The following is a 72,089-nucleotide window of genomic DNA, read 5'->3' as shown; positions in this document are numbered from 1 at the left end:
TGTCTGCTTGTTTATTTCTCAGGTACCTTTTGACCCGTGGGGATGTTGCTCAGTGGAAGAGCGCATGCTTTGCATGTATGAGGTCCCGGGTTCAATCCCCGGCATCTCCAAACAAGTTACATTTCAAATTTTGGATTCAACTGTGAGAATATCATCTGAGACTCGCCTCACATTTCCACACAAGGAGAGACAAGAGTTTCTTCACCTCGCGAAAAACCGAACGCTCCGCACAGAATATCATTCAATGGGAGAGCGCCCACGGTGTTTCAATGGCTCCCATCTCATGGTTGAACAGCTTGCCCAGTGATAGATTATTTCCAGTTTCACAGATTGGGGGGAAGCAGCGGACCGGCGTTCCGACCACAAAGAGGGAAGAATAGTCTGGATGTTGGGAGCTTCTTCTTTTCCCAGAGTGGAGTGAGCATCTGGAATGCATTCCCGGCTGGTGCGGTGGGTGCTGACCCTCTCTGGTGTGGTGGGTGCTGACCCTCTCTGGTGCGGTCGGTGCTGACCCTCTCTGGTGTGGTGGGTGCTGACTCTCTCTGGTGCGGTGGGCGCCGACCCTCTCTGGTGCGGTGGGTGCCGACTCTCTCTGGTGTGGTGGGTGCTGACTCTGACTCTGGTGCGGTGGGTGCTGACTCTGACTCTCTCTGGTGTGGTGGGTGCTGACCCTCTCTGGTGTGGTGGGTGCTGACTCTCTCTGGTGTGGTGGGTGCTGACCCTCTCTGGTGCGGTGGGTGCTGACTCTGACTCTGGTGCGGTGGGTGCTGACTCTGACCCTCTCTGGTGCGGTGGGTGCTGAGTCTGACTCTCTCTGTGCGGTGGGCGCTGACTCTCTCTGGTGCGGTGGGCGCTGACTCTGACCCTCTCTGGTGCGGTGGGTGCTGACTCTCTCTGGTGCGGTGGGTGCTGACTCTGACTCTCTCTGGTGTGGTGGGTGCTGACCCTCTCTGGTGCGGTGGGTGCTGACTCTGACTCTCTCTGGTGCGGTGGGTGCTGACTCTGACCCTCTCTGGTGCGGTGGGTGTTGAGTCTGACTCTCTCTGTGCGGTGGGCGCTGACTCTCTCTGGTGCGGTGGGCGCTGACTCTGACCCTCTCTGGTGCGGTGGGTGCTGACTCTCTCTGGTGCGGTGGGTGCTGACTCTGACTCTCTCTGGTGCGGTGGGTGCTGACTCTGACCCTCTCTGGTGCGGTGGGTGCTGACTCTCTCTGGTGCGATGGGTGCTGACTCTCTCTGGTGCGGTGGGTGCTGACTCTCTCTGGTGCGGTGGGTGCTGACTCTCTCTGGTGCGATGGGTGCTGACTCTCTCTGGTGCGGTGGGTGCTGACTCTCTCTGGTGCGGTGGGTGCTGACTCTCTCTGGTGCGGTGGATGCTGACTCTCTCTGGTGCGGTGGGTGCTGTCCCTCTCTGGTGCGGTGGGTGCCGACTCTCTCTCCGCCTTCTCGAGGGATCTGGACTGGTTCTTGACTGGGGCAGAGATGGAATCTTATAGAAGGTGAGTGGTTTTCCAGTTAACCAATGCATGGTCAGTGTGATCCACTGGACTCGATTCGATAGCCTGAGGGAGTCGGGGAGGAATTTCCCAGAATTTCTCCTCCTTATTGGCCCTGGATTTTTTTCTAGTTTGTCACCGCTCCCAGGAGATTCCATGTTCCCGGTGGGTGGGGCTGGTGGTGTGTGTGGGAAGTGTCCAGTCACGATGCTCCAGGCATGTGGGGCAGGATTGATGAACGAGCTGGTCATTTCCTGCCCGTCATGTCCGTCTGTAACCCCAGATCGTCAAGGTGTTTTTAGTGAAGTGATCTTTAAACACAAAACCCACACCTGGGACAAGTCCTGTGTCCGTCTATAGTGAAATGAGACTCAATGCTGTCTGGGCCTCACCTTGTCCTCCTCCTTTTACATTATTGTATTGTCCGTTTGGTTAAGATGAAAATACAAATTATCCGCTCTGGGCTCCTCCAGTCTCTCTGTGTTTCTCTCTCTTCCTAAACTGACTGACTGTCAGATAATAGTAACTGGTGTCCTCTCCATCCCGTTCTCAACACTCAGACACGACTACTTACTGAATAAATTCAACACTCACAGACAGTCCAGTGTCAGACAGTTACAGACGGTTTCTCTCCACCTTTCCTTACAGGACTGGCGAATGATGAATGCCCCGTCAGACCGGTTGATATACAGTAAAAGGGACAGTGACCGTCTCACCAATAGCACCGGAGGTTTGTTCACAGACACAGAATCAGTCTTTCCCTTTCTATCAGTGTGTCTATATTACGCTCAGTAACAGTATCCCGCCTCCTTGTACAGCACTGGGGAGAGAGAAAGACAGACAGACAGAGAGAGACACACAGACAAACAGACACAGTATCAGTCTCACACTTCCCATCAGTGTGTCCGTTTCACACTCAGTAACAATATTCCACCTTCATGTACAGCGGTAGAGAGAGATAAAAACAGACAGGCACAGTATCAGAATTACACTTCCTATCAGTGTCTCTGTATCACTCTCAGTAACAGTATCCCACCTTCATAATCTGTTCAAAAGAGTGAGAGAGAGAAACTGACCTGTAATGTCCTGTTCACACAGAGTAACAAATTGGAAAATATTCCATTCCAATTGCTATTCCAAGGTGGAGTGACAGAAGATGCAGTCTCATCTCTCACTGATATTATTTCAGAGACAGACACATTATTAATCCCACTCTCAGGGACAGTGTCACACATTTAACCCTCTCTTGCATGTTGTCCCCTCTGCAATCTTGCAGCTCAGGGCCGCTCTGTATTACTCTCAGTGACCGAGAGTTTCACTCCGATTGAAATAAACTGGGACTGTTGCTGCCTGATATTAATCCTACACGGTCCCAGCAAATACACTGACTCCCACTTTCCTCCCCCGTTTCTCCAGGATTGGTTTGAGGAATCCTCCCTCCAGTTTCGGAGTCAAACGTTACTTTATCAGTAAGGGAGCCAAGAATGAACAGAACCCATTGGCTCATTCCACAGCCGCTCACTTTATCTCTGAAAGACTATTTCCCATCAAAAGAGCCCGAGAGAAACAGCAGGGATGGAAACCTCGAGTTTAATAGTTGGAGATTGTAAAGTCAGTCTGGATTCCAGCGTTAGGCACTGGTGGAATCCCATCTGTTTCCCATTCTGGTGCCTGTTCCTGCACTGCCTGTGGAGCCCATTCCCTCTGACCTTTCCCCCAGACCCACTTCCTTTGCTCAGACAGGCGGGAATGGAGAGATCACGGCCCCCGGGGGAAGGGAGCAAAGAGCAGCCTCGTTACAGCAGCTCATCGCTCCGGGACCGTGTCCGCAGATGGGCTCAGAGATCGGCATTGAGTCCAGGGGAAGGGCAGGGGGAGTCCGGGGGCTGTTTGTAAGAGGCGGAGTGGATCAGGAACTGGTCCCGGAACATGGAGTGAGAGGGGGGAAGGGAGAGGTCATTCTCGGGCTGTGTGTGGACAGGGTGTGTCCAGGGGAAGGGAGAGAGAATGGGAAGAACCTGCTATTAAAACCATTGCTGCTTTCACTCCCCAAACCAGGAGTGAATGGTCCTGGTTTAGTTCCAGTCTCACCCTGTTTATTGTTATTGGACAGTGAAGAGTGGAAACAGAGCCGGACAGTAAGGATGTGGGGAGTTATACAAAGAGCATCTATTGCAGGCACCAGGTGAGAAGTGTGAAGGACACAATTTAAACAGCGGCTGTTTATTTTCGGTTGAACGGTTAGTCCCATGGGAGAGGAGATTAGAAACCTGACCTGGACAAAGGTCCCTGCCCCATCGGGTAGTCCCATTCATGGATCAGTGCAGGGGTTGGGTTGTGTCTGGATGTCACTAAATTGTTGTAAAACAGCCCAACACACCTGGTGTGCAGAAGCTGAGTGCTGCAGTGGAGTCAGACACTGACACTGTTTGTATCACCGGTTTTCATTTGTGGATATTCTAAATGATCATTAGAGATATTAAACTGATAACTTTTCCATTTTCAACCTCACCGTTTCTTGGGTTACAAGAGATCATTTTTCTTTCCACAGGCGAATCCTTGAATGATCCAGAATGAATGTGATGTTTCCTCCACCCGAGGCACAAGGAGGAGTGCAGCCAGCTCCTTCTCACACACAGGAGGTACATTATCACCCACAGAGCACAGAGACACAGACAGGTCATCAGTTCCACAGTCTCAGACAGCAGAAGTAGTCAGTCCCACACTGATCCCAAGTTCCAGAGACACAATTTCAATCCAACATTCAAACAGAGCGGGTGAGGCAGACACTGTTCCATTTGCCCCGAACTCTGTCCCGCTGACAGGCAGATACAAAAATCCCAGTCCAAAATCACACTCTCAGATTGAAAGGCACTGTGTCAATCTCACAATAGGGCAACATAGCTACGAATTAAATACCAGAGAGAAATCACACATGGTATCCGATTGAAAGGGACAGAATGAATCCCAATAATGTACCCGAGATTCCAATTGAATACTATCCCAGAACTCTCTCACACATGACTTTAATACATGCAATATCCATTCGAAAAGTGTACCATTTGCTACAAATCCAAACCTCACGTACAGTATCGATTGAGAAATACTGAAAGATAGTAAACCTGAGAAGCAAATTAGATACCAGTTCAGACTGCACTCGCAGAATGAAATTTAAAGATAGAGTATCAATTCTATTAGTGCAGACTGAGGTACACATTATATACCAGTCCAAAAATCTCATACAATATTAGACTGAAAGATACAGTATCAATTCCATTTCTACAGACTGATCTACACATTACAAACCAATTCAAAAATGTCACCTTATCAGTTTGAAAGATTCATTATCATCCACAATTGTACTCAGATTTAATAGTAGTCCAAAAAGCACACAAATTATCTGATTAAAACCTCCAACATTAAATCCTAAAGTTCGTCCATATTTACAAATTAAATAAGGAGTAAAACTCTTCAAACATTAAGATATTAAAGCTAAAGTATTGAACGCAATAATGTAATCTGAGAGAATAATTACGTACAGATACAGAATGAATCTCACATTCAGATACAGTACCAGAGACACACAAACACAGAATGAATCCAACACTCACAGATACAGAAGGAATCCCAAACTCACATACAGTACTAGAGACTGACAGACACAGAGTTAATCCCACACTCTCATCAAGTTCCAGGGAATGATAGGTACAGTATGAATCCCACACTAACATGCAGTATGAGTAACTGCATATTTAGGATGAATTCAACTCCCACATACAGTACTGGGGACTGTACATAAAGAATGAGTCCCACACTCACATGGAGTACCAGAGACTGACAGATACCGAAAGAATCCCACACTAACACACAGTATGAGAGACTGCATATAAAGAATGAATCACAAACTCTCACACACAATGCTGACAAGATACAGAATCAATCCCAAGTTCACACACTGTACCAGAGACTGACAGATACAGAATGAATCCCACACTCACACACTGTACCAGAGACTGACAGATACAGAATGAATCCCAGTGAACTATCAGGGAATCAGCACAGACCAGGGATCAGGGCCTTTACCCAGTAAACTATCAGAGAGTCAGCACAGACCAGGGATCAGGGCCTTTCACCTGTCGGAGAGAACATTGTATCACAGATCGCTTGTGATAAACCTACACATTCTGATTTACAGCCGTGCATAACAGACGTTTGTAGCTGCGATGGCCGAGTGGTTAAGGCGTTGGACTCGAAATCCCCTGGGGATTTCCTGCGTACGTTCGAATCCTGTTCCCAGTGATACTTCTTAAAGTTATTTTTACTGCTCAAATAACGATGAACTGGAGTTGACGAACCGCATTCCCTCTCTCAGAGAGACTCTCCAGCGCGGCTTATGCTTTTAATTTGGAGCCCAATGGTCTCTTGCAAAATTGCGAGACACGTGAAGGAATCTCTCCCAAGCTCCATCTTAAATTCTGCCCGTTCGCAGAACTTGACATTGATCCTATTTCTTCCTGTACTTTGATCCCACCTTGTCTCTGTCTCTGACTCTCTGTGTTTTTCCCTCATGGACTTCTCAGGCTTCGTTGAACAGCCACGGATGATCGAACCTGGAACACCGGCAGTGAAGGGTAAAGATGGAAAGACTGAGACGGGGGGAGAAGCAAAGGTGCAACCCAGCTGATGAATTCGTAACTAATGTCCACACATTTATGTCTCTTCACCCTCACAGTGAAAAATCAGCAATTTGAGTCCAGTCCACTTATGGTAGAGTGGATAATATGTGGATGTTGAGACAGACACCAATCGAACCGTTGCCGTGGTGATGAAAGCTCCGAATCCTAAACACTGGACCACAAGGTCACGCTGAAAATTCTTTGCTGTGAACAAGCAGACCAACGCGGCCTTTCCCACTCGCCCCTTTGTAATTCAGGTCATTTTCGTGTCAGACAAGCTGCTCGCACAAAATGGCATTTTCTGTTCGAACTACTATCGGGACAGAAGGTGATGTTCAGGCAATGACAGCACCAAGTGCAAGTAGGCATGGACATGGAATGGAAAGTGAGGGAAAATACTCCCACAAGCTGCTGATGGACATGTTTCCATTTCCAAAATTCACGCATCGAATCAATGCAGCTCCTGGGAAAACTCTAAGGCAACACAGGTCTATTGGGCATCGTTTGAAGCAACTGGCAGTTTAAAGTGTCATCTCCTGCTGCTCCTGTGGGGAGTGAGGGAGAGACACTGTCGGTATCTGCCGACAGTTTGATTTTGTACAGAACTGTGCAGAGAAGGAGCAAATATAGCGGGGCTGTGAGATATTCTATATTATTCATATTTGACCAGAGGAATATCCGCAGTCAGAAGCTGAAAAGAAGGGAGAGATAAGAGGCCTGAGAATAAACACAGAGCTGAATGAAACAAAAATAAATGTCATCAGTTCCATAGTGTCCGGTGCTCAATCCTGGGAGCTCCCCGATGGACTGGTGGTTAAAATTCAGTGCTCCCATCACCGCGTGGTTCCATTCCCAGTCAGAGAATTAAATTTAACAAGAGTTATGAACTTAATAAATAATTACATGAAGCTAATTAAACCCTGTTCGTAGTTGAATGACTGTTTTAATCACCATTAATCAACCAATAACTTTCTATTTCAGACTGAAGGAGATGCTGACGTGGTTGCCGAGAGACAGTCAAAACTTTAATAAGATTTTTGTGCTTTGCATGTGATGAAATTTCATCATTTTATAGACTGCATCTTAAATTTAACATTAACAGGCAATTGTCGCCGTTTATCACAGGAACGCCTGAACTGGTTCTCCGATGAAGATGAAAGTAACGCAATGGGGAACATCTGATCCAACACGAAAGGCATCGGGCTATGATAAAAATCCCCACCGTTTTGCTTTTCCAAAATAAAGGGTGTGACATTTATTCTCTGCTCAGTTAATATGATCGTCGAGTGGCGAGAGGGTGGATTTGGAATTCCTGAGCGACCGCACTGTGAATTTTCCAGATCTGCTTGGAGCACCAATCCCTTCAATTCATCGCTTACAGGGACAATTCGATTCGCGGTTTCTTTTCCCAGAGCTTGGCGAGATCTTAAAAATTGAAAGCGACCAATATCAGAGGTAACCTCGTCACCGACATGCTCACAGATACAAAGCGGCCACACTCTGCTTCAGTGAGATGAAAACCCAGAGCGGTTTCAAGGTCGAATGCAATTGGAAGCAAAGCTCGTTCAATGAAAGTCCTGATTGTTTGAACTAAACTTCTTCCGAGACCGCGTGAGATTAAGGTGGAGTGATTTGGGGATTTATTTTTCCTCTTTGCAAAAGTTTGAACCGCAGTTCAAGGATCAAAAGTCTAGGGTTAAATTAGGGCTTCTCCAGGGTATGAACCTCGAATCGAGAATTATACCCCGACCTCAACGAGCCCAGAAACAAGAACGTGTCACGGACACATTCTATGAGAGGGCTGTCTGTATAATGAAAAGGCATTTTTGAAGAGACTTCCTGATCAGTTCCGTATTGGCTCCTGCACAAAACACAAACACCACACTGTGCGTTTTTCATTCTAAAATTCACTGAACACCATGAATTACACAAAGGCACCGCTGGGAGTTTGAACCGAGGATCTCTTGTTTACTGGCCAAGCGCTTTAACCAACTAAGCCTCGGAGCCAAGCCATGGGATCATTTCCCACCTCCTCTCATTAATATCTATCAGCTACACGTCACATTCTGTTGTGAGCTCAGACTGTTTGATCTTTGTCTATTTCACTTGCCCGTTTCCCTGTGAATCCCGATACTGACTGCGTTTCAGGCTGTGTTTATCTTTCTGTGTCCATCAGTGCTTTGATACACGAATGAATATTTGTGCTTGTGTTTGTTACTTTAAATAAATTAGGGATGGACAATTCTCGCTCTGACACTGAAGAACTAATTTAGCAAATTTCACAGTGAAGTGTTGTTTATTGTGGTGCTGAAACGAAAAAAAATTGTAAAAGGTGCAAAGAGGGAAAACGAGAAAAACTTGTGAGTGAAATTAAGGACAACTTTCAAGGTTTTTACACGTATATTAAGAGAAAGAAGGGTGACGAAGAGTAATGTGGGCCCTTAAAGATGGATAGGGGTGATATTGTAATTGAAATTCAAGAAATGGCAGACTTGCTAAATACTCACAGAAAATCATGAGGATAATGTACCAGAGGCACGAGGAAAACTGAAAATAAATCAAGGGGATTCAGTGTAAGTAAAATAATGGTATTGGAGAAAATAATTAAATTAAAGATAGACAAATCTCCAGGACCTGATGGTGACCATCCCAGGGGACTAAGGGGAATAGGTGAGGAAATTGTACATGCTTTAGTCATGATCGTTCAAAACTCTCTTGATTCAGGAATTGTTCCATGGATTGAAAAAATTGCCAATGTCATTCCGTTTTATACGAAGGGTAGGAGAGATAAAGCAGGAAATTATAGACCTATTAGTCTGACGTCTGTTGTGGGGAAGTTACCAGTATCCATTATTAGGGAAAGAATGACTGAGCACTTGGATAAACCTGAATTGATCAGAGAGAGCCAGCATGGATTTGTAAAGTGTAAGTCAAGTCTAACAAAACTAGTTGACCTTTTTGAAGATGTAACTAATGTGGTAAATGATGGAGTGTCTATGGGGGTTATGTGTATATTGACTTCCAGAGGCATTCGATAAGGTTTAACATCAGAGACTGTTAACAGAAATGAGAACATGTGGAATTCAAAGCAACCGATTGACATGGGGAGGGAGTTGATTTGGAGTTGGGGACAGAGAGGAGGGTTAATAGGTATGTACTCAAATTGACAGGATTTGATTAGTGGTGTCCCCCAGGGATCTGCATAAATGAGGCAGATAAAGGAACAGAGAGCGGTATATCCAGGTTTGTCGACGACACCAAGTTTGGGTGCACAGTGAGTAGTGTAGATGGGAGCATAAAGTTACAAAGGGAAATTGATAGATTCAGTGAGTTGGTAAAACTGTGTCAAATGGAGCTTACAGAGAATTACATCGAATGTACATCACAGAAACAGGCAATTCGGCCCAACTAGACTATACCGGTGTTTATATGCTGCAGACGAGCCTCCTCCAACCCCTCTTCATCTAACCCTATGAGCAAACCCGAATATTCCTTTCTCCTCCATGTGTTTATCCAGCTTCACCGTAAATGCATCCATGCGATTCGCCTCAACTACTCCTTGTGGGAGAGAGCTGCACATTCTAACGACTCTCTGGATAAATATGTTTCTCTTGAATGCCAGATTGGATTTATTGATGACTATTATATTCATGGCCTGAAGTTTTGACGTCCCCACTCCCAAAAGTACAAACACCTTATCGACATCTGACCGATCAAACCCTTGCATAATCTTAAAGTCCTGTATCAGGTCACCCTCAGCCTTCTCTTTTCTATACAAAAGAGCCCCAGAGTGTTCAAAGTTTCAATCTGGGGAAGTGTGAGGCCATCCACTTTGGCCCGAAGCAAGATAAATCAGAGTATTTTCAAAATGGTGAGAAGCCAGGAACTGTGGGTGAGCAGAGATACTTCGGGAAATCATGACGAGTTGGCAGACAGGTGCAAAAAATAATTAAAATGGCTAATGGAATGTCGGCCTTTATCTCAAGGGAACTGGAATTCAAAAGGGTGGAATTTATGTTACAATTCTATGAACTCTGTTGAGACCACATTTAGAGCACGGCATTCAGTCCTGGGCACCAGACCTCAGGAAGGATATATTGGCCGTGGAGGGGATGCAGCGCAGAAAGACCAGAATGATACCGGGGCTAAAATGTTTAAATTATGAGGACAGGTTGCATGGACAAGGTTTGTATTTCCTCGTGTATAGAGGATTAAGTGGTGATGCAATTCAGGTGTTGAAGGTGATTCAATGATCCAATGGTGGGTGTGTGAGTTGGTGCTGAATCGGTCCCCTTCAGTGAAGAGAGGGTCAGCGGGCGCCTGACAGACACGGCTCGGAACGGGACTCGCTTCTCTCCGGCGGCAGCGGCTGGTTTAGAGAGATCTCTCTGTCTGCTGCTGTTACTCCGCCTCCCGCACTCTGGGAGAACCGCGGAGGTCGGTCCTCATTTTTCTCTTATGGATCCGGCTCCATCCGTTTACTGTTGACGGGAGTGCGTCTGATACCAAGTCAGTCAGAAGCGGGTGCAAATCACAACATAGGCACAGGCCCAAGGACTGGGGACTGGTTTGATATTGGGTCCTTTTTAAGGGACCGGCTGTAGAATGTTTGTATAATAATAATGATCAGAATTAACTTTGATACAATGAAGTTTTTTTCAGTTATTTCCCATTTCCACCCTCACCAGTTTTATACAGTAACAGGTAACAATGTTTGAGGGATGTGATGTCCAGTGTTGGTGGAATCAGTGTAATTTAACTTGATACATTGAAGAATCTCTTGTCCATCCCAGGCCGTTTAAAGGGAACATCTACTTTTAGTTACTCAAAAGACCCCTTCTCATCCCCAAGCAGGACCCCTTTTACCCGCGAGTCCCCCTGTGTTTGACTGAAACATTGTTTGCCTGTCCAATACTGGCCACTCCCAGAGTGTGCCAGGACTTGCTGTTGGTAAAGCCCCGCCCCCTCAATCTGAGTAGAATGACCCGCTCCCCCCGCCCATCTCTCACCTGTTGCCGACACGATCTCGGCCTCACTCCCCGCCCGCCGCGCATGCTCAGCTCACACTGCCCGGGTGATTGACGGGAGCTCCGGACCAATAGGAAGAGCGGAGAGGGACTGGAGGACCGAGCGGGCGGTTGGTCCTCCAACCAATGGGCGTGGGTGAGGGGCGGGACTTGCGGCACCGAGTGGGCGGGGCTGAGCCCGGATCTCCCTCATTGGCTGAAACTCTGCATCAATTTTAAACCTGATTGATGTCAAACTCGAGGGAAAAACTGGACTTCAATAAAGGACAAAGAGGAGGGAATATTGGAGGGAATAACACAGTGTCGGGATAAAATGGATTAATTCAGGACAGACAGCAGGGATTATTGATGGAAATAACACAGTGTAGGGATAAAATGGATTAATTCAGGACAGACAGCAGGGATTATTGGAGGAAATAACACAGTGTAGGGATAAAATGGATTAATTCAGGACAGACAGCAGGGATTATTGGAGGAAATAACACAGCGTAGGGATAAAATGGATTAATTCAGGACAGACAGCAGGGATTATTGGAGGAAATAACACAGTGTAGGGATAAAATGGATTAATTCAGGACAGACAGCAGGGAATATTGGAGGAAATAACACAGTGTAGGGATAAAATGGATTAATTCAGGACAGACAGCAGGGAATATTGGGGCGAATAACACAGTGTAGGGATAAAATGGATTAATTCAGGACAGACAGCAGGGATTATTGATGGAAATAACACAGCGTAGGGATAAACTGGATTAATTCAGGACAGACAGCAGGGAATATTGGAGGAAATAACACAGCGTAGGGATAAAATGGATTAATTCAGGACAGACAGCAGGGATTATTGGAGGAAATAACACAGTGTAGGGATAAAATGGATTAATTCAGGACAGACAGCAGGGAATATTGGAGGGAATAACACAGTGTAGGGATAAAATGGATTAATTCAGGACAGACAGCAGGGATTATTGGAGGGAATAACACAGTGTAGGGATAAAATGGATTAATTCAGGACAGACAGCAGGGAATATTGGAGGAAATAACACAGTGTAGGGATAAAATGGATTAATTCAGGACAGACAGCAGGGAATATTGGGGCGAATAACACAGTGTAGGGATAAAATGGATTAATTCAGGACAGACAGCAGGGATTATTGGAGGAAATAACACAGTGTAGGGATAAAATGGATTAATTCAGGACAGACAGCAGGGAATATTGGAGGAAATAACACAGTGTAGGGATAAAATGGATTAATTCAGGACAGACAGCAGGGATTATTGGAGGAAATAACACAGTGTGGGGATAAAATGGATTAATTCAGGACAGACAGCAGGGATTATTGGAGGAAATAACACAGTGTTGGGATAAAATGGATAATTCAGGACAGACAGCAGGGATTATTGGAGGGAATAACACAGTGTAGGGATAAAATGGATTAATTCAGGACAGACAGCAGGGATTATTGGAGGAAATAACACAGTGTAGGGATAAAATGGATAATTCAGGACAGACAGCAGGGATTATTGGAGGAAATAACACAGTGTAGGGATAAAATGGATAATTCAGGACAGACAGTAGGGATTATTGGAGGAAATAACACAGTGTAGGGATAAAATGGATTAATTCAGGACAGACAGCAGGGATTATTGTAGGAAATAACACAGTGTTGTGATAAAATGGATTAATTCAGGTCAGACAGCAGGGATTATTGGAGGAAATAACACAGTGTGGTGATAAAATGGATTAATTCAGGTCAGACAGCAGGGATTATTGGAGGAAATAACACAGTGTGGTGATAAAATGGATTAATTCAGGACAGACAGCAGGGATTATTGGAGGAAATAACACAGTGTTGGGATAAAATGGATTAATTCAGGACAGACAGCAGGGATTATTGGAGGAAATAACACAGTGTAGGGATAAAATGGATTAATTCAGGACAGACAGCGGGGATTATTGGAGGAAATAACACAGTGTGGGGATAAAATGAATTAATTCAGGACAGACTGCAGGGATTATTGGAGGAAATAACACAGTGTTGGGATAAAATGGATAATTCAGGACAGACAGCAGGGATTATTGGAGGAAATAACACAGTGTTGGGATAAAATGGATTAATTCAGGACAGACAGCAGGGAATATTGGAGGAAATAACACAGTGTAGGGATAAAATGGATAATTCAGGACAGACAGTAGGGATTATTGGAGGAAATAACACAGTGTAGGGATAAAATGGATAATTCAGGACAGACAGCAGGGATTATTGGAGGAAATAACACAGTGTAGGGATAAAATGGATAATTCAGGACAGACAGTAGGGATTATTGGAGGAAATGACACAGTGTAGGGATAAAATGGATTAATTCAGGACAGACATCAGGGATTATTGGAGGAAATAACACAGTGTAGGGATAAAATGGATTAATTCAGGACAGACAGGGATTATTGTAGGAAATAACACAGTGTTGTGATAAAATGGATTAATTCAGGTCAGACAGCAGGGATTATTGGAGGAAATAACACAGTGTAGGGATAAAATGGATTAATTCAGGACAGACAGCAGGGATTATTGTAGGAAATAACACAGTGTTGTGATAAAATGGATTAATTCAGGTCAGACAGCAGGGATTATTGGAGGAAATAACACAGTGTAGGGATAAAATGGATTAATTCAGGACAGACAGCAGGGATTATTGGAGGAAATAACACAGTGTCGGGATAAAATGGATTAATTCAGGACAGACAGCAGGGATTATTGGAGGAAATAACACAGTGTGGTGATAAAATGCAATGGATGTTGTGAAGATGGATTGTTAAAAAGTGTTTGATAAGATGCCGGACAGGAGGCTTGTTGATCAGATTAAAGCTCACGGTATTACAGGGAGTGGGTCAGTGTGGATGGGAAGTTTGATAAAGGGCAGAGTATTGGTTGATGGATGTTTTTCAGACTGTGGGGATGTAAACAGTGGTGTCCCCCAGGGGCAGTGTTGGGACCATTGCTCTTCTCAATACAGAGCAATGACCTGGGCTTGGGTACAAGGGCATAAAATCAACATTTCCTGACAACACCAAGATCGGGAGAATTAAGAACAGTGAAGAGGAATGTTAGAAACTTCAGTGTGACATCGCAACATTAGGAACAGGAGTAGGCCATTCAGCCCCTCGATCCTGTTCCATCATTCAGTGAGATTGGTGTCAGTGACTGTGGGATTGGTTCATATCAGGCAGGAGAAGATTGGTGTCAGTGACTGTGGGATTGGTTTATATCAGACAGGAGGTGATTGGTGTCAATGACTGGGTTCAGGAATTGGAAATAGCCATTTAGCCCCACAATCCTGCTCCGCCATTCAATTGGATCAGGACTAATCTGTACCACAACTCCATTTACTCGCCTTTGCTCCATATCATCTTCAGCTGCTTCATCAATGACCTTCCCTCCATCATAAGGTCAGAAATGGGGATGTTCAGTGATGATTGCACAGTGTTCAGTTCCATTCGCAATCCCTCAGATAATGAAGCAGACCGAGCCCGCATGCAGCAAGACCTGGACAACATCCAGCCTTGGACTGATAAGTGGCAAGCAACATTCGGGCCAGACAAGTGCCTGGCAATGACTATCTCCAACAAGAGAGAGTCTAACCACCTCCCCTTGACATTCAACGGCGTTACCATCGCCAAATCCCCCACCATCAACATCCTGGTGGTCCTCATTGACCAGAAACTTAACTGGACCAGCCACATAAATACTGTGGCTCCAAGAGCAGGTCAGAGGCTGGGTATTCTGCGGCAAGTAACTCACCTCCTGACTCCCCAAAGCCTTTCCACATCAACAAGGCACAAGTCAGGAGTGTGATGGAATACTCTCCACTTGCCTAGATGAGTGCAGCTCCAACAACACTCAAGAAGCTCGACACCATCCAGGACAAAGCAGCCCGATTGATTGGCACCCCATCCACCACCCTAAACATTCACTCCATTCACCACCGGCGCACTGTGGCTGCAGTGTGTACCATCCACAGGATGCACTGCAGCAACTCGCCAAGGCTTCTTCGACACATATCCCAAACTCGTGATCTCTACCACCTAGAAGGACAAGATGAGCAGGCATATGGGAACAACACCACCTCTCCAATTCACACACCATCCCGACTTGGAAATATATCGGCCGTTCCTTCATCGTCGCTGGGTCAAAGTCCTGGAACTCCCTTCCTAACAGCACTGTGGGAGAACCTTCACCACACGGACTGCAGTGGTTCAAGAAGGCGGCTCACCACCACCTTCTCAAGGGCAATTAGGGATGGGCAATAAATGCTGGCCTCGCCAGCGACACCCACATCCCATGAACGAATTTTTAAAAAATCCCTTGCAACCCTCACACAACAAAAACCTTTCAATCTCAATGATGAAAATTTCAGTCGAGCCCCAGCATCCACAGCCTTCCAGGGAAGTGAGTTTGTAATCTCCACAACACTTTGTGTCAAAAATTGCTACCTTATTTTGCGCATAAATGACCCAGCTCTAATTTTAATGTTATCAAGAAGGTGGCAGATGGAGTATAATGTGGGGAAATGTGAAATTATTCACTTTGGTAGGAAGAATAGAAAAGCAGAATATTATTTAAAAGATGAGAGATTAAGAATTATTGGTGTTCAGAGGGATTTGGATGTCCTTGTACACGGATCACATAAAGTTAACATGCAGATCCAGCAAGCAATTAGGAAAGCAAATAGTACGTTGGCCTTTATTGCAAGGGGTTTGGAGAATAAGAGTAAGGAAGTCTTGCTGCAATTATATCGGGCTTTGGTGAGGCCACACCTGGAGTACTGTGTACAGTTTTGGTCTCCTTACCTGAGGAAGGATATACTTGACTTCGAGGGGGTGCAACGAAGGTTCACTCGATTGATTCCCGGGATGAGAGGTTTGTTGCATGTGGAGAGATTGGGCTGAATGGCCCTATATTGTCTGAAGTTTAGAAGAATGAGAGGTGATCTCATTGAAACGTCAAAAATTCTTCGAGGGCTTGATAGGGTAGAGGCTGTTTCCCCTTGCTGGAGAGTCGAGAACCAGGGGGCATAGTCTCAGGATAAGAGATCGGCCATTTAGGACTGAAATTAGGAAATATTACTTCACTCAGAGGGTTGTCAATCTTTGGAATTCTCCACCCCAGAGGGCTGTGGATGCTCAGTCATTGAGTATATTCAAGAATGAGATTGAGAGATTTTTGGACACGAAGTGAATCAAGGAATCGGGCAGGAAAGTGGAGTTAAGGTAGAAGATCAGCCATGTTCTGACTGAATGGCAGAGCAGCCTCGAGGGGCCATATGTCCCACTCCTGCTCCGATTTCTTATGCCCTCTTGTTCTGAATTCCCCCCCACCCCCCAAGAAGAAATCATTTCTCTGTATCTACCTTATTGAATCCCTTTATTATTTTAAACACCTCGATGAGGTCACATCCCAATGTTCTAAACTCATGGGAATAAAAACCAAGTTTATGCCACCTCTCCTCATAATTTAACCCTTTTAACCCCGGCATCATTCTGGTGAATCTGCACTGTACCTTTTCTAAGGCCGATTTATCTCTCCCTCGGTTCAGTGCCCAGTTCTCCAGATGGGGTCTGACCAAGGTTCATTACAACTGAAGCATCACTTCTGTATTCCAACCCCACTCGAGATAAAGGTCAACATTCAATTAGACTTGTTGATTATTGTCAAGATTTGTGAGGAATTTGCAAAGGATTCGAGGGGATCTTAGAGTTGGGATTTTTCTTTATTCTGTCCACTCAAGGAGTTTGATAACAGACTTACTCCTTTGAATTTAGTGCTGGATTATTGGGCCGTGATGTGTTTACTTGTTTGTATTTTGTGAAATACATTTGCTGAGTGTATTTAAATTGAAGACGAGATTCCCAGGCCTGATGCTCTATTCACACATCGAAGGTGAGAGAGATGCTGTGGGACACACGATAAGTCCAGGAGCTGAAAGTGATTCACAGACTGGGTTTTGTGTTTAGTGATCCCGGGTACATTACTGATACCTTCCCTGGATCCCAAGGCTGGGAGAGGCACTCGGGAAGGACCGGGGAGCTGGGACTTGGCCATGAGAGTAATTGAAGGTATGAGAACTGAAATAATCTGCAGTGAGAAAGGAGAAAAGGCAAAATAATCGGTAATGAGGACGTCAATTAGTCTCTTATCTTGAATTCATCAAGTAATTGACCCATTCTGTTTGAAACAAAGTGATTTATTTGACATCGATCCAGAATATTGAATTTCAGCCCAGTTATAGCGGTTATTAACATCAGCAGAAACAAATCCCAACTTCCAGAATGAGGTTCTGCTGCTGAAACCCTCATCCGTGCCTTTGTTTACCTCCAGACTCGACTATTCCAATGCTCTCCAGGCCCGGCCTTCCACTTTACACCCTCCGTAAACTTAAACCCACAATCTCCAGATCAATAATCAGTCCCATTATTCATTGTGTCACTGGCCCAGGCTGTGGAGAACACGGAGCAGCTCCCACTCCCACAGCACTGCGGTATGAGCAGGTACCGAGTCAGCCTCAGTCATGAGCACTGGAATCCACGAGTCCGGGTGTGTCAAAGGTGCACGGTGAACAATCACCAAAGTGAAACATTTTTGCCGCTTCCCTTCGATACCTCAGCTGGTCGAGCGACAAGACTGTCGTGGAAAATAAGACAAAGTCATCCTTCCGTCATTGGTTCAATTCCTGCTCGAAGGAGAACGTGTGATTTTGCAATTAGCAGCAATTAGTTCAAGGTCGCTCTCTGAACTTTACAGGCACCTCACAGATTAACATGTTGCCATGAAGGCACAGGACGCCTCTTTTCCTTTCTCAAACCTGAAAACTTTCTGTGTCTGCCCAAACAAGGCTGCTCTGCCTCTGCTCACCAGCAGGGAGCGCTTTTGAGCAGCAATACTTCAAAACACTCAGCTCTCGCTTTCAGGCAAAAGAATTCTTCGATCAGCACCGGACTCCACGAGTCTGAACGTGTCAACAGGCGCACGGTGAACAATCACCAAAGACAGCACTGTTTATCACTTCCCTTCGATAGCTCAGCTGGTAGAGCGGAGGACTGTAGTGAATGAAACAAAATAAAGTCATCCTTAGGTCGCTGGTTCAATTCCGGCTCGAAGGAGTGAGTGTGATTTTGGAATAAGCAGCAATTACCTCAAGGTCACTCTCTGAACTTCACAGGCAGCTCACAGATTAACATGTTGCCACTCAGGCACAGGACACCTCTTCTCCTTTCCAAAACCGAAAAGCTTTCTGTGTCTGCCCGAGCACGGCTGTTTCACTCGAGCATTTCCCTCTGCTCACCAGCAGGGAGTGCCTTTGAGCAGCAACACTTCAAATCGCCCTCAATTTCAGCCAAAATGGTCTTCGATCAGTCAGTCAGGGCTCTCGCTGCTCCTCGAGCTCGGGCGGCTGTTGCTTTCCGGTGACCTCGTCTTCCTTCCGCAGGCTCGGGCTCTTCTCAGCATCATTCATGATGACTGCGGCTTCCCGTTCTGCTGTTCCTCACTTGCTGATGCTCGATACCGCCGATTGGAGCAAAGTATTTAATATATTCAGGGAGCGGCAACCCAAGGCAAGATTTCTCTGCTGGTCTTGGAGCAGCTTGAAGGCGAGTGTGAGGCAGGAACTGTGAGGGGCGATTTACAAACAGCAAACGAGGAATTAGCTCAACTGGTGGAGCGCTCACTTGGCCTGTGAGAAGTAGCGGGATCGTTGATTATATTCTCCACTCACCATTTGTCTTGGGGCAATTATACAGAAACAAGAGTGTTGTCAGTGAGTCCATCGCCCATGGACTTCCTAAACTTCACTGTGTGTTTGGATACAGAGAGATCAAGGGGCAGCAAATCTTTTGATGTGCTGCAGTAAGCAAAAGTTCTTGATTTTGCTATGCAGCAAAGATGGAAAGATGAGGTGAGAGATGGAAAAAAAGCTTCGTAATCCTTGATACCTTCTCTGAAGATTGAATTCAGGACCTTCAGATTATGACACTGATGCACTGCTTGCTGCACTGAGAAGGCACTTACCAGGTATGGAGCCAGGCAGCACCACCAAGTAGGACAGCTTGCAAAGTATTGAAGGCCATAAAATTTTGCATAAAAAAATCCAAGCCAGGTAGGAATCGAACCAAATGCGTTATCCATTGCACCACTGGCCCAGATTATAACGAATTCGTAGCAGTGGGAGGCAGTGGGCATGGCGGAGGTACTAAATAAATACATTGCATCTGTCTTTCCCAAGGAAGAAGACGCTGCCAGAGTGTCAGTAAAGGAAGATGTAGTTGAGACACTGGATTGGCTAAAAATTTATAAAGAGGAGGTACTGGAAAGACGAGCTGTGCTTAAAGTAGATACGTCATCTGGTCCGGATGGGATGCATCCTCGGTTGCTGAGGGAAGTAACGGTGGAAATTGCAGAGGTACTGGCAAAAAACCTCCAAACATCCTTAGATATGGGGGTGATGCCAGAGGACTGGAGAATTGCAAATGTTACACCCCTGTTCAAGAAAGGGTGAAAGAAAAAATCCAGCAACTGCTAACCAGTCAGTTTAACCTCGGTAGTGGAGAAAGTTCGAGCAACGATAATCCGGGACAGAATTAGCAGTCACTTGGACAAGGATTAGGGAAAGGCAGCACGGATTTGTTAAAGGCAAATCGTGTTTAATTAACTTGATACAGTTTTTTGATGAGGTAACAGAGAGTAGATGAGGGCAATGCAGTTAATGTGGTGTGTATGGACTTCGAAAAGGCATCAGATAATGTGCCGCATAATGGGTTTGTCATCAAGATTGAAGCCCATGGAATAAAAGGGGCAGTAGCAGCATGGATACATAATTGGCTGAATAACAGGAAACAGAGTGTCGAGGTGAACGGTTGTTTTTCGGAATGGAGGGAGGTGTACAGTAGTGTTCCCCAGGGGTCGGTGCTGGGACCACTGCTTTCCTTGATATAATGTGGAGATGCCGGTGATGGACTGGGGTTAACAATTGTAAACAATTTTGCAACACCAAGTTATAGTCCAACGATTTTATTTTTAATCCCACAAGCTTTCGGGGGCTTTCCCCTTCCTCAGGCGGTGTGGAAAACTTCTTTACATCGGGAGTAGGCAGTCTGTGGAATTCACTTCCACGGTTAGTGTTTGGGACACACAGTTCTGTAATGACAAGTGGTCCTCATGTTTTTATCCAAGACAGGCCTCAGCCCAGTCATTTACTCTAAATGTTGGTGCAATAGTTCAAGCTCAGAGGTGCCAGGTATCGGGAGCAACAGCAGCTGTAAATAAAATCTAAATGTAAGTAAATACCAATACAGTTCATCTTCATCTATTTCTAGTTTAATAACTTTTGCTGAATGTGGCCCAGGCCAAGTGCCAGGATATCGGGTCAGGTTCACCATAGGAAATGAGTTTGACATCCCTGAGATAGACAATGTGAACCGGATTACCCTCATCCACTAACCCAGCAACTTCTTCAAAAAACTCAAGCAAGTTTGTAAGACACCATTTTCTTTCCCAGAAGCCGTGTTGAGTATCTCTAATGGCTCCTTCTCTTTCCCCGTGATCATAAACAGCATCTCTTAGGATCCCTTCAAGCATCTTCCCTCTGATCGAGGTCACACTGATGGGCCTGTCATTCCCCGGCTCTGATTTGTCCCCTTTAATGAAAATGGGAACTACGTGAGCTCCCTTCCAATCTCAGGGGACAATCCCTGACTCTATTGAGCTGTTGAAGATACAGGCAAGGGGCTCACAGAGCACCCGTCCCATCTCTTTAAACACCCGGGGGTGGATATCATCTGGACCTGGAGCACAATGCATTTTGAGAATTCATATTTTCATCCAAAGTGACATCCCATTCTATTTTAATATTTATGATGTTATTGTTGACAGCACATCCCACAGCTGGAATCTGAGCCTCATCCACAGGAGTGTAGACTGATGAGAAATAGTCATTCAACAGCTCTGCCATAGCCCGGGAATCTGTCCTGAACTGTCTTTCAGTGGCCCTAAAGCATCTTTAATGGTCTTCTGACTCCTGACGTAGCTGGAAAGACATTTGCTATTATTCTCAGAATTGTGCACCATCTTCTTTTCCAAAGATCTCTGAGCTTCTCTAATGGCTGCTTTTGTCTCCCTTGATTGTGGGTGATATTTGTCCCAATTCTCCTGTAAACTGAATTCATCCTGATCCGATCTGGGTTAAATGTAAGACAGTTCGGGGAGTCAGGAATCATTCACCGCGAGACCCACACTGAGAGGTAAAACCCCAGACGGTTCCTTAGTAAGGATTCCTCTGGTACCTCAGCATATCTTTGTCAGCTATCTTACAGTCCACTCCTGGAGGCCCCACTCCCTGAGCCTGCAACCTTCAGCAGGGTCAGTGGTGGAGTTCCGCAGTGGGAGTGATCCCAGAGTAACTGTCGGGATCGCCCCCACCCTGTGGATGGTCCGGATCGTGTATTTTTAGTGATCCTGGTGTCTAACACGCACACATCAATAAAACCGGGAATTCTGGAAACACACTGCAGGTCCTTCTTTATCTGGAGATCGAATGACTGTTGTATAATTGTACCAGCAGTTAACAGGCTCCTGGGAACTCCTCCCTCTGCTATTTTAATTCAGACTTTAACCCATTTATTTTAAGCGGGTTTATTTTAAATGAGTTAACACCTGCCTTAAATGGTCGACTGAGGACTGTCACACAAACAGGTTAAATCTACATAGAATAATTACCACAGTCATTTTTAGACTGGATGCCTCACGGTGACTTTGCTGTCAGTGAAGAGAGACGAGAAAGACCAAAGTGCCGTTTGCCCCTCTCAGTGTGGCCCTGAAGGACTGTGTCCAGGCTGAAGTTCTGTTCCCACCGGACGATCCTCCCCCCAGATTGTCCTTTCTGAGCTCCAGTCAGGTAATGCTAAACACTCAGGTGGGAAAGACCAAAATCTACAACAAGGGTTTAAAACAAAGCCGATTTATTTAACAGATATCCTGAATATTAAACTCCAGCCCAGTTATAGGGGTTATTAACATCAGGAGAAACAAACCCCAACTGTCAGAATGAACATGGTTCAGTCCTGGATGGGATTAACAGCAGAATCCAACCCCTGCAGTCATATGTGAACTCGCTGGTGTGTCAGCAGTTCGGATGACTGAGTGAATCCTTTCCCACACACGGAGCAGGTGAACAGTCTCTCCCCAGTGTGGGTACGTTGGTGTCTCATCAGATCAATTTTGCTTTTATACCTCTTCTCACAGTCAGAACATTTAAAAGGTCTCTCCCCAGTGTGAACTCGCTGGTGTCTCAGCAGGGTGGATGATTGAGTGAATCCCTTCCCACACACGGAGCAGGTGAACGGCCTCTCCCCAGTGTGACGGCGTCGATGAGTTTCCAGCTCTGAAGGGTAATTGAATCCCTTCCCACAGTCCCCACATTTCCACGGTTTCTCCGTGGTCCGGGTGTCCTTGTGTCTCTCCAGGTTGGACGATCAGTTGAAGCCTCGTCCACACACAGAACACGTGTCCGCTTTCACCCCGCTGTGAACGTTTTTTTCTGGCTGTGTAACTGGTTAAAGCTCTTTCCACAGACAGTGCATTGGAACACTCGGGTGTGTGTGTCTCGGTGCTTTCCCACTCACACTGATGTTTGAAATCTTCTCGCACAGACAGAACAGACAAACATTTCTCCTTCCACATTCAAAGGTCGATGATATTCAGGTCCTGATGAATCGAGTGACTCTGTCAGATCCTGAAGTGATCTTTGGTTTGAGTTTCCCTCTGCAAATCCTCCCCTGTAAAAGGAGTTTATAAAAGTTATCAATGTAAGTACAGGATAGAAATTCAGATCAGATAACTCGACTTTCTATGGAACATTATTTCCTCTCTCATTACTCAAAGCTGTAAATCCCCGTCCCACACACTCTCCCTCCTCCCTGTGCTGAAATCCAAACCCATCGCATCATCTTTCAGTGGCCCTAAACCGTGAGTGAAAGGGTGAGGGAGGAATGTGAGAGTGAATGTGAGAGAGCGCGAGAGTGAATGTGACAGTGAGTGTGAGAGAGAGTGAGTGTGAGAGAGTGAGTGTGAGTACAGCAGTGGGCTCGGTGTGGAGAATGAAGTGGGGCAGGTGGAGCATGTTTCAGTGGGGCAGCAGTGATCATAATCTCATTCAGTTTAGAACAGTTATGGAAAAGGACAGGGGACAGTCAAATGTGAAAATTCTTAACTGGAGGAGGACCAATTCCAGTGAGTTAAAAAGGGATCTTGTCCAGGTGGATTGGAATCAAAAATTGGCAGGCAGAACAGTAATTGAACAGTGGGCGGCCTTCAAGGAGGAGTTGGTTTGGGTACAGAGTAGACAGATTCCCACGAGGAGGAAAGGAACAGCATCCAAAGCTCGAGCTCCCTGGATGACTGAAGATATAGAGATCACCATTTCTCCTTCATTTACAGATGCTCCCTGACCGATCACCATTTCTCCTTCATTTACAGACGCTCCCTGACCGATCACCATTTCTCCTTCATTTACAGACGCTCCCTGACCGATCACCATTTCTCCTTCATTTACAGACGCTCCCTGACCGATCACCATTTCTCCTTCATTTACAGACGCTCCCTGACCGATCCCCATTTCCCCTTCATTTACAGACGCTCCCTGACCGATCACCATTTCTCCTTCATTTACAGACGCTCCCTGACCGATCCCCATTTCTCCTTCATTTACAGACGCTCCCTGACCGATCCCCATTTCCCCTTCATTTCCCGGCGGGTAGTGAGGGGGGGATAATGTTCACTGTTTTATATTCGGGTCTGGGGCCGCACTCGGGGTTTGTAAAGCCTGAGCCTGGGCCTGAGCCCGGACCCGGGCCCCGGGGTTTATTGAGCCTCTTGCTCCGATCCTCTGACCTGCACCGAACGCGCTCCTCCCGCAGCCTCGACTGGCCGCGCATGCTCAGGACACACTGACCGATAATGAGTCACTACTGCGCCTGCGCGCTGGGCTCCACTGACTCAGATAGGGCACAATCTGTACCGCGCTGCATGCTGGGTGCTGCAGCCGCCATTGATGATCTTAATATCTGGACGATAAACAAAAACATTTGAAGCAGGAAGAGCGCGTTTGTACCAAGGATAATAAAATAAACTGAAAGCCCAGCCCTTCGTGCCATTTAAACCGGCACAAACACACAGCATAGAAGCACCCCCCCAACTTTGGTGAACTCCAGATAATATTTTTTTCATTAACTTTTATTCATTTCGTTTTATTAATTGTTGCGACTGACGGGTTCAATTAATGTTTATTTTCCAACTGCACCACAGGACCGTCAGTTTCACCATTAACCCCGCCCTGGTGATTAAGGAGATATCCGGACCAATTGGAGCAGCAGGAATTTATCGGAATTTCCAGTAATGAGTGGGGTGCCGCAGCGATCAGTGCTGGGGCCTCAACTATTTACAATATATATTCATGGCTTGGATGAAGGAACAGAGTGTCTTGTGGCCAAATTTGTTGATGATACAAAGAAAGGTGGATAAGCAAGTTGCGATAAGGACACAACTTGTCTGTAAATAGATATTGACAGATTAAGCGGATGGGCAAAAATTTGGTGGATGGAATATAATGTGGGAAAATGTGAAGTCATCCACTTTGGGAGGAAAAATAAAAAAGCAAAATATTATTTGAATGGAGAAATACTACAAAATGCTGCGGTACAGAGGGACCTTGGTGTCCTCGTACATGAAATATAAAAAGTCAACATACAACTGCAGCAGGTAATCCGGAAAGCAAACGGAATATTGGCCTTTATTTCTAGCAGGATGGAGTATAAAAGCAGGGAAGTCATGCTACAACTGTACAGGGTGCTGGTGAGACCACATCTGGAGTACTGCGTACAGTTCTGGTGACCTTATTTAAGGAAGGGCATACTTGCATTGGAAGCAGTTCAGAGAAGGTTCACGAGGTTGATTCCGGGTATGGAAGGGTTGTCTTATAAGGAATGATTGAACAGGTTTGGTCTGTAATTATTGGAGTTTAGAAGAATGAGAGGAGATCTTATTGAAACATACAAGATTCTGAGGGGACTTGACAAGGTTGATGCTGAGAGGTTGATACCCCTCATGGGGGAATCTAAAACTAGGGGGCATCGTCTCAGAATAAATGGTCGCCCGTTTAAGAAGGACATGAGGAGGAATTTCTTCTCCCAGAGGGTTGTGAATCTTTGGAATTCTTTACCCCAAAAAGCTGTGGAGGCTGAGTCATTGAATACATTCAAGGCTGAGTTAGAAAAAAAATTTGATTCGCAAGGGAGTCAAAGGATATGGGGAAAGGGCGGGAAAGTGGAGTTGAGGTAAACATCAGATCAGCCATGATCTCAAGAAATGGCGGAGCAGGCTCGAGGGGCCGAATGGCCGACTCCTGCTCCTATCTCTGATGATCTTATGGTCTTATGGTAAATTGACTGGAGGGATGAGAGAACAGTTGGTCCTCCAACCAATCGGAGTGTGAGAGGGGCGGGAGTTGCGGCACCGAATGGGCGGGTCTAAGCCCAGATGTCCCTCATTGACTGAAGCATCATTTTAAAAAAATAATTTATCTTAAGCTCCAGAAGAAAACACGACCTTTCTGTTGTGGCTTGAAACAGATGAAACCAGATGAGGTGGAGCAAACATTTCAACATTTGTTGGAAAAACGCATTAATTAAGAACAGCCAACATGGATTATTTGAGATAACTCGAGTATACTGATAAGGGAATGTCGTGGATGTTGTGTAGATGGATTGTGAAAAGGTGTTTGATAAGATGACGGACAGGAGGCTTGTTGATAAAATTAATACCCATGGTATTTAAATGAATGAGGCAGTGTGGATAGGAAGTTGTGTAAAGGGCAGAAAACAGAGAGTAGTGGTTAATGGATGTTCTCCAGACTGGAGGGATGTAAACAGTGGTGTCCCCCAGGGTCAGTGTTGGGACCATTGCTCTTCTCAATATAGAGAATGATCTGAGCTTGGGTATGTGGGACACAAGGTGAAAATCTCTAGATGACGCCAACATTGGCAGCGTGGGGAACTGGGAAGAGGAGTCAGTGACTTCATTGTGACGTCCACGGGTTAGTGAACAGACAGGTGAAATTTAACGCAGAGAAATGTGACGTGATGCAATTTGAGAGGAAGAAAAATGAGATGAAATGTACACTAAATGGTCAAAGTTCAAAAGTAGACGAGCAGAGAGACTGTTAATTAGACTCATAGAATCAAAGAAATTGATGGCACAGAAAGAGGCCATTCGGCCCATCGTGTCTGTGCCGGCCGAAAAAGAGCTATCCAGCTTAATCCCACTTTCCAGCTCTTGGCCCATAGCCTTGTAGCTTCCGGCAGTTCAAGTATTCTTCAAATGCGATGAGGGTGACTGCCTCTACCACCCTTTCAGGCAGTCAGTTCCAGACCCCCACAACCCTTGGGTGAAATAATTTCTCCTCAGTTCCCCACTAAACCTTCTACCAATCACTTTAAATCTATGCCCCTGGTTATTAACCTCTCTGCGAAGAGAAGTGGGTCCTTCCAATCCACGCTATCTGGGACCCTCATAATTTTGTTCACCTCAATTAAATCTGCCTTCAGTCTCCTCTGTTCCAAAGAAAACAACCCCAGCCGATCCAATCTTTCCTCATAGCTAAAATTCTACAGTCTAGGCAACATCCTGATAAATCTTTCTTGCCTTGTGTATAAAATGTCTGCTATTTGAAAGTCGTGACATTGATCAAAGTCCACGTTAAGTTTTCTTGCCATTTGTGTCAAGATTTGGAAAAGATCTGACACTTTAAATATTGCCGACCTTTAACTGTAGCTCACAGTGTCTGAACAGTCACTGTTATCATTGACCTTTTATGTGTCTCCTTGAGCTCCATCTCCTGAACAGCACAAGCTGATCACAGCAATGTTTTCTTCAAATGGAATTCCAGTGTGAGAAAATGCACAATCTCAAAGCGAATCATCATATTCAGGATTGGAAGGAAAGTGAGAGTGGAGATAATGGGCTTGGATCAGTGATTTCTTGAGCATTAAGACATTCATTATCTGAAAGAAGCAGGGAGATGAGATTTTTGTCTATATTTATCAGTATAGAAAAGAAGAAGGGAGTTGAAATCCTTTTGTCTATTCATCCTGCTATCTACAAAATCCTTCGCCTCTCAATGCCCAGCATCTTTCGTTCCAACTCTCTGCTCTGCAGGGAAGTCTTGGTTTCATTAATTCTCCGTGTTTTCAGCACACATCTAATTCACCTCGCAGATCTGGCCGTGTCTTCCACTTATAAGTCATCCCATCGTGTTGACATCATGTTAGCAACTCAAGATAAGCTGTTTTATGTTGATGGAATGCATTCGAGTCAGTTTTCTGGATCAATATGTCGAGGAATCTACAAGGGAACAGGCTATTTTGATCTAGTATTTTGTAATGAGACAGGATTAATTAGTAATCTTAGAGTAAATAATCCTCTGGGGAAGAATGATCATAATATGGTAGAATTTCACATTGAGTTTGAAAGTTTGAGAGTGATGTCATTAAGTCGGAAACTGGGGTCTTAAATTGAAACAAAACCAATAACGTAGTTATGAGGATTGAGTTGGCTAAGGTAGTTTGGGAAATTAGATTAAAAATATGATGATAGATAAGCAATGGCGAACATTTAAAGAAATAATTTATAATTCCTCAACAAAATTACATTCCCTTGAGGGTTAAAAACTCCACCGGAAAAGTGGTCCAACCTTGGTTAATTGGAGAGATTAATGATATTTTAGGTTAAAAGAGGCTTATAATGTTTGCAAAAATAGTAAGCCTGAGGATTAGGAGAGTTTTAGAAATCAGCAAAGGATAACCAAGAAATAGATAAATATGTATAAAGGAAGAGATTCGCGAAAGTAAACATAGGTCCCTTGGAGACAGAGACAGGAGAATTTATAATGGAGAATAAGGAAATCTATCTTCACAGTAGAAGACACAAAAATCATACCAGAACTATTGGGGAACCAAAGTTCTAATGAGAGTGAGGAACCTAAAGCAATTAAGATTAGTAAAGGAAAAGTACCGGAGAAATTAATGGGACTAAAAGCTGACAAATTCATTGGCCCTGATGGCCTACATCCTAGGGTTTTAAAAGAGGTGGCTGCAGAGACAGTGGATGCATTGGTTTTATCTTCCACAGTTCCCATGATTCTAGAAAGGTCCCCATGGATTGGAAGGTACCAAATGTAACCCCTCTATTCAAGAAAGGAGGGAGAGAGAAAACAGGGAACTACAGGCCATTTAGCCTGACAATAGTAGGAGGGAAATTGCGAGAATCTATTACTAGGGACGTGGTAACAGGGCACTCAGAAAATCATAATATGATTCGGCACATGCAACACGGTTTTATGAAAGGGAAATCGTGTTTGACAACTCTATTAGAGGTTTTGAGGGTTTAGATAGCAGGGTAGATAAGGGACAACCAGTGGATGTAGAATATTTGGATTTTCAAAAGGCATTCGATAAGGTGCCACACAAAAGTTTGTTGAACAAGATTAGGGCTCATGGGATTGTGGGTAATATATTAACATGGATTGGGGATTGGTTGACGGAGAGAAAACAGGAAGTCGAAATAAACAGGTCATTTTGGGGTTGGCAGGTTGTAACTAGTGGGGTGCCGTGAAGATCAGTGCTTGGGCCTCAGATATTTACAATCTATATTAATGACTTAGATGAGGGGACCGAGTGTAATGTATCCAAGTTTGCTGATGAGACAAAACTAGGTGGGAAAGTAAGCTGTGAGGAGGACGGAAAGAGGATGCAAAGTGATACAGACAGGTTAAGTGAGTGGGCTAGAAGTTGGCAAATGAAGTATAAAGTGGGGAAATGTGAGGTTATTCACTTTGGTAGGAAGAATAGAAAAGCAGAATATCTTTTAAAATGTGAGAGACTGCGAAATGTTGGTGTTCGGAGGGATTTGTGTGTCCTTGTACACGGATCACAGAAAGTTAACATGCAGGTGCAGCAAGCAATTAGGAAAGCAAATGGTGTGTTGGCCTTTATTGCGAGGTGGTTGGATTAAAAAGATAAGGAAGTCTTGCTGTAATTATATAGGGCTTTGGTGAGATTGCATCTGGAGTACTGTGCACAGTTTTGATCTCCTTACCTGCGGAACAATACACTTGCCTGAGAGTGGGTGAACAAAAGTTCACTAGATTGATTCCGGGGATAAGAGGGTTGTCCTGTGAGGAGAGATTGAGTAGAATGGGCCGATATTCTCTGGAGTTTACAATAATGAGGTGATCTCATTGAAACATGTAAAATTCTTAGAGGGTAGATGCTGGGATGCTGTTTCCCCGAGCTCGAGAGACTCGAACTAATGGTTATAATCTCAAGATAAGGGACCGGCCATTTGGTACAGAGATGAGGAATAATTTCTTCACTGAGAGGGTTGTGAACCATTGGAATTCTCTACCCCAGATGGCTGTGGATGCTGAGCCATTGAATAGATTCAAAACTGAGATCGAGAGATTTTTGGACACGAAGGAACTCAAGAGATATGGAGATAGGTCGGGAAAGTGGATTTGAGGTCGAAGATCAGTGATGACCTTATCAAATGGCGGAGCAGGCTCGAGGGACTGAATGGCCAACTCTTGCTCCTTTCGCTGATGTTGGTCGGCTGGAAAAGCAGAACTTGCCAGCTGTTTTAAAACTTTTAGCCTGAACAGGGACTTGAACCCTGGACCCTCAGATCACTACCTGTTTTAAAAGTCTGATGCTCTACCGACTGAGCTATCCAGGCTCACTGTTAAATTAATTTCCATCATACAGATTCATGGTGGGACTCTGAATTATCCCTGTCGATGTCGAATTCGGGGGAATATCCCTTTTATCCAATTTTCAGCAACGTGTTGAGGAGAATCCTTGTTTCTGTTGAACATGATGTAAGAAACATGGACAGTGAACTCGTGATTTTACAATTCTTCTTGTTTGTACAAAATGTCTTGTCATTCGTTAGCAGCAATTAAATAAAACACTTTACACAATGGCTCAAAAGCTGAACTTGTTCCACACGGGAGCTGGGAAAGGCCTCTCGACATTTCAGCCGATCAACAATTGAAAGCTGAATAATTTCACCCGTTACACCGTGACACCAGGCAGCAGATTTGCCTCCCGAATTTTCCCAACACGACACTTCAAACCGATGAATCTCTGCTTCACGGAAAGAAGAATTGTGTGTTTGGTTCTTTAGATTTAAAGATGTCGTGCCGGCCGCTTTACCATTTCAGCTCTCGCCAATCGCCCCCTCTCCCTCCTATAAACAAATAAACTCTCGCCTGCTATTGCAAGACGGGAGGGCAGAGGAGCCTCAGTGCCACATGGGGACATGAAGAAGTCGACGTGTTATGGAACCGGTTGTACCTTGAACTCCAGTCAAAATGTTTAGAAGGTTCAACTACTTTAGATGGCGCTGGAGCTCACAACCCCAGCATTTCTCGAGTGTATAATTATTGTAGAAATAACGCGCGCTGACCGATTGCTCCACTGGAGCCGCGCACGGTCTGTGTCCCCAGTGCTCCCATCAAACAGCTTCATCCTCGGTCTCTCAATTATCGCTTCCTGATCTTTCCCACACAGAAACCGCCAACCAAGAGGCGATTCGTTAAACATCCGCAGTGACCTTTAAAAGCCGTGGAATCTGAAACAAAACCCCAGACGATAAGAACTTTGAATGAAATTATTATTAACTTGAGGACAATTATTTTCATGCTACTTTGAGGATTTGGGGGAATTGGGAGCTGAAACTAAGAAACTCTCTCCGGGCTGTCGGTGATTGGAGAGATGGGCGTTATTTCATTTGAAAACCGAGACTCAGAACTTCCTGATGGAGAAGTGTGAGAGAAGATTGTGGTTAGTGGCAGTTGCCGGGGAGATCGAGAGGAGAGGGAGAAAAGTCAAAGTCACAGCTGTGACAGCTCAAGTGCTCTGCTTATCTGTAATATTTAGACAGTAATGTACAGCACAGGACAAACCAGTTTAGAATGTGACCGTGACACGTTCTTGTTTCTGGGCTCATTGAGGTCGGGGTATAATTCTCGATGCGAGGTTCATATCCCGGAGAATCCCTAATTTATCCCGGGACTTTTGATCTTGAGCTGCGGTTCAAACTTTTGCGAAGAGGAAAAGGAAGTCCCCAAATCACTCCACCTGAATCTGAAGCGCTTTCGGAAGAAATTCAGTTCAAACAATCAGGACTTTAAAGGCACCTCAATGACCTGCACTTTTATTGAACGAGCTTTGCTTCCAATTGCATTCGACCTTGAAACCGCTCTGGGTTTTCATCTCACTGAAGCAGAGTGAAGCCGCTCTGTATCTGTGAGCATGTCGGTGACGAGGTTCGCTTTGATATTGGTCGCTTTCAATTTTTAAAATTTCATCAAGGGTCAGGGAAAAGAAACCGGGAATCGAATTGTCCCTGTAAGTGATGAATTGAAGGGATTGGTGCTCCAAGCAGATCTGGAAAATGCGCAGTGCGGTCGCTCAGGAATTCCAAATCCACCCTCTCACCACTCGGCGATCATATTAACTGAGCTTTACTCTGGCCCAGTGTCACCGCGCTGAAATCGAGTATTTCTCCGGCACGTTTCTCTTAACTTCACAGTTGCTGGTTTAAGAGTGAAGACCGGCTCGTTGGATTTTCACTCCTGCAAGTTTCAACCATTCATTTTGGACTGACTGCAGACAACTGTTCTATTGGTCACTGCAATCAAAAAGTTCAGCTCAGTGAGTTCCTGGTTCAGTGGGTGACTTCTTCACCTGTCTCGGTGGTGCTATCTGTTAGTGCGAAAGTTTGATGGTTCGAGCCCTAATTTTATTTTCCCTCAGGATTCATCGCCTCAAAGTTCCAGGGTTTCAATGTGTGTTTTGTCTGCAAGAAAATGTACCGTGATCATTGCCGGCTGAGCAGGGCTGATATTCCACCATTTACCCTGTTGTCGGAGAGCAGGCACATGAATCATATAAAGGAATGGAACATTGGCTTCACGGAAATCACAATTCATAACCCATTTATTTTAAACAGGTTTATTTTAAATGAGTTAACGCCTGCCTTAAATGGTAGACTCAGGACAGTCACACAAACAGGTTAAATCTTCATAGAATAATTACCACAGTCATTTTTAGACTTGATGCCTCACGGCGACTTTGCTGTCAGTGAAGAGAGACGAGAAAGACCAAAGTGCCGTTTGCCCCTCTCAGTGTGGCCCTGAAGGACTGTGTCCAGGCTGAAGTTCTGTTCCCACCGGACGATCCTCCCCCCAGATTGTCCTTTCTGAGCTCCAGTCAGGTGATGCTAAACACTCAGGTGGGAAAGACCAAAATCTACAACAAGGTGATTAAAACAAAACTGATTTATTTAACAGATATCCAGAATATTAAACTCCAGCCCAGTTATAGGGGTTATTAACATCAGGAGAAACAAACCCCAACTGTCAGAATGAACATGGTTCAGTCCTGGATGTGATTAACAGCAGAATCCAAACCCTGTAGTCACTTTTGAACTTCCTGGTGTCTCAGCACGTGTGATGACTGAGTGAATCCCTTCCCTCACACGGAATCATAGAATCATAGAAAGCTACAGCACAAGAGGAAGCCATTTGGCCCATCGTGTCTGTGACGGCCGAAAAAGAGCGATCCAGGTTAATCCCACTTTCCAGGGCTTGGTCCGTAGCCCTGGAGATTACGGCACTTCAAATGCACATCCATGCACTTTTGAAATGAGTTGAGGTTTTCTGCCTCGACCACCCTTTCAGACAGTGAGTTCCAGACCCCGACCACCCTGTCCGCTTCTGTGTATCCTCGAACTTTATCACTGCTATCCGGAGGTCTAGGAGACAACCATTCGCTCCTCGATGACATAAATCGTGAATTATACCCTGACCCCGACAAGCCCAGAAACAAGAACGTGTCCTTAAATTAAAGTGTTACAGACACATTCTATGAGAGGTCTGTCTGTGCGATGAAATGGTGTTTTTGAACAGTCATTCTGATATCGGTTTCCTCCTCAAACCTCAACAAATACCAATTCCAAAGTGTGACTTTGTCGCTGAATTCCACAAATGAGGTAAAAATAATAAGTGACACAAAACACTGCTGGGAGTTGAACCCAGGATCGCCTGTTTACAAGACAGATGCTTTAACCAACTAAACCACAGCACCAATTCACAGCACCTGCTCCCCACCTCGTCTCACTAATATCGATCAGCGACACGTTACTGTCTGTTCGAGGGACAGACCATTTGATCTTTGTCTGTTTCCCTTGTCCGTTTACCTGTGCATCCTGATACTGCCTGCATTTCTCGCTGTGTTTATCTTTGTGTATCCATCAGTGTGTTGATACACGGATGATTAAGTGTGCTTGTGTTTCTTACATTAAATAAATTAGGGGTTCAGACAATTCTCGCTCTGACATTGGAGAACTATTGAGCTGAACTTTACAGCGAAGTCTTGTTTATTGTGGTGCTGAAACGAAAAAACCGAAGAGGTCCAAAAAGGGAAAAGGAGCAAAAACTTGTGAGGGAAAATAACGACAACAATCAAGGTATTTACAGGTATATTAAGAGAAAGAAGGGTGACTAAGAGTAATGTGGGCCCCTTAAAGACAGATGGAGGTGATATTGTAATTGAAAATCAGGAAATGGCAGAGTTGCTAAATATTTAATTTAGATCGGTCTTCATGGAAAAGGATGAGGCGAACATAGCAGAGACACGAGGAAAACTGTAAATAAATCAAGGGGATTCAGTGTAAATAAGATAATGGCGATGGAGAAAATAATGAGATTGAAGATTGTCAAATCTCCAGGACCTGATGTTTACCATCCCAGGGGAATAAGAGGAATAGGTAAGGAACTTGTACATGCTTACTCATGATCGATCAAAACTCTCTCGATTCAGGAATTGTTGCTTTAATTGAAACATTGTCAATGTCACTCCATTATTTCGGATGGGTCGGAGAGATAAAGTTGGAAATTCTAGGCCTATCAGTCTGACGCCTGTTGTGGGGAAGTTACCAGTATCCGTTATTGGGGAAAGAATGACTGAGCACTTGGATAAATATGGAGTAATCAGAGAGAGCCAGCATGGATTTGTAAAGGGGAAGTCAAGTCTAACAAAGCTCGTTGAACTTTTTGAAGGTGTAACTAACGTGCTCGATAATGGAGTGTCTCTGGGTGTTAGATGGACATTGACTTCCAAAGGCATCCAATAAGGGACCACATAAGAGACTGTCAACAAAAATGAGAGTGCGTGGAATTTAAGGCAACCTATTGAAATGGGTCGGGAGTTGGTTAGAAGGTGGGAGGCAGAGGCCCGGGATAATAAGGGATGTACTCAAATTGGCCGGATGTGATTAGTTCTGGGGCATCAGCTTTTTCCGATATGTATAAATGACGGAGATGAAGGAATAGAGAGCCGAACACTCACGTTTGTCGCTGACATCGAGTTAGGAGGCGCAGTGAGTAGTGTAGATGGGAGCATAAAGTTACAAAGGGAAATTGATAGATTCAGTGAGTTGGTAAAACTGTGTCAGATGGAGCTTACATAGAATTACATCGAATGTACATCACAGAAACAGGCAATTCGGCCCAACTAGACTATACCGGTGTTTATGCTGCAGACGAGCCTCCTCCAACCCCTCTTCATCTAACCCTATGAGTAAACTCGAATATTCCCTTCTCCTCTATGTGCTTATCCAGCTTCCCCGTAAATGCATCCATTCTATTCGCCTTAACTACTCCTTGTGGTGGCGAGTTGAACATTCTAACGCCTCTCTGGGTAAGTCTGTTTCTCTTGAATGCCAGATTGGATACATTAGTGACTGTATTAATGTTTCAGAAGATGGGATGATCGAGTGAATCTCTTCCCACACACGGAGCAGGTGAAAAGTCTCTCCCCAGTGTGAGTGCATCGATGTCTCAGCAGTTCGTTTCTGATTTTAAATCTCTTCCCACAGTCAGAACATTTAAAGGTCTCTCAGTGTGAACTCGCTGGTGTGACAGAAGGAGGGATGACCGAGTGAATCTCTCCTTACACACGGAGCAGGAGAACGGCCTCTCCCCAATGTGAACTCGCTGGTGTCTCAGCAGGTTGGATGACTGAATGAATCTCTTCCCACACACAGAGCAGGAGAATGGCCTCTCCCCAGTGTGGGAGCATTGGTGCATCAGCAGGGTGGATGACCGAGTGAATCCCTTCCCACACGCAGAGCAGGTGAACGGCCTCTCCCCAGTGTGGGTGCGTTGGTGCATCAGCAGGGTGGATGACCGAGTGAATCCCTTCCCACACGCAGAGCAGGTGAACGGTCTCTCCCCAGTGTGAGTGCGTTGGTGTGTCAGCAGATGAATTTTGCTTTTAAATCTCTTCTCACAGTCAGAACATTTAAAAGGTCTCTCATCGGAGTGCACTCGCTGGTGTGACAGAAGGTGTGATGACCGAGTGAATCTCTTCCCACACACGGAGCAGGTGAACGGCCTCTCCCCAGTGTGAACTCGCTGGTGTCTCAGCAGGTTGGATGCCCAAGTGAATCCCTTCCCACAAGCAGAGCAGGTGAACGGCCTCTCCCCAGTGTGAGTGCGTTGGTGTGTCAGCAGAATACTTTTGCTTTTAAACCTCTTCTCACAGTCAGAACATTTAAAAGGTCTCTCATCGGAGTGAACTCGCTGGTGTGACAGAAGGTGTGATGACCGATTGAATCCCTTCCCACACACGGAGCAGGTGAATGGCCTCTCCCCAGTGTGAGTGCGTTGGTGTTTCAGCAGAATACTTTTGCATTCAAACATCTTCTCACAGTCAGAACATTTAAAAGGTCTCTCCCCAGTGTGAACTCGCTGGTGTGTCAGGAGGCCGGATGACTGACTGAATCCCTTCCCACACACGGAGCAGGTGAACGGCCTCTCCCCAGTGTGACGGCGTCGATGAGTTTCCAGCTGTGACGGGTAATTGAATCCCTTCCCACAGTCCCCGCATTTCCACGGTTTCTCCATGGTCTGGGTGTCCTTGTGTCTCTCCAGGTTGGACGATCAGTTGAAACCTCGTCCAAGCACAGAACACGTGTACGGTTTCTCCCCACTGTGAATGGTGTGATGTTTTTTCTGGCTGTGTAACTGGTTAAAGCTCTTTCCACAGTCAGTGCACTGGAACACTCTCACTCGGGTGTGTGTGTCTCGGTGCTTTTCCACTCACACTGATGTTTGAAATCTTCTCCCATGGATAGAACAGACAAACATTTCTCCTTCCACATTCAAAGGCCGATGATATTCAGGTCCTGATGAATCGAGTGACTCTGTCAGATCTTGATGTGATCTTTGGTTTGAGTTTCCCTCTGTAAATCCTCCCCTGTAAAAGGAGTTTATAAAAGTTATCACTGTAAGTACAGGATAGAAATTCAGATCAGATAACTTTACTTTCTATGGAACATTATTTCCTCTCTCATTCCTCAAAGCTGTAAATCCCCGTCCCACACACTCTCCCTCCTCCCTGTGCTGAAATCCAAACCCATCGCATCATCTTTCAGTGGCCCGAAACCATGAGTGAAAGGGTGAGAGAGGAATGTGAGAGAGTGAGTGTGAGAGAGTGAGTGTGAGAGAGTGAATGTGAGAGTGTGAGTGAGTGTGAGTACAGCAGTGGGCTCGGTGTGGAGAATGAAGTGGGGCAGGTGGAGCATCTTTCATTGGGGCAGCAGTGATCATAATCTCATTCGGTTTAGAACAGTTATGGAAAAGGACAGGGGACAGTCAAATGTGAAAATTCTTAACTGGAGGAGGGCTAATTCCAGTGAGTTAAAAAGGGATCTTGTCCAGTTGGATTGGAATCAATAATTGTCAGGCAGAACAGTAATTGAACAATGGGAGGCCTTCAAGGAGGAGTTGGTTTGGGTACAGAGTAGACAGATTCCCACGAGGAGGAAAGGAACAGCATCCAAAGCTCGAGCTCCCTGGATGACTGAAGATATAGAGATCACCATTTCTCCTTCATTTACAGACTCTCCCTGACCGATCACCATTTCTCCTTCATTTACAGACTCTCCCTGACCGATCACCATTTCTCCTTCATTTACAGACTCTCCCTGACCGATCACCATTTCTCCTTCATTTACAGACGCTCCCGGACCGATCACCATTTCTCCTTCATTTACAGACGCTCCCTGACCGATCACCATTTCTCCTTCATTTACAGACGCTCCCTGACCGAGCCCCATTTCCCCTTCATTTCCCGGCGGGTAGTGAGGGGGGGATAATGTTCACTGTTTTATATTCGGGTCTGGGGCCGCACTCGGGGTTTGTAAAGCCTGAGCCTGGGCCTGAGCCCGGACCCGGGCCCCGGGGTTTATTGAGCCTCTTGCTCCGATCCTCTGACCTGCACCGAACGCGCTCCTCCCGCAGCCTCGACTGGCCGCGCATGCTCAGGACACACTGACCGGTAATGAGTCACTACTGCGCCTGCGCACTGGGCTCCACTGATTCAGATAGGGCACAATCTGAACCGCGCTGCATGCTGGGTGATGCCGCCGCCATTGATGATCATAATATCAGGCCGGAAAACAAAGACATTGGAAGCAGGAAGAGCGCGTTTGGAACAGAGACAATAAAATAAACTGAAATACCAGCTCTTCGTGTCATTTAAATCGGCACAAACACACAGCGCAGACGCTCCACCACTTTGGTGAACTCCAGAAAATATTTTTTCGGTAACTTTTATTAATTTCGTTTTATTAAATGTTGCAACTGGCGGGTTCAATTCATATTTATTTTCGAACTGCACCTCAGGATGTCAGTGTCAACACTAATCCCGCCCTGGTGATTAAGGAGAGTTCCGGACCAAGAGGAGGAGCGGAAATTGACTTGAGGGGTGGGCGTCTGAGGGGTGAGTTGGTCCTCCAACCAATCGGAGTGTGTGAGTGGTGGGAGTTGTGGCACCGAATGGGCGGGTCGAAGCCCAGATGTCCCTCATTGTCTGAAACATAATTTTTAAAACCTAATTTATCTTAAACTCCTGGAGACAACTCGACCTTTCTGTTGCGTCTTGAAACAGATCAAACCAGATGAGGTGGAGCAAACATTTCAACATTTGTCAGAAAAACACATTAACGAAGAACAGCCAACATGGATCATTTGAGATAACTCAAGTCTACTGATAAAGTGAATGTCGTGGTTGTTGTGTACATTGATTGTGAAAGGGTGTTTGGTAAGATGCCGGACAGGAGGCTTGTTGATAAAATTAGTACTTACCGTATTAAAAGGAATGAGGCAGTGTGGATAGGAAGTTGTGTGAAGGGCAGAAAACAGAAAGTAGTGGTTAATGGATGTTCTCCAGACTGGAGGGATGTGAACAGTGGTGTCCCACAGGATCAGTGTTGGGACCATTGCTAACCACAATACAGAGAATGATCTGAGCTTGGGTATGTGGGACACAAGGTGAAAATTTCGAGATGACGCCAAAATTGGCACCGGGGCAACTGTGAAGAGGAGTCAGAGACTTCACTGTGACGTCCACGGGTTAGTAAATGGGCCAGGTGAAATTTAATGCAGAGAAATGTGACGTGATGCATTTTGAGAGGAAGAAAAATGAGATGAAATGTAAACTAAATGGTCAAAGTTTAAAAGTAGAGAAGCAGAGAGACTTAGGGATGGAAGGTTCTAAATAATGCATTGTCTTATTAATTAACAAGTCTGAGAGTCAGCAACTTTAATACCTCATGAAGAAATATATGAGTAAATTCTCTTTCCTCTCCCATACCAGACTAAACATGCAAATCCCCCGTGTGGACGAGATCAGCCCTCTGGATGGAACCACGGACTCCCTGAGCTTGATCTCCGGTGTCTCCAGTCCCAACTGCCCCTTACATCAGTATCCCCTCACTTTTATACCCTGTTGTGATCCATCTCTGTCACTGGAGCTGGAACTTCCCTAATCTGTGGTTTACAAGGACACATTGCTTGGTTCCCAGCAGTTACTTTTCTTCAGTAGTGTTCTCATGATCCCTGAACTACCCTGCTTACTGTTAATCAGAATCATAGAATCAGAGAAAATTTACAACACAGAAGGAGGCCATTCATCCCATCGTGTCCGCGCCAGCCGAAAATGAGCCACCCAGCCTAATCCCACTTTCCAGCACTTGGTCCATAGCCTTGTAAGTCACGGCACTTCAGGTGCATATCCGGCTACCTTTTAAATGAGTTGAGGGTTTCTGCCTCTACCACCCTTTCAGGCAGTGAATTCCAGACAACGACCACCCTCTGGGTGAAAAATGTCTTCCTCAGCTCCTCAATAATCCTTCTACCAATCACTTTAAATCTATGCCCTGCCCCTTGTTTATTGACCTCTCTGCTCAGGGAAATCGGTCCTTCCTATCCAGCCTATCCAGGCCACACATAAATTTGTACACCTCAATTAAATCAATCCTCAGACTTGTTAGACTCGAATTTTTGGATCAAAACCAGACGGAGACGGAACTGCTGACCAAGTTAAAGTTTATTAGAAAACCTTGTGCACAAAGGGAGAGTGGCAGCTTCCTCAAGCTCGTGACTAACTCTCAAAGGAACATCAGCACTACAAGCATGTTTATACCTTTCAATAAGCAACACCCACCTGCCGTAGAATGTGGTACAGGTCTCCGTAACTACAGAGGGTTTCATTGGGTGGTATAGTCTGCCACTCCCTTGTCAGGGGCTACCTTGGGTCGTCCCATGACATTAAACATCTCACATTCCTGAGGAGGACACTTATCAATAAACACAAGTCCCAGACATTGAAACTACACAAAGGGTCTTCACAAAGTCCTGAGCAGCTGCTCCTATCTGACTCCCTCTTGAGCTGGGGTAACATTGGAGATATCCACCGCTCCTCCCTTAATCATCCGAAGTGAGCTAGTTAGGATAAACAATGTCGGCTTCGGCCTTGAATAAACATTCCCTAGTGTGTTCTGGAGATAAGCGAGGTGGTGGACACAAATCCAACAAACCTGCCTTTGTCAGCTTTTACAGTGTGGGTTACAAGCTGCTCCCATAATGGTCAAGTATCCCATCATGCTTTGCTGCTACCTAAATGCTGCATGTGCGATTTAACTACTTGTGTGTGTGAGGATAGGAGTGGCTAATCATTCTTTAATATATATATATATATATATATATCAGGTTAGGTGAGGGGGGGCTGGAGGTTTTAGATTTCTGTTCACAAGCCTATTTTCCAGTCCAACAGTCCCCCCCCTCCAACCCCCGAAAAACACCTTTACAGTGGGGTTGGAAATTGGATTATTCAGGGAAAAGCAAGAGCGCAAGTGACTGAGGTTTTGTCTAATAATCAACCTAATTTATTCCCCCTCTCCCCTCCCCAGCCCACCGGCTATTCCAGGGGGATCCTCTATTGGTCCCATATGATCCGACATGAATCCTGTCGAGGCGGCCGCCTGTCGAGTCACCGGGTCTGCATCAAAAGAGGGTAATTAGTCATTGACATTAAAACCATTCCCGATTCAATCTCCTGCTGCTCTCCTCACCCACACACTTGATTTTTCCCACAAGCGGCTGAAATCATCTGAATCACGGGTGGGGGAGGGGCGCATACACCAGCTGTTTTAACCATCTGTCCAGCCAGATGTTTTGCCTCAGCCCGTTTCCATTTCTTACATGCAACACATAGCAGAATAAAGACCAGTATTAACTGCACCATGACCAAAACATGGGAAATTAGTCGGATCCATGGGTGAATCTGTACATTTAGTCCCCAGTCCCATAAGACATCCCACCACATGGTCACCTTGATCGCGTCTATGTCTTTCCTCAACTCCTTGCTCCCCTGTTCCATGGTATAATACACCTGCTGGGAATGTTCAACCTTCTCTCGTAACTGTCTCAGGTGTTCGGGCAATGGAGGTATTGGATATCGAATCGTGTTGATGTAGTTCCATACGTCGTTCCTAATGTCTTCAGACACTTGAAGAAAGGTCGTGTTGTCCTGGTGTATGTCCACCAGCTCCTCGTGTCCAATTCGTACGGGAATTTCCGGGGTGAAGCTAAACTCTGGACTGGGGCTGGCACACATTAAGTAGGCCGACTCGAACGAGCTTAAATGAGTCATCACACAATATTTGCCTTTTCCGGTGTAAGCCACTTGAGTGGGTTTTGTGTCGGCGTCCAGTGCCTCCATGGTGCAGTTAATTTCCAGGTCAGTGTTGTTAAATCCGCATTGGGCTTGTGGGCTTCGGCTGATCGTCTGTGGACAGACTATGATGGCATGTCGAGTGACACATCCTTCCAATTTGGTTCCGACCAAATTTTCGTTTATTATCACTGCAAAAGGTAACACATTGTGATGAGATCCATGCATGCCGTCTTTTATTACACCAATATTCTGCACCCGATACACCTCTCGCTCCTGAGTCTCCGGGGTCAGGACTGGGATGACCAGAAACAGACCCAGGAGCCCTCCCCCATCCGGTTTGCACTCCACTTGGGTGGGGTAGGACCGTTAAGCTCCACTATTTTTCCGTATTCTTAACACTCAACCCTGGTGGGGGTACAGGAGGGATGCCAAATCCCTTGATTGTTCTGGCAGCACATGGCCCTCCGCTCCCCGGTATCGCAACTAACGCATACTCACCCCGCCTCGGTTATCATCCATATAGCCTGTGTGTGTACCAAACCCATCCCTACACCATCCCAACTCCGAGTCAGCAGCTTTAAGAACATAAGAAATAGGAGCAGGAGTAGGCCAATCGGCCCCTCGAGCCTGCTCCGCCATTCAATAAGATCATGGCTGATCTGATCCTAACCTCAAATTTAAATTCATGTCCAATTTCCTGCCCGCTCCCCGTAACCCCTAATTCCCTTTACTTCGAGGAAACTGTCTATTTCTGTTTTAAATTTATTTAATGATGTAGCTTCCACAGCTTCCTGGGGCAGCAAATTCCACAGACCTACTACCCTCTGAGTGAAGAAGTTTCTCCTCATCTCAGTTTTGAAAGAGCAGCCCCTTATTCTAAGATTATGCCCCCTAGTTCTAGTTTCACCCATCCTTGGGAACATCCTTACCGCATCCACCCGATCAAGCCCCTTCACAATCTTATATGTTTCAATAAGATCGCCTCTCATTCTTCTGAACTCCAATGAGTAGAGTCCCAATCTACTCAACCTCTCCTCATATGTCCGCCCCCTCATCCCCGGGATTAACCGAGTGAACCTTCTTTGTACTGTCTCGAGAGCAAGTATGTCTTTCAACCAGCAGTCCCAACAATCCTATCGTCCCTGATACAGACCATTTCATAGTGTTCAAGTCGTTACTGTCTCAGGTTCAGGGACCAATGATGGGCCGGGGTAGGGGGAGAGGGGTCCAATAGACCTGGGAAAAAGGGGAAAGAAATAGAGAGGAGGAGAAGGAGGAAGAGAAAAATAAATGACGTAGAATCATAGAATCATAGAAGTTACAACATGGAAACAGGCCCTTCGGCCCAACATGTCCATGTCGCCCAGTTTATACCACTAAGCTAGTCCCAATTGCCTGCACTTGGCCCATATCCCTCGATACCCATCTTCCCCATGTAACTGTCCAAATGCTTTTTAAAAGACAAAATTGTACCCGCCTCTACTACTGCCTCTGGCAGCTCGTTCCAGACACTCACCACCCTTTGAGTGAAAAAATTGCCCCTCTGGATCCTTTTGTATCTCTCCCCTCTCACCTTAAATCTGTGCCCCCTCGTAATAGACTCCCCTACCTTTGGGAAAAGATTTTGACTATCGACCTTATCTATGCCCCTCATTATTTTATAGACTTCTATAAGATCACCCCTTAACCTCCTACTCTCCAGGGAATAAAGTCCCAGTCTGTCTAACCTCTCCCTGTAAGTCAAACCATCAAGTCCCAGTAGCATCCTGGTAAATCTTTTCTGCACTCTTTCTAGTTTAATAATATCCTTTCTATAATAGGGTGACCAGAACTGTACACAGTACTCCAAGTGTGGCCTCACCAATGCCCTGTACAACTTCAACAAGACATCCCAACTCCTGCATTCAATGTTCTGACCAATGAAACCAAGCATGCTGAATGCCTTCTTCACCACCCTATCCACCTGTGACTCCACTTTCAAGGAGCTATGAATCTGTACTCCCAGATCTCTTTGTTCTATAACTCTCCCCAACGCCCTACCATTAACGGAGTAGGTCCTGGCCCGATTCGATCTACCAAAATGCATCACCTCACATTTATCTAAATTAAACTCCATCTGCCATTCATCGGCCCACTGGCCCAATTTATCAAGATCCCGTTGCAATCCTAGATAACCTTCTTCACTGTCCACAATGCCACCAATCTTGGTGTCATCTGCAAACTTACTAACCATGCCTCCTAAATTCTCATCCAAATCATTAATATAAATAACAAATAACAGCGGACCCAGCACCGATCCCTGAGGCACACCGCTGGACACAGGCATCCAGTTTGAAAAACAACCCTCGACAACCACCCTCTGTCTTCTGTCGTCAAGCCAATTTTGTATCCAATTGGCTACCTCACCTTGGATCCCATGAGATTTAACCTTATGTCACAACCTACCATGCGGTACCTTGTCAAATGCTTTGCTGAAGTCCATGTAGACCACGTCTACTGCACAGCCCTCATCTATCTTCTTGGTTACCCCTTCAAAAAACTCAATCAAATTCGTGAGACATGATTTTCCTCTCACAAAACCATGCTGACTGTTCCTAATTAGTCCCTGCCTCTCCAAATGCCTGTAGATTCTGTCCCTCAGAATACCCTCTAACAACTTACCCACTACAGATGTCAGGCTCACTGGTCTGTAGTTCCCAGGCTTTTCCCTGCCGCCCTTCTTAAACAAAGGCACAACATTTGCTACCCTCCAATCTTCAGGCACCTCACCTGTAGCGGTGGATGATTCAAATATCTCTGCTAGGGGACCCGCAATTTCCTCCCTAACCTCCCATAACGTCCTGGGATACATTTCATCAGGTCCCGGAGATTTATCTACCTTGATGCGCGTTAAGACTTCCAGCACCTCCCTCTCTGTAATATGTACACTCCTCAAGACATCACTATTTATTTCCCCAAGTTCCCTAACATCCATGCCTTTCTCAACCGTAAATACCGATGTGAAATATTCATTCAGGATCTCACCCATCTCTTGTGGTTCCGCACATAGATGACCTTGTTGATCCTTAAGAGGCCCTACTCTCTCCCTAGTTACCCTTTTGCCCTTTATGTATTTGTAGAAGCTCTTTGGATTCACCTTTGCCTGATCTGCCAAAGCAATCTCATATCCCCTTTTTGCCCTCCTGATTTCTCTCTTAACTCTACTCCGGCAATCTCTATACTCTTCAAGGGATCCACTTGATCCCAGCTGCCTATGCATGTCATATGCCTCCTTCTTATTTTTGACTAGGGCCTCAATCTCCCGAGTCATCCAAGGTTCCCTACTTCTACCAGCCTTGCCCTTCACTTTATAAGGAATGTGCTTACACTGAACCCTGGTTAACACACTTTTGAAAGCCTCCCACTTACCAGACGTCCCTTTGCCTGCCAACAGACTCTCCCAATCAACTTCTGAAAGTTCCTGTCTAATACCATCAAAATTGGCCTTTCCCCAATTTAGAATTTTAACTTTTGGGCCAGACCTATCCTTCTCCATAGCTATCTTAAAACTAATGGAATTATGATCACTGGTCCCAAAGTGATCCCTCACTAACACTTCTGTCACCTGCCCTTCCTTATTTCCCAAGAGGAGGTCAAGTTTTGCCCCCTCTCTAGTCGGGCCATCCACATACTGAATGAGAAATTCCTCCTGAATACACTCAACAAATTTCTCTCCATCCAAGCCCCTAATGCTATGGCTGTCCCAGTCAATGTTGGGAAAGTTAAAGTCCCCTACTATTACCACCCTATTTTTCTTGCAGCTGTCTGTAATCTCCTTACATATTTGCTCCTCAATTTCCCGTTGACTATTTGGGGGTCTGTAGTACAATCCTATCAAAGTGATCTCTCCCTTCTTATTTTTCAGTTCTACCCATATGGACTCAGTGGGCGAACCCTCGGATATATCCCCTCTCACTACTGCCGTGATGTTCTCCCTAATCAAGAACGCAACTCCCCCTCCTCTCTTACCTCCTGCTCTATCTTTCCTATAGCATCTGTACCCTGGAACATTGAGCTGCCAGTCCTGCCCCTCCCTTAGCCATGTTTCAGTAATAGCTATAACATCCCAGTCCCATGTACCCATCCATGCCCTGAGTTCATCTGCCTTGCCCATCAGACTTCTTGCATTGAAATAAATGCAGTTTAATCTAGTCTTCCCTTGGTCTTTGCCCTGCTTTCTCAGACCATCTGTCCGGTCATGTTCTGTACACTCTCCCTTACTGCCTTTTGTTTCTGTCACCACTTTATTTCCCACTGACTTCCTGCATCGGTTCCCATCCCCCTGCCACATTAGTTTAAACCCTCCCCAACAGCACTAGCAAACACTCCCCCTAGGACATTGGTTCCAGTCCTGCCCAGATGCAGACCGTCCAATTTGTACTGGTCCCACCTCCCCCAGAACCGGTTCCAATGGCCCAGGAATTTGAATCCCTCCCTCTTGCACCATCTCTCAAGCCACGTATTCATCTTAGCTATCCTGTCATTCCTACTCTGACTAGCCCGTGGCACTGGTAGCAATCCTGAGATTACTACCTTTGAGGTCCTACTCTTTAGTTTAACTCCTAACTCCCTAAATTCAGCTTGTAGGACCTCATCCTGTTTTTTACCTATATCGTTGGTGCCTATATGCACCACGACAACTGGCTGTTCACCCTCCCCCTCCTGAATGTCCTGCAGCCGCTCCGAGACATCCTTGACCCTTGCACCAGGGAGGCAACATACCATCCTGGAGTCTCGGTTGCGTCCGCAGAAACGCCTGTCTATTCCCCTTACAATCGAGTCCCCTATCACTATAGCTCTGCCACTCTTTTTCCTGCCCTCCTGTGCAGCAGAGCCAGCCACGGTGCCATGAACCTGGCCACTGCCACCTTCCCCTGGTGAGCCATCTCCGCCAACAGTATCCAAAACGGTATACCTGTTTTGGAGGGAGATGACCGCAGGGGACCCCTGCACTGCCTTCCTACTCTTCCTCTGTCTGTTGGTCACCCATTCACTATCTCCCTCAGTAATTTTTATCTGCGGTGTGACCAACTCACTGAACGTGCTATCCACGACTTTCTCAGCATCGCGGATGCTCCAAAGTGAGTCCATCCGCAGCTCCAGAGCCGTCAAGCGGTCAAACAATAGCTGCAGCTGGACACACTTCCCGCAGGTGAAGGAATCAGGGATACAGGAAGGATCCCTGAATTCCCACATCCCACAAGAGGAACATGACACGGCGCTGGGATCTCCTGCCATGACTTAACCCTTAAGTTAGCTTAACAACAACTGCAATGTCAAGAGAAAAAAAAGGAAAGAAAAACTACTTACCACTCCCTTTAAGGAGTTTACTCCTTTAAATTGTTCTCAATTTAGAGAATGTTAACTACACTAGGGACCTTGATTGACTAAAAAATAAACGCTACTTCCTATAAGACCTGCAGACCTTCCCTTTCCTTTAGTTACTGTCGATAAGTAGAAATACTCACCTGAACCGACTCACCAATCAGGTGCCTCCCCTGTGTCGCGTCCCGATCTGATTCCTGACATCACTTCGAACTCGGTCGCAGCTCAGCTCGGCTCCTCTCAGCGCTCTGAAATCCCGCCTTTTATCGGACGCTCCCTCCGCTCGGCTCGGCTCCTCTCAGCGCTCTGAAATCCCGCCTTTTATCGGACGCTCCCTCCGCTCGGCTCGGCTCCTCTCAGCGCTCTGAAATCCCGCCTTTTATCGGACGCTCCCTCCGCTCGGCTCGGCTCCTCTCAGCTGTTCTCAGCGCTCTGAAATTTAAGAGGCGTGTCCCGGGATGAGGTTAGTTATATTCCAGTCTGGGTGACCAATAGCACGGAGCGTTGGACAGTCGATATGTCCGGTAGCGGTGACAGTACCGGGGCCGGCCCGTGTACCTGTAAGGAAGAGAGAGAGATACATAACACCCGAAACAATTGACTCGATCTGCTGACCTTGGTCCTGGTAAAACAAGAGAGCTGAAAGGTTTTCTTTCAGGGATTAGGGGAACTCCCTTCCCCGGGTGCCATCACCGGGTATTATTAGTACCAACCCTAGGAGCCCTCTTCTGACACCAAATCGTAAGCGAGGAAAATCCGGAAGGTAAAACAGAACTAACAGACTCAGGTGTTACCCAGAACAATAGTTTATTACGAGTGTACACAGGAGAACAGTCTCAGCCACCCCAGCTGGAGACCTCGTTCTCGAAGGAAAAGTGACAATACAACTCAGTTCATACAGTTTATTAGACAACACCCACTAATTACTAATGGGGGTGTATACATGGTAATATTGACACATCATTGGTTTATAGGGTTAATCAATCAACTACTAGGCCTGCCCTTTGAACTCGAATACCTCCCTGTGAGAAGCTTATGGGCTGCAGAAGCTTCACTCTAACTTCGCATTCTTGAGCTATCTCTTCCCCTTGTTATCACTATCGGGAGGGATCTTCAGTGGGAACATGGTCTGCTGGAATACAAAGTTTTATTGAGTTATGCAGCCAAACTGACTTCTTTCCCATGCCATCAGCAGATGTTTCATCAATATGCCTTTGAACTCTTATCTCTTCTCAGGAACAGACTCCTTCTAAACATTTCTCAAGTAAGCTGGGAATGTCCTTGGTCAGCTAAACCTATCCATGTTAGTTTGAAAAGGGCTAACATAGTCAAGTATCCCATGGTGCTTTGTGTTTTGTTTCCAGCCTAACTAGACTGAATGGTACCTTTCAGACCGTTTTATACCAGTGAATTGGGGCCCACCCCTTTACAGCCCTTAATCCAAATTTTATCCCTACAATATCCCCCCTTGGGTTCTTGGCTAAGCCCAAGATATCCAACCTTTATCCGTCACCCATGGTTGCCCATAGGTATGCCCCGCTCAGTGTTGCCCTCTTGCAAGCACCGAGGCATCCCCTGGATATTGACATATGCAAGATGCTGGACCTCATCTTAACCAGGTTCCCTTCGTGTTGGCCACCAGTCCGGGTGGAAGAGAGGCAGAGCATCTGATAATCCTATCAAACTATGATTGTCTCCCCTTTTACATGCACCTTACCCCAGCGGGTGCTAGTCCGGGTACCATTCAGATGTTTTCTTAGTTGAAATCACAGAGACAATGGGGACATTCTCACCCAGGCTCTGTTTTACTACCTTTGCCAAACCCTTCATCCTCTGCTTACATTTATTACATGCCATGAAAATCAAGAAGCACATTACAACAAACTGCACTACGACTAATACATGTGAAATTAATCTAATCCAAGGATGGATCTGTATATTCTGTCCCCAATGTTCATACCGTTCAATTACCCGGTCAATATATGCACTGGGGTCTTCCCCCGGGTTTTGTCGTGGGGCCGTGAGTTCTGTCCATCTTGAACCCAGGTCTTTAGAGCTTCAAATTGGGTGTCATACTCGACCATAGTGGCTGGGACCTGCAAATCCCAAGGGGGCAATGCCCCATGGACAGCGGAGGGGCACTTACCATCAATGATATATTTTATGTCCTATATGGACAGATTAAAATGTCGGGCGGCGCTTTGTATCTTTGCCCATACATCGACATTGGGATTATATCACTTCAGGTCGGGAATGAGAAGGATCAGGCTGGATCTCTCCTGTGGTGTTAAAGGTTGAGATTCCCCCAGTGTGCCCCATGCCTCCCATTTCCCCATTTGCTGCCCCTCCGGCTGGGTTTACTCGGACAGGGGCCATGGACTTCGGCTCCCCATTTCCAGGTTGTACCGGTGCCGAAGGGCAGATACGGTTGTATTCGGGCAGGCCCTCGGTCTGCGGCGTTTTGTGCTGCTGAGCCTCCATTGCCTTAACAATTCTCCCCCAAACCTTTAAATCGTCCAACTCCTCCGTTGCTGGCGCTTCCAGATCCAACAGACTGAAAACTCGAACTTTAGCCTCTTGGACAGGTCTCAAAAAGTCCTGCAGAGGAGACGGTCTCCCCCATTTGTCGACAATAAAAGATCCTGTCTGATCTGCCCAACTAGCGAGCAGAACGGTACCATAATTAGTTTGTTTAGCAGCCTTGTGTCCCGCCCACCACTCTATTTGATCGACTACTGGACTCGTTTCCTTCCATCCGTTCCTGATCATTTCACTTTGATATTTTAAATTAGCCTCTTGGACTCGTTTTACAACAGAGACACTGGTGGGCAGAGCCGGGACGTCCGGAGGAAGGGGTTTCCCCTCGTTACTCATGTCAATCATTACGTATATCCTTATGCTCTATCTTATACTTTAATTTATTTTACTCTAATCTTATACTTTAATCGGCACAAACGTATCACCTTATACTCTAATTTATACACACTCACTGGTCCCCGGATCACGATCCTGTGGTGATTGTCGTTCCCTTCGCCTACTTGATCCTGGCCGTCACGTGGGACTCGGTCCTCTTAATTCAGGCTCAGGCTCGGTGTTTGAGATAAACCACCACCCTTGTCCGTGTCGATCACCACGTGACTCTCAAAATCCAACCTTATACTGTATCGGAATAACGGCATAAACTTATACTCTAAGCAAACAAACACTTACACTATATCTTATATACCTACAGGTCTAGTCAATTCCGTCAATCCGTGGTCTCCGTGAGGAATTTTACTACGTGGATAATTTTAATACTGCGGCAAGTGCCACTGCCAATCCTGTCTCCAATAATGAGCCGAGCCCCTACCATAGGCTACCGGCCTCACCCTCGAGGGCTTTATAACAGGGGCACCCCCCATCTGGAGTACAGGGCTATCCTGTTTCACTATACCACGTACCCTCCAATACAGGATCCGTTAGCCGACCTGCAGCGCAGTATCCCACTTCTGACACCAACTGTTAGACTCGAATTTTTGGAGCAAAACCAGACGGAGACGGAACTGCTGACAAAGTTAAAGTTTATTAGAAAGCTTTGTGCACAAAGGGAGAGTGGTCAGCTTCCTCAAGCTCGTGACTAACTCTCAAAGGAACATCAGCACTACAAGCATGTTTATACCTTTCAATAAGCAACACCCACCTGCTGTTAAAGGTGAGGGTACATGTTTACGTAACTACAGTGGGTTTCATTGGGTGGTATAGTCTGCCACTCACTTCTCAGGTGCTACCTTGGATCGTCCCATGACATTAAACATCTCACATTCCTGAGGAGGACCCTTATCAGTAAACACATAAGTCCCAGATATTGAGACTGGGCGGGGGTCTTCACAAGTCCTGAGCAGCTCATCCCTCACTCCCTTTTGTGCTGGGGTGACCTTGGAGATATCCACCGCTTCTCCCTTAATCATCCCAAGTGAGTTAGTTAGGATAAACAATGTCCTTGAGTAAACATTCCTTAGTGTGTTCTGGAGATAAGCGAGGGGGTGGCCATAAATCCAACAAACCTGCCTTTGTCAGCTTTTACAGTGTGGGTTACGAACTGCTCCCATAATGGTCAAGTATCCCATCATGCTTTGCTGCTACCTAAATGCGACATGTGCGATTTAACTATCGAATTTTTGTGAGGATAGGAGTGGCTAATCATTCTTTATTATATATATATCAGGTTAGGTGAGGGGAGGCTGGAGGTTTTGGATCTGGGTTCACAAGCGTATTTTTCCAGTCCAACAACAGTGAGGAGGAGAGTGACAGGACAAAGACAGGTTGGTGGAATGGGCAGAAACATGGCAGATGAAATTTAACGCAAAGAAGTGCGAAGCGATACATTTTGGTGGAAGAACGAGGAGAGGAGAAATAAACTGAAGGGCACAATTCGAAAGGAGCTGCAGGAACCGAGAAATCTGGGGGTTCATGTGAACAAATCTTTAAAGATGGCCGGGCAGATTGAGAAAGCGGTTAAAGAAGCATACAAGATCGCGGGCTTTACAAATAGAGGCATAAAGTACATAAGGAAGGAAGTTATGATGAACCTTTATAAAACACTGGTTCGGCCACAACTGCAGTATTGTGTCCAGTTCTTGGCACCGCACTTTAGGAAGGATGTGAAGGCCTTTGAGAAGGTGCAGAACAGATTTATTAGAAAGGTTCCAGGAATGAAGGACTTCAGTAACGTGGATAGACTGGAGAAGCTGGGGTTGTTCTCCTGAGCAGAGAATGTTGAGAGGATATTTCGTCGATGTTTTTAAAAACATGAAGATTCGAGACAGAGTGGATCGAGAGAAACTGTTCCCATGGGCGGAAGGGTCAAGAACCAGAGGACAAAGATTTATGGAGATTGCAAAAGAATCAAAGTCAACATGAGGAAAAACGCTTTTGCACAGCGAGTGATTAAGATCTGGAATTCACTGCCTAAGTGAGTGCTGTAGGCAGATTCAATCGTGGCTTTCAAAAGAGAATTGGATAAGTACTTGAAAGGAAAAAAATGCAGGGCTACGGGTAAACTGGGGGAGTGGGGCGGGGGGTTGTGACAAGCTGGATTGCTCTTGCAGAGTGCCAGCACGGACTCGACGTGCCGAACGGTCTCCCTCCGTGCTGTCACCATTCAATGATTCTGGGATTCAAAGAGGCAGAAACAAAATAACTCAAACTTGTGAATCCTGAGATCTTTCGATCTTTATTCTAACGCCCTCCCAACTGAGCGATTACCGTCCCACTGCAAATTGAACTTTGTGTCATTATGTTGGAAGAAAATATAACCCCAGGAGGAATTGCCCCTCCCGGTCAATCCGCACTTCATATATAAACATCGCACTCATATATACACACCCACAGTTCATATATAAACATCACACTCATATATACACACCCACAGTTCATATATAAACATCACACTCATATATACACACCCACAGTTCATATATAAACATCACACTCATATATACACAACCACAGTTCATATATAAACATCACACTCATATATACACACCCACAGTTCATATATAAACATCGCACTCATATATACACACCCACAGTTCATATATAAACATCACACTCATATATACACACCCACAGTTCATATATAAACATCACACTCATATATACACACCCACAGTTCATATATAAACATCGCACTCATATATACACACACACAGTTCATATATAAACATCGCACTCATATATACACACCCACAGTTCATATATAAACATCACACTCATATATACACACCCACAGTTCATATATAAACATCACACTCATATATACACACCCACAGTTCATATATAAACATCACACTCATATATACACACCCACAGTTCATATATAAACATCACACTCATATATACGCACCCACAGTTCATATATAAACATCACACTCATATATACACACCCACAGTTTATAACAGAACAGCGCACTCCTAATCCACACCCAATTTATATTTACTTAAAGTCCTGTTCACAGCTCTTACCAAAGTCTGAACACTGAAAGTTGAACTGTTTTCCAGATACTGTCCGTCCTACTTTGTAATTTTAGCATCGGATTTTATGCAGACCGACAAAGGGAGCGGAATAGCGGTCCTGGCGGTGAATGCTGCTTCGAACGGAAGTCTCGGTGTCCAGGAGCTGGCGGGGATTGGAAAGCTCTTGTGTCACACGAAGTGTCTGAAAGGCCCGGATACACCTGAAGGTTATCAGTGCGGTGCCCACACCTCGTGCTGTAATGTTAGCGAGCCGGACATCAACTTAAAAGGCGGCTTGTTGCAAACACGTTGTGGTCACAGTTTCATTCTATGCATAACTGAACCGAAATCATTGAAAATGGAATGTTTTCGTCGCTGATTCACCATAAACAATATTTTATTATGAAATTTGATTCTTCGTTCCCCAGTGTCAGAGGGAAAATTGCATAAATCCGAGCCAGGTAGGAGTCGAACCTACAATCTTCTGATTCGTAGTCAGACGCGTTATCCATTGCGCCACTGGCCCAGCCGATGACTGGTGTGTTTTATTTCATTTTTCATTCAGAATCAACCCACAGATTGACACAGAGAGATAAACACAGCGAGAGATGCAGACAGTGTCGGTGAACACAGCGAAATGGACAAGAGATATAGAAATGTACCAAACGGCCTCAAACTCCACCAGACAGTGGCGGGTATCTGACAGGTATCAGTGAGAGGAGGTGGTGAATTTGCAGTTTGATTTGGCCCCGTGGCTGAGCTGCTCAAAGTGCCCGTTTGGTCGGGGCCTTTTGTGATATTTACCCAATTTGTGAATTAAGCAACAAAATAACACAGAGCGGTATTTGTATTAGTTCCGGAGCCAACAAGGAAAGGATTCCAGATCTGCAGTATGTAAGTGTTCCTGCACTGTACAGGCGGACCTCTCATACAATGTGTCCGAAACACCTTTTGAGGATATTGCTCCAGAGGGCTGATTGTACAAACTTCTTTACTTACAACCAGCAACCGAATCTCCATGAAGAGTTGCTGAGCGAAGCTGGTTTCGGAGCAGTTTTCGCTGTTCAGCTTTTGTAAAATTGGTTGAAACTCATTTTGAACACATCTTAGTATCAATGAGAAGGTCAGGCACAGGATTGTTGGGATGGAACCGTCTCTAACAATAAGTACAAAGTATAATTGATTATAAAGTGAAACAGCCAATCCAATCTCTCAGTCTCTCTCTCTGTCACTTTCTCGGTGACTGAACGTAAACTAGCAGAAGAAGCTAAAACAAAGAACTGTTTCCTTTTCCTTCGGGCGAGTACAGTTGAAGAGAATGATTTCTGTTTCCTGCTGGACAAATAACTGGAATGAGCAGTGTATCTGGTTCCCATGGTACCCAGTGAAATATCCACGTTTCTATCTCCCATTTACACTGATACCTTCCTTCCTCACTAATTATAGGAAACTTTTGGTCAGGTTCAATCACACTTCAGAAGTCCAGAAGCGCAAAGCAAGGTCGACACCTCATGGTGACGTAACCTACAGGTGAGGGAGGTTTGCAGGTTTACCTGGAGCTGTAAATATATAAACTCCTTCCAATGTACAAACTCCCCTCACCAACAGTAATTCAATTCGAACTGATCTGAGACTTTGGTCATTTATGGTGATTATACTTTGTGGAGTTAAAGCAGCAGTAAATCCGTTGTGTGTTATATACATAGCCGTTCAGTCAATATAAAACATTGTCATCCGACCGACCATGTGCAATGCCACAGGGGGTATGTTGGGTTACGGACAGTTCCGCCTCCAGCAGTTGTTCTCTCGGTCACACATCCGACATCACCTCTCGGTCTCACACTTCAGAGTCACGCCTGAATATAACCACATTTCTGTTTCAGACTTTAACATGGAGATCAACAATTCACAATTCAAGATGGAGAGAGCAAACAAATCAAATATTTAAGCTTGTTAACAGATAGAAAATTCACCATAAATGACTGAGGAAAAAATGAAGCAAACGGATCAAGATGAACAATTAGCAAAAGGTAACAATTAAAGAAAGGAGAAGGGGAACTGATCATATCGCCCCAAATAGTTTTTGAAAAATCCTTTCGGTTTACATCTTAGTATCTCCGTTAAGTTGGGGATGTACATCTAGAAATATTTTTCGTAACATCATAAAGACAATTAGAATACAACTTTCACAAAATAGGCCTTAATCTTACTTATACGATAGCGTGTTATTTGTTTGTAAAATCTGCAATTGTTTTACCATTCTTTAAGTTTAGAGGGATGCTCTGAATATATGTTCTACATTGAAACGTAAGTGGATTAATAAAATAAAATGTGGAAGTTTTTTTATGAACACGAAGAGTTGCTTTTCCATGTTGGATATCGCGATATATTTATTTACACAACTGTAATTTGTGAAATGATGGAATGTATTTATTTCTATATCTGTACGGGTAAGGAAATCCCCACTGGATCATTTCCAGGAACCAGTCAAGTACTTAAATTAGTTTGTCAAACCCAAAACACCCGTTGGGAATTGCTGATTGAAAATTTGAATGGGAATCAAGACCGTCACAAAGTATTGGAACAAATATACCCGCTGAGGTTTCGGGGTTGTGACTGATTTATTTCTATCACTGAGTGACCTATTTTAAACAGGGTGAAGGTACAAATCTAATGATAAGGGTCTGGGTTGGAGAAGGAACAGATGAAAGTATCAAATTTAATTACACTGATTCCACAAACACTGCACACCACATCCCTTAAACATTGTTAACTGTTTCTACATAAAACTGGAGAGGGTGTAAATAGAAAGTAACAGAACAGAAGCTCATTAATGTATCAAATTTAATTTTGATATTGTTGCACAAACACTGAACATCCCATCGCTAAAACACTGTCCCGATCTAAAATCAGTCGGCAGGACCCTGAGACACAGTGAAAATGTTGTGATTTCAACCTGGTTCAAAACACGCAGCCTTCTGATGTGGAGTCAGACGCGACTGTTCTTGCACCAGGCCCACAACAAGCGGCTGGAGCCGGATCCATTGGAGGGCGATCGGTGCAGACTGCCGCCCCGGCTCTCGGAATGTGAGAGGTGGAAACAGGAGCAGCCTGACCGCCTCAACCACAGCACAGGATCCCCGCTCGCCTTCAAATGGCATAACTGACTCTGTGGCGCAATGGATAGCGTGTTGGACTTCTACTTCGTGGTTGGCAGAGACATTCAAAGGTTGTGGGTTCGAGTCCCACCAGAGTTGGATTTTAGTTCGGGAGCTGGGAAGTGAAATTTTGCAGCAAAACCGCAACCGGATCATTGATGTCCGTCAAGGACGGGAAACTGCCCCCGACACTTCATCTTACACAAGTGGCTCCAGTCACACCCGGATTTATGATTATTAATCCACTCTGAACTGGAGGAGACTCAACATCTGCTCAGACCGAAAGTCAATCTGCTGGACTTCCGGCTCTGTCAGACTGAATGTTCCTTCAGACAGGTTTCTAACTGGACACATGCATCCTGCTGCCGTGTGAGCATTGGTGCTGGAGGGGTAGAATTCTTGCTTGCAGTAATTCTATTCCTGTAAAACTAGCTCCTGAAGTGCAGGATGGAAAGTATCCTGGCTGAGCGGTCTAAGGCGCTGGTTTAAAGCTCCAGTTAAATCCCACGATTTGTAGATGGATCAAAATCATAGTTTGTGTCTCCAAAACCGCAGCGTCCCTCCTGTAAACAAGTAATACTGAACATCTCATCTGCTATTGCAACAGCGCAGTCCGGAGGAACCACATGGCAATTCAAATAAGTAGATGCATTTTGGAACAAACGAATTATACCTTCAACTCCGGTCGAAATGTTCACAAGCAAAAGGATTGTTTGATCTCGGTGAGACTCGAATTAACAACCTCGGTATTTCCCGACCCTGTCCTGTCAGATAAGGACCGCGCACTGACCGATTGCGCCGCTGGAGCCCGGTCACTCTGATCACCTGTCCCACTCTGCTGGAAAGAATATTAAGGTGAGAGGCCCGAACCTGTGGAAACGTGTCCAGTCACTGTGATGAAAATAATATCCGCACTTCCACTTTCAGCTTCTTTCACATCCTCTGCTCCATCGCACGACACTCGGGTTTTCTGCGAACAGGTCAAAATGAACATTGCTAGAAATTCTATCAGTGGTGAGATTTTAACCCAGCGCCCACGCAGTGATTGGATTTATTGTCTTCAAGCAGTGAGCTCCGTTCACACAACGCCTCGCCAGTCTTTCACATTTTGTTTAATGCCCAAATAAATAAATTGGAGCTAATTGACCGCATTTACCCCGTGCTGGGGTTGTTCTCCTTCGAGCAGAGAAGGTTCAGAGGAGATTTGATAGAAGTGTTCAAAGTCATGGAGGGTTCAGATAAAGTTAATAAAGAGAAGCTGTTCCCATTGGCGGAAGTGTCGAGAACCAGAGGACACAGATTTGAGGTGATTGGCAAAAGAACCAAAGGCGACATGAGGAAAATCTTTTTTACGCAGCGAATGGTTATGATCTGGAATGCGCTGCCTGAAAGGGCGGTGGAAGCAGATTCAATCGTGGCTTTTAAAAAGGAATTTGATAAATACTTGAAGGGGAAAATGCAGGGCCACGGGGAAAGGGACGGGGAATGGGACTAATGGGATTGGTCTTACAAAAGGCAGGTAAGGGATTGATGGGTTGAATGGCCTCCTTCTGTGGTGTGTTCATTCTGTGATAAATATTATTTTACACACAGTGAACAGACCATCCCTGAAAGACTGCCCCGCGATAAAACAGAGTGACACTGAAACGTTGCGAAAATGCAATGACCCCGACGTGATTCGAACACGCATCCTTCTGATCTGGAGTCAGACGCGCTACCGTTGCGCCACGAGGTCCACAGCGCCCACCTGGAGCCGGATCCATAGGAGAGAGATCGGTACCGACCGCCACAGGGACTCGAAGAGGCGGAAGCAGCAGCAGCAGCACCGCAGGAGCCCCGCTCTCCAATCCAGCCGTTCCCTGCGGAGAGCTGCCAGTCCCGGCCTGAGCCCTGTCTGGGAGCCGCCTGCCATTCAGTCTTTACAGAACGGGACCTATCCAGTTTCAGCTCACACACAAGCTCAGGAATCCCACTCCTGACAGATTCACTTATTTAAACCTTGTTTAGATTCAGTGAATTGGGATTTAATTCAATCCTCATCTGCCCGCCGCTCTGTCAGTTCAGGACTTTATTTAAACCGATACTTGGAGCTCTGTTTTACAGGGTGCCGGCTGTTTCAGCATTTCTCAGTCCCACCACGAACACTTTTTGCTGCTAACATCTGTTTAATACAAAGTTCCCAGGAACGAGGGGATTTCTCCTGGGTACTGAGTTCGAGTTAAGGAACAATCGAGGTGCGATTACACTACTTGGTGTATTCTATGGGCCACCAGCTGGTGGGACGGAGATAGAGGAGCAAATTTGCAGGGAAATAACAGAGTTGCAAAAGCCATAGAGTTGTGATAACAGGGGATTTCAACTATCCTAATATAGACTGGAATAACAATAATATAAGGCGCAAAGTAGGGGAAGAATTTTTGAAATGTGTTCAGGATAACTTTCTCGACCAGTGCGTTTCTGGCCCACTGAGGAAGGAGGCATTGCTGGACTTGGTTCAAGGGAATGAGGCGGGCCAAGTGGAGCAAGTGTCAGTGGGGGAGCATTTAGGGAGCAGCGATCAGTATCATAAGGATTAGAATAGCTATGGAAATGGACTCTGTCCACTCTAAAGTAAAAGTACTCAATTGGAGGAGGGTCAATTTCAGTGTGATGAGAACAGATCTGGCCCCGGTAAATTGGAATTAAAGATTGTCAGGCAAAACTATAATTGGGCAGTGGGCGGCATTTAAAAAGATGATTCGGGTACAGAGAAGGTACATTCCAACGAGGTAGAAAGGTAGGGCAACACAAGCTCAGGAATCCCACTCCTGACAGGTTCATTTATTTAAACCTTGTTTAGATTCAGTGAATTGGGATTTAATTCAATCCTCATCTGCCCGCCGCTCTGTCAGTTCAGGACTTTATTTAAACCGATACTTGGAGCTCTGTTTTACAGGGTGCCGGCTGTTAAAGCATTTCTCACTAAAGCCAGAGCTCCCTGGATAATAAGAGAGATAGAGAGTAAGATGAAGCGGGAAACATAAAAGCGAATCAAAAAGTCTTCTACAGACATGTTAACAGTAAACGGGTAGTCAGAGGAGGGGTGGGGACGATTAGGGACCATAAAGGAGATCTACTCATGGAGGCAGTGGGCACGGCCTGAGGTACTAAATGAATACTTCGCATTGTTCTTTACCAAGGAAGAAGATGCTGCCAGATTCTCGGTAAAGGAAGATATAGTTAAGATACTGGATGGGCTAAAAAATGAGAAAGAAGAGGTACTAGAAAGGCTAAATGTACTTAAAATAGATAAGTCACCTGGTCGGTACTTCCCTCAGCAACCGAGGATGCATCCCATCCGGACCAGATGACGTATCTACTTTAAGTACAGCCAGCCTTTCCAGTACCTCCTCTTTATAAATTTTTAGCCAATCCAGTATCTCGACAACATCTTCCTTTACTGACACTCTGGCAGCGTCTTCTTCCTTGGGAAAGACAGATGCAATGTATTTATTTTGTACCTCCGCCATGCCCACTGCCTCCCACTGCTACTAATTCGTTATAATCTGGGCCAGTGGTGCAATGGATAACGCATTAGGTTCGATTCCGACCTGGCTTGGATTTTTTCATGCAAAATTTTATGGCCTTCAATACCTTGCAAGCTGTCCTACTTGGTGGTGCTGCCTGGCTCCATACCTGGTAAGTGCCTTCTCAGTGCAGCAAGCAGTGCGTCAGTGTCATAATCTGAAGGTCCTGAATTCAATCTTCAGAGAAGGCATCAAGGATTACGAAGCTTTTTTTCCATCTCTCACCTCATCTTTCCATCTTTGCTGCATCGCAAAATCAAGAACTTTTGCTTACTGCAGCACATCAAAAGATTTGCTGCCCCTTGATCTCTCTGTACCCAAACACACAGTGAAGTTTAGGAAGTCCATGGGCAATGGACTCACTGACAACACTCTTGTTTCTGTATAATTGCACCAAGACAAACGGTGAGTGGAGAATATAATCAACGATCCCGCTACCTCTCACAGGCCAAGTGAGCGCTCCACCAGTTGAGCTAATTCCTCGTTTGCTGTTTGTAAATCGCCCCTCACAGTTCCTGCCTCACACTCGCCTTCAAGCTGCTCCAAGACCAGCAGAGAAATCTTGCCTTGGGTTGCTGCTCCCTGAATATATTAAATACTTTGCTCCAATCGGCGGTATCGAGCATCAGCAAGTGAGGAAAAGCAGAACGGGAATCCGCAGTCATCATGAATGATGCTGAGAAGAGCCCGAGCCTTCGGAAGGAAGACGAGGTCACCGGAAAGCAACAGCCGCCCGAGCTCGAGGAGCAGCGAGAGCCCTGACTGACTGACTGATCGAAGACCATTTTGGCTGAAATTGAGGGCGATTTGAAGTGTTGCTGCTCAAAGGCACTCCCTGCTGGTGAGCAGAGGGAAATGCTCGAGTGAAACAGCCGTGCTCGGGCAGACACAGAAAGCTTTCAAGTTTGAGAAAGGAGAAGAGGTGTCCTGTGCCTGAGTGACAACATGTTAATCTGTGAGCTGCCTGTGAAGTTCAGAGAGTGACCTTGAGGTAATTGCTGCTTATTCCAAAATCACACTCACTCCTTCAAGCCGGAATTGAACCAGCGACCTAAGGATGACTTTATTTTGTTTTATTCACTACAGTCCTCAGCTCTACCAGCTGAGCTATCGAAGGGAAGTGATAAACAGTGCTGTCTTTGGTGATTGTTCACCGTGCGCCTGTTGACACGTTCAGACTCGTGGAGTCCGGTGCTGATCGAAGACTTCTTTTGCCTGAAAGCGAGAGCTGAGTGTTTTGAAGTATTGCTGCTCAAAAGCGCTCCCTGCTGGTGAGCAGAGGCAGAGCAGCCTTGTTTGGGCAGACACAGAAAGTTTTCAGGTTTGAGAAAGGAAAAGAGACGTCCTGTGCCTTCATGGCAACATGTTAATCTGTGAGGTGCCTGTAAAGTTAAGAGAGCGACCTTGAACTAATTGCTGCTTATTGCAAAATCACGTGTTCTCCTTCGAGCAGGAATTGAACAAATGACGGAAGGATGACTTTGTCTTATTTTCTACGACAGTCTTGTCGCTCGACCAGCTGAGGTATCGAAGGGAAGCGGTAAAAATGTTTCACTTTGGTGATTGTTCACCGTGCACCTTTGACACACCCGGACTCGTGGATTCCAGTGCTCATGACTGAAGCTGACTCGGTACCTGCTCATACCGCAGTGCTGTGGGAGTGGGAGCTGCTCCGTGTTCTCCACAGCCTGGGCCAGTGACACAATGAATAATGGGACTGATTATTGATCTGGAGATTGTGGGTTCAAGTTTACGGAGGGTGTAAAGTGGAAGGCCGGGCCTGGAGAGCATTGGAATAGTCGAGTCTGGAGGGAAACAAAGGCACGGATGAGGGTTTCAGCAGCAGAACATCATTCTGGAAGTTGGGATTTGTTTCTGCTGATGTTAATAACCGCAATAACTGGGCTGAAATTCAATATTCTGGATCGATGTCAAATAAATCAACTTTGTTTCAAACAGAATGGGTCAATTACTTGATGAATTCAAGATAAGAGACTAATTGATGTCCTCATTACCGATTATTCTGCCTTTTCTCCTTTCTCACTGTAGATTATTTCAGTTCTCATACCTTCAATTACTCTCATGGCCAAGTCCCAGCTCCCTGGACCTTCCCGAGTGCCTCTCCCAGCCGTGGGTTCCAGGGAAGGTATCAGTAATGTACCCGGGATCACTAAACACAAAACCCAGTCTGTGAATCACTTTCAGCTACTGGACTTATCGTGTGTCCCACAGCATCTCTCTCACCTTCGATGTGTGAATAGAGCATCAGGCCTGGGAATCTCGTCTTAAATTTAAATACACTCAGCAAATGTATTTAACAAAATGCAAACAAGTAAACACATCACGGCCCAATAATCCAGCACTAAATTCAAAGGAGTAAGTCTGTTATCAAACTCCTTGAGTGGACAGAATAAAGAAAAATCCCAACTCTAAGATCCCCTCGAATCCTTTGCAAATTCCTTACAAATCTTGACAATAATCAACAAGTCTAATTGAATGTTGACCTTTATCTTGAGTGGGGTTGGAATACAGAAGTGATGCTTCAGTTGTAATGAACCTTGGTCAGACCCCACCTGGAGAACTGGGCACCGAACCGAGGGAGAGATTAATCGGCCTTAGAAAAGGTACAGTGCAGATTCACCAGAATGATGCCGGGGTTAAAAGGGTTAAATTATGAGGATGGGTGGCATAAACTTGGTTTTTATTCCCATGAGTTTAGAGCATTGAGATGTGATCTGATGAAGGTGTTTAAAATTATAAAGGGATTCAATAAGGTAAATACAGAGAAATGATTTCTTCTGGAGGGGGAATTCAGAACAAGAGGGCATAAGAAATAGGAGCAGGAGTGGGCCATACGGCCCCTCGAGCCTGCTCTGCCATTCAGTAAGAACTTGGCTGATCTTCTACCTCAACTCCACTTTCCTGCCTGATTCCTTGATTCCCTCGGTGTCCAAAAATCTCTCGATCTCATTCTTGAAAATACTTAACAACTGAGCATCCACAGCCCTCTGGGGCAGAGAATTCCAAAGATTGACAACCCTCTGAGTGAAGAAATATTTCCTCATTTCTGTCCTAAATGGCCGACCCCTTATCCTGAGACTATGCCTCCTAGTTCTAGACTCTTCAGCCAGGGGAAACAGCCTCTCAGCATCTACCCTGTCAAGCCCTCCAAGAATTTTTGACGTTTCAATGAGATCACCTCTCATTCTTCTAAACTTCAGACAATATCGGGACATTCTGCTCACTCTCTCCACATGCAACAATCCTCTCATCCCAGGAATCAATCTAGTGAACCTTCATTGCACCCCCTCTAATCAAGTATATCCTTCCTCAGGTAAGGAGACCAAAACTGTACACAGTACTCCAGGTGTGGCCTCACCAAAGCCCGATATAATTGCAGCAAGACTTCCTTACTCTTATTCTCCAAACCCCTTGCAATAAAGGCCAACATACTATTTGCTTTCCAAATTGCTTGCTGGATCTGCATGTTAACTTTCTGTGATCCGTGTGCAAGGACATCCAAATCCCTCTGAACACCAATAATTCTTAATCTCTCATCTTTTAAATAATATTCTGCTTTTCTATTCTTCCTACCAAAGTGAATAATTTCACATTTCCCCACATTATACTCCATCTGCCACCTTCTTGATAATATTAAAATTAGAGCTGGGTCATTTATGAGTAAAATAAGGTTGAAATTTTTCACACAAAGGGTTGTGGAAATTACAAACTCACTTCCCTGGAAGGCTGTGGATGCTGGGGCTCGACTGAAATTTTCATTATTGAGATCAAAAGGTTTTTGTTGTGTGAGGGTTGCAAGGGATTTTTTTTTATTCCTTCATCGGATGTGGGCATCGCTGGCGAGACCAGCATTTATTGCCCATCCGTAATTTCCTCTGAGAAGGTGGTGGTGAGCCACCTTCTTAAACTGGTGCAGTCCGTGTGGTGAAGGTTCTCCCACAGTGCTGTTAGGAAGGGAGTTCCAGGATTTTGACCCAGCAATGATGAAGGAACGGCGATATATTTCCAAGTCGGGATGGTGTGTGACTTGGAGGGGAACGTGCAGGTGGTGTTGTTCCCATGCGCCTGCTGCTCTTGTCCTTCTAGGTGGTAGAGGTCGCGGGTTTGGGAGGTGCTGTCGAAGAAGCCTTGGCGAGTTGCTGCAGTGCATCCTGTGGATGGTCCACACTGCAGCCACAGTGCGCCAGTGGTGAATGGAGTGAATGTTTAAGGTGGTGGATGGGGTACCAATCAAACGGGCTGCTTTGTCCTGGATGGTGTCGAGCTTCTTGAGTGTTGTTGGAGCTGCACTCATCCAGGCAAGTGGAGAGTATTCCATCACACTCCTGACTTGTGCCTTGTCGATGTGGAAAGGCTTTGGGGAGTCAGGAGGTGAGTCACTCGCCACAGAATACCCTGCCTCTGACCTGCTCTTGGAGCCACAGTATTTATATGGCTGGTCCAGTTTAGTTTCTGGTCAATGAGGACCACCAGGATCTTGATGGTGGGGGATTCGGCGATGGTAATGCCTTTGAATGTCAAGGGGAGGTGGTTAGACTCTCTCTTGTTGGAGATAGTCATTGCCAGGCACTTGTCTGGCGTGAATGTTACTTGCCACTAATCAGTCCAAGGCTGGATGTTGTCCAGGTCTTGCTGCATGCGGGCACGGACTGCTTCATTATCTGAAGGGTTGCGAATGGAACTGAACACTGTGCAATCATCAGTGAACATCCCCATTTCTGACCTTATGATGGAGGGAAGGTCATTGATGAAGCAGCTGAAGATGATATGGAGCAAAGGCGAGTAAATGGAGTTGTGGTACAGATTAGTCCTGATCCAATTGAATGGCGGAGCAGGATTGTGGGGCTGAATGGCTGATTCCAAATCCTGAACCCAGTCACTGACACCAATCACCTCCACTCTGATAAAAAAAAACCCACAGTCACTGACACCAATCTCACTGAATGGTGGAACAGGCTCGAGGGGCTGAATATCCGACTCCTGTTCCTAGTGTTCCAATGTCACACTGAAGTTGCTAACATTCCTCTTCACAGTTCTTAATGCTCCCTATCTTGGTGTTGTCAGGAAATGTTGATCTTATGCCCTTGTACCCAAGCCCAGGTCATTGCTCGATATTGACAAGAGCAATGGTCCCAACACTGCTAATGGAGGAGATGACCATTTACATCCCTATAGTCTGAAAAACAATCATTAACCACAACTCTGCCCTTTATCCAACTTCCCATCCACACTGACCCACTCCCTATAATAGCGTGAGCTTTAATCTGATCAACAAGACTCCTGTCCGGCATCTTATCAAACACTTTTTAACAATCCATCTTCACAACATCCATTGCATTTTATCCCTACACTGTGTTATTTCCTCCAATAATCCCTGCTGTCTGTCCTGAATTAATCCATTTTATCCCTACACTGTGTTATTTCCTCCAATATTCCCTGCTGTCTGTCCTGAATTAATCCATTTTATCCCTACACTATGTTATTTCCACCTATAATCCCTCCTGTCTGTCCTGAATTAATCCATTTTATCCCTACACTGTGTTATTCCCTCCAATATTCCCTGCTGTCTGTCCTGAATTAATCCATTTTATCCCTACACTGTGTTATTTCCTCCAATAATCCCTGCTGTCTGTCCTGAATTAATCCATTTTATCCCTACACTGTGTTATTTCCTCCAATAATCCCTGCTGTCTGTCCTGAATTAATCCATTTTATCCCTACACTGTGTTATTTCCTCCAATAATCCCTGCTGTCTGTCCTGAATTAATCCATTTTATCCCTACACTGTGTTATTCCCTCCAATAATCCCTGCTGTCTGTCCTGAATTAATCCATTTTATCCCTACACTGTGTTATTCCCTCCAATAATCCCTGCTGTCTGTCCTGAATTAATCCATTTTATCCCTACACTGTGTTATTTCCTCCAATAATCCCTGCTGTCTGTCCTGAATTAATCCATTTTATCCCTACACTGTGTTATTCCCTCCAATAATCCCTGCTGTCTGTCCTGAATTAATCCATTTTATCCCTACACGGTGTTATTCCCTCCAATATTCCCTGCTGTCTGTCCTGAATTAATCCATTTTATCCCTACACTGTGTTATTCCCTCCAATAATCCCTGCTGTCTGTCCTGAATTAATCCATTTTATCCCTACACTGTGTTATTCCCTCCAATATTCCCTGCTGTCTGTCCTGAATTAATCCATTTTATCCCTACACTGTGTTATTTCCTCCAATATTCCCTGCTGTCTGTCCTGAATTAATCCATTTTATCCCTACACTGTGTTATTCCCTCCAATATTCCCTGCTGTCTGTCCTGAATTAATCCATTTTATCCCTACACTGTGTTATTCCCTCCAATATTCCCTGCTGTCTGTCCTGAATTAATCCATTTTATCCCTACACTGTGTTATTCCCTCCAATATTCCCTGCTGTCTGTCCTGAATTAATCCATTTTATCCCTACACTGTGTTATTTCCTCCAATATTCCCTGCTGTCTGTCCTGAATTAATCCATTTTATCCCTACACTGTGTTATTCCCTCCAATATTCCCTGCTGTCTGTCCTGAATTAATCCATTTTATCCCTACACTGTGTTATTCCCTCCAATATTCCCTGCTGTCTGTCCTGAATTAATCCATTTTATCCCTACACTGTGTTATTCCCTCCAATATTCCCTGCTGTCTGTCCTGAATTAATCCATTTTATCCCTACACTGTGTTATTCCCTCCAATAATCCCTGCTGTCTGTCCTGAATTAATCCATTTTATCCCTACACTGTGTTATTTCCTCCAATAATCCCTGCTGTCTGTCCTGAATTAATCCATTTTATCCCTACACTGTGTTATTCCCTCCAATATTCCGTGCTGTCTGTCCTGAATTAATCCATTTTATCCCTACACTGTGTTATTCCCTCCAATATTCCCTGCTGTCTGTCCTGAATTAATCCATTTTATCCCTACACTGTGTTATTCCCTCCAATAATCCCTGCTGTCTGTCCTGAATTAATCCATTTTATCCCTACACTGTGTTATTCCCTCCAATAATCCCTGCTGTCTGTCCTGAATTAATCCATTTTATCCCTACACTGTGTTATTTCCTCCAATATTCCCTGCTGTCTGTCCTGAATTAATCCATTTTATCCCTACACTGTGTTATTCCCTCCAATAATCCCTGCTGTCTGTCCTGAATTAATCCATTTTATCCCTACACTGTGTTATTTCCTCCAATATTCCCTGCTGTCTGTCCTGAATTAATCCATTTTATCCCTACACTGTGTTATTCCCTCCAATATTCCGTGCTGTCTGTCCTGAATTAATCCATTTTATCCCCACACTGTGTTATTCCCTCCAATATTCCCTGCTGTCTGTCCTGAATTAATCCATTTTATCCCTACACTGTGTTATTTCCTCCAATATTCCCTGCTGTCTGTCCTGAATTAATCCATTTTATCCCTACACTGTGTTATTCCCTCCAATAATCCCTGCTGTCTGTCCTGAATTAATCCATTTTATCCCTACACTGTGTTATTCCCTCCAATATTCCCTCCTCTTTGTCCTTTATTAAAGTCCAGTTTTTTCCCTCGAGTTTGACATCAATCAGGTTTAAAATTGATGCAGAGTTTCAGCCAATGAGGGAGATCCGGGCTCAGCCCCGCCCACTCGGTGCCACAAGTCCCGCCCCTCACCCACTGCCATTGGTTGGAGGACCAACCGCCCGCTCGGTCCTCCAGCCCCTCTCCGCTCTTCCTATTGGTCCGGAGCTCCCGTCAATCACCAGGGCAGTGTGAGCTGAGCATGCGCGGCGGGCGGGGAGTGAGGCCGAGATCGTGTCGGCAACAGGTGAGAGATGGGCGGGGGGAGCGGGTTAATAAACCCCGGGGGAGGGGGCGGGGGCTTTACAAACCCCGAGTGCGGCCCCGGGCCCGAATATCAAACAGTGAACATTCTCCTCTCTCTCTCTACACTCCGGGGGCTCCGGTTTAGATCAGACCCGAAACTCAACACGCGGCCCGCGGCCTCCGAGCATGCGCAGTGTCAGCGTCAAACCTCGTGACTCATCGAATCAGGGAGCGTCTGTAAATGAAGGAGAAATTTGGATCGGTCAGGGAGCGTCTGTAAATGAAGGAGAAACGGTGATCAGTCAGGGAGCGTCTGTAAATGAAGGAGAAATGTTGATCAGTCAGGGAGCGTCTGTAAATGAAGGAGAAATGGTTATCGGTCAGGGAGCGTCTGTAAATGGAGGAGAAATCGTGATCGGTCAGGGAGCGTCTGTAAATGGAGGAGAAATAGTGATCGGTCAGGGAGCGTCTGTAAATGAAGGAGAAATGGTGATCGGTCAGGGAGCGTCTGTAAATGGAGGAGAAATGGTGATCGGTCAGGTCGCGTCTGTAAATGAAGGAGAAATGGTGATCGGTCAGGGAGCATCTGTAAATGAAGTCAAAATGGTGATCGGTCAGGGAGCATCTGTCAATGAAGGAGAAATGGTGATCGGTCAGGGAGCGTCTGTAAATGAAGGAGAAATGGTGATCGGTCAGGGAGCGTCTGGAAATGATGGAGAAATGGTGATCGGTCGGGGAGCGTCTGTAAATGATGGAGAAATGGTGATCGGTCCGGGAGTGTCTGTAAATGAAGGAGAAATGGTGATCGGTCAGGGAGCGTCTGGAAATGATGGAGAAATGGTGATCGGTCGGGGAGCGTCTGTAAATGAAGTAGAAATGGTGATCGGTCGGGGAGCGTCTGTAAATGATGGAGAAATGGTGATCAGTCCGGGAGTGTCTGTAAATGAAGGAGAAATGGGAGGGAGGGAGCTCTGGGCTCTTGCTGTGCCTTTTTAATCCCTTGCTTTTATCAATTCCCTCTCTCTCTCCTCAGGAATCTTTTCGATGAAATGCTGCAAGGTGATGATCCAGAAAGAGACATTTTGTGAGAAGGAAGAGGAGGAATCCTTGGCCAAGAATCGTTCTCTCCGCTGGGGACCGACTGACTGAGACCTTCACCGCAGCCTGGACCCATGGGGGTCACGTGAGTAATGTCTGTCTGTTACCCCGGGGGTTAATTCCCTCTCAGAGCCCCTGGGTTTTAAACAGGAGGGTGGAGATCGAACAGGGAGGGGGGAAGAGATCGAACAGGGAGGGGGGAAGAGATCGAACAGGGAGCGGGGAAGAGATCGAACAGGGAGCGGGGAAGAGATCGAACAGGGAGCGGGGAAGAGATCGAACAGGGAGCGGGGAAGAGATCGAACAGGGAGCGGGGAAGAGATCGAACAGGGAGCGGGGAAGAGATCGAACAGGGAGGGGGGAAGAGATTGAGTGCAGATTTGAAGCAGCCAGTTTCAGCATCTTCAGGGGAGGAGGGAGGGGGACCAGTGAGTGTAGAACTGAACCCAGTCAGAGTCAGCACCTTCAGAGAATGGAGAACACTCCGAGCACATTGTAAATGTTGTGCTCGGTTTGGATTTCAGCACAGGGAAGAGGGAGAGTGTGTGGGATGGGGATTTACAGCTTTGGGGAAAAAACGGAGGAAAGAATGTTCCATAGAAATTAGAATTGTTTGTTCTGAATTTCTATCCTGTACTTACAGTGATGACTTTTGTAAACTCCTTTTACAGGGTACTAGAAGGGGAGGATTTACTGACGGGAAACACAAACTGCCAGTGTGTGTGACCTGTGGGTTGTGGGTGTGCGGCTTGCAACAGTGGTAATGTGTGAGGGTGAGAGGAAGCATCTGATTGAAAGAGTTTATTGTGAGTTGGGAGATGGGGCCCCCCCTTGCTGGTGAGAAGCCATTAAACAGCCCAGAGAGGCCTGGCTGCTCGCAGGAATCGGGTAAATCACCAGGCAGGACCAATCCACTCTCTGCCTCTCTCCCCCTCTCTCTCTCTGTCTTTTCCCCTCTCTCTCTCTGTCTTTTCCCCTCTCTCTCTGTCTTTTCCCCTCTCTCTCTGTCTTTTCCCTCTCTCTCTGTCTTTTCCCCTCTCTCTGGTCTTTTCCCCTCTCTCTCTGTCTTTTCCCTCTCTCTCTGTCTTTTCCCTCTCTCTCTGTCTTTTCCCCTCTCTCTCTGTCTTTTCCCTCTCTCTCTGTCTTTTCCCCTCTCTCTCTGTCTTTTCCCCTCTCTCTCTGTCTTTTCCCCTCTCTCTTCTGTCTTTCCCCTCTCTCTCTGTCTTTTCCCTCTCTCTCTGTCTTTTCCCTCTCTCTCTGTCTGTTCCCCTCTCTCTCGTCTTCCCTCTCTCTCTCCTCTCTCTCTCTCTCTCTCCTCTCTCTCTCTCTCTCTGTCCCTCTCTCTCTCTCTCTCTGTCCCTCTCTCTCTCTCTCTCTCTCTGTCCCTCTCTCTCTCTCTCTCTCTCTCTGTCCCTCTCTCTCTCTCTGTCCCTCTCTCTCTCTGTCCTCTCTCTCTCTCTCTCTCTGTCCTCTCTCTCCTCTCTGTCCCTCTCTCTCTCTCTCTCTGTCCCTCTCTCTCTCTCTCTCTCTGTCCCTCTCTCTCTCTCTCTCTCTGTCCCTCTCTCTCTCTCTCTCTCTGTCCCTCTCTCTCTCTCTGTCTCTCTGTCTCTCTGTCTCTGTCCCTCTGCCCCTCTGCCCCTCACCTCCTCTCTCTCTCTCTCCCTTGCTCTCTCTGTCTTTTTCTCTCTCTCTGTCCCCCTCTCTCCCTCTGCCTCTCGCCTCCTCCCTCTCTCGCCCTCTCTCTGTCTTTTGCTCTCTCTCTGTCCCTCTCTCTCTCTGACTCTCTCCCCACTCTGACTCTCTCCCCGTTCTGCCTTTCTTTCTCTCTCACTTTCTCTCCCCTTCTCTCTCGCTGCCTCTCGCCCCCTCTCTCTGTGCTTTTCTCTCTCTCTGCCACTCTCTCTCTCTCTGTTGTCTCTCTGAATTTCTCTTGATTGAAAAGTTCTCCGGTACGGTACGGCCCATGTGTGTCTCAGTGTCAGCTCCTGTACATGTACAGCACACAGTGGGTAAAAGGGAACGATTCACTCCTGTCTGGCACTGTACGGCCCGTGTGTGTCTCAGTGTCAGCTCCTGTACATGTACAGTACACAGTGGGTAAAAGGGAACGATTCACTGAGAGATTGCAATGTTGAGTGTAACGGTTATTTGAGGGGTTCAGTCCCTAAACGGGCTGTGTTTTGACAGACACTTTTTAAAGTAAGGAGTTGAGTTTAGTTTAGGGAGGTGGTCCAATCCGTGTCTGGGACTCACTGGCCCTGTGAAATATTGAATTTTGCTCACAATATGGTGTGTTTGGATTAATAGGGGACAAGGTTTAACTGCACTGGGCTGGATTGTTTTATAAATCTCTCATTGACTGGTCTTTCAGACCAGGATGGGAGCTGCTTCTCTCTCTCTCTCTCTGTGTAAACACCCTGAGGCAGTGAAACACTCTCTGACAAACTGTTCACAGGAACCAACCCATCAGACATGGGGAATATACAAATACCTGGGACTGGAAATGAGCCTGCCACCAACAGAGCAGAGAGAAGGAGGAAATCATCACACTTCAAGATCTGGATCTGTTGTCAAATGTAAAGAATCTTACAACACCAGGTTATAGTCTAACAATTGTCAACCCCAGTCCATCACCGGCATCTCCACATCATGGATCTGTTGTGTCTTTGGAGCAGGTTCTGGTTAATTTTACTGCTTTAAAGTTATGTTATGGGACCAGTGAGACTGACACACACACACACACACACACACACACACACAGTACAGTCAGGAGCCACGTGGTCCTTGTACAGACATTGGTTTTGAATTGAGCTGAGCTGTGCCACAAATGAATATGGGATTAAAATCTCAAATTCCAATCAGTTTGCTCCCGAGCTTCCCCATGTGTCTGTGTGGTTCCATTACAATACAATTTCACATGGGGGCCCAAAATGGCTTCGGAATTAACACGATTTCTTTCTGAGTTGTCAGTGACCTTTCAAAAATTAAACTTCAAACTAAGAAAACATTTGGAGGCTGTTTTCACATTTCGGCTCTCTGCGTGCTGCAGGACGCTCCCTGAAAGTGCTTTTAATTTCAGTTAAGACCCGAGATATGTCACATTGTCAGCCTCTGAATAATAGTTTGATCCACTTTGTGTTATTTCTGAAAAGTTGCACTTGCACTGAACGAAGGGAGGAATTTGGGCTCGAACAGATGGTGATATTCTGGCATGACGGAGCTGGCAGAGATGAGCGATTGGGTCCACAGCATTCCTGCCCTCCCCACCATCTTCTTTAACTGTCCAAAAAGCATTTGGACAGTTACATGGGGAAGATGGGTATCGAGGGATATGGCCAAGTGCAGGCAATTGGGACTAGCTTCGTGGTATAAACTGGGCGACATGGACATGTTGGCCGAAGGGCCTGTTTCCATGTTGTAACTTCTATGATTCTATGATTCTATATTTTTGTATTGCTTGAAACAGCATGTAAGGGTTAACTTCTGATACTATATAAAGTTTGTTACTGTGTGTCTCAGTGTCAGCTCATGAGAAAAAGACAGAGAGAGGGAGAGAGAGACAGAGAAAAAGGCAGAGAGAGGGGGAGAGAGGCAGAGAGAGAGAAAAGGACAGGGAGAGAGGCAGAGAGAGCGTGGCAGAGAGAGGGGGAAACATATCAAAGTA

General features: G+C 45.7%; 8 non-coding genes and 1 pseudogene across 8 annotated transcripts; 3 read left to right on the top strand and 6 right to left on the bottom strand.

The window, feature by feature from the left end:
* The first annotated feature begins 38 nt into the window (after positions 1 to 38).
* Positions 39 to 110, top strand: trnaa-ugc (transfer RNA alanine (anticodon UGC)). Its single transcript has one exon. It is a non-coding gene; the product is annotated as a tRNA-Ala (tRNA).
* Positions 111 to 18,260: 18,150 nt separating this feature from the next.
* trnay-gua (transfer RNA tyrosine (anticodon GUA)) lies at positions 18,261 to 18,354 on the top strand. Its single transcript has 2 exons — positions 18,261 to 18,297; positions 18,319 to 18,354. It is a non-coding gene; the product is annotated as a tRNA-Tyr (tRNA).
* Positions 18,355 to 22,428: 4,074 nt separating this feature from the next.
* Positions 22,429 to 36,353, bottom strand: LOC137314982 (zinc finger protein 84-like; annotated as a pseudogene).
* Positions 29,947 to 30,031, bottom strand: trnak-uuu (transfer RNA lysine (anticodon UUU)). Its single transcript is given in 2 exon segments — positions 29,947 to 29,982; positions 29,995 to 30,031. It is a non-coding gene; the product is annotated as a tRNA-Lys (tRNA).
* trnat-ugu (transfer RNA threonine (anticodon UGU)) lies at positions 33,374 to 33,447 on the bottom strand. The gene has a single exon. It is a non-coding gene; the product is annotated as a tRNA-Thr (tRNA).
* Positions 36,354 to 53,196: 16,843 nt separating the features above from the next.
* Positions 53,197 to 53,269, bottom strand: trnar-acg (transfer RNA arginine (anticodon ACG)). Its single transcript has one exon. It is a non-coding gene; the product is annotated as a tRNA-Arg (tRNA).
* A 2,639-nt stretch (positions 53,270 to 55,908) lies between these two features.
* Positions 55,909 to 56,000, top strand: trnar-ucu (transfer RNA arginine (anticodon UCU)). Its single transcript is given in 2 exon segments — positions 55,909 to 55,945; positions 55,965 to 56,000. It is a non-coding gene; the product is annotated as a tRNA-Arg (tRNA).
* Positions 56,001 to 57,564: 1,564 nt separating this feature from the next.
* trnaw-cca (transfer RNA tryptophan (anticodon CCA)) lies at positions 57,565 to 57,636 on the bottom strand. Its single transcript has one exon. It is a non-coding gene; the product is annotated as a tRNA-Trp (tRNA).
* Positions 57,637 to 60,490: 2,854 nt separating this feature from the next.
* trnay-gua (transfer RNA tyrosine (anticodon GUA)) lies at positions 60,491 to 60,584 on the bottom strand. The gene is made up of 2 exons: positions 60,548 to 60,584; positions 60,491 to 60,526 (listed from the first exon to the last, which is right to left on the bottom strand). It is a non-coding gene; the product is annotated as a tRNA-Tyr (tRNA).
* Between the last annotated feature and the right edge of the window lie 11,505 nt (positions 60,585 to 72,089).

Source organism: Heptranchias perlo, unplaced genomic scaffold (genome assembly GCF_035084215.1).
Source record: "Heptranchias perlo isolate sHepPer1 unplaced genomic scaffold, sHepPer1.hap1 HAP1_SCAFFOLD_529, whole genome shotgun sequence".
NCBI lineage: Eukaryota > Metazoa > Chordata > Chondrichthyes > Hexanchiformes > Hexanchidae > Heptranchias > Heptranchias perlo.
Note: the sequence above shows the minus strand (reverse complement) of the source record. Positions and strands in the feature narration are given on the sequence as shown.